Below are 72,089 nucleotides of genomic sequence, written 5' to 3' on the forward strand. Positions count from 1 at the left end.
TTTGGCAAGGTAAACTCCTTCCCCCCACATACTTTGACTTCTCCCCCCCCCCCCCCCCCACATACTTTGACTCCTTCTGTGTTCATTTACGTGTAAACGTCGTTTGCTTCGGAAGTCATTGTCGTGAATTATAGTCGCATTTCCCCTAAAGTCGAGAATTGTGTGAATCAGGCGGGGATGAAAAGATGTGATGAGGAGACTCACAGCAGAGCAGAGATGATTTTTTCTTTTCGCTTTTTACACAATCATCGACGACTGGCCGAGATAGAAGCAATCTCTTTAGCGCTGAGCTCAGCGAAGCGACTTTCAACATCTGTCTGACATGAAATTCCGGCAATAAAAGCAAACATCCGACAGCACAAGAAGAAGCACAAAAGCATGCAGGCGGTTGTTATGTACATGCTGGAACCTCCCCGGCCTTCTCTGTGTTTCAGCGCTGTCTGTCAGAGGGAAAGGTGTTGTGTGCTATGTTGTCCAATTTCCAAGGCATGAATCGAGAAAATGAGACAGAGATCAGGAAAGGGAGAGAGAGAGAGAGAGAGAGAGAGAGAGAGAGAGAGAGAGAGAGAGATTTGGGGCGGAGACCCCAAAAAAGATAAATAGAGAGAGAGAGAGAGAGAAAACACGTGGAAGTTGGGAGTTTCTAGAAAGGACAGTTCTTGAAAACAAACAAAGAAGGCGAATTGACTGAAGTGGAAGGGGGAGGGAGGGGAACGAGGGAGGGAGAGAGAAGGGATGAGGCAACAAGAGTAGTAGGTGAGCCGAGCTCGCCGTCGAACAAAGTGAATGGGCGGGGGGGAGGGGGGGGGAGGGTTTGGCTTGGTTAATTGAAAAACAATCATCTTCCCCGGCAACACTGTGCAGTCCGTCTCTCTTCTCGGTGCTGTCTATCATCCGCTTCTGACCCAGCCCCGGTCAATCGGTGCTTTCACTCAAACTCACCAGTTTCTACCACACAGGCGCTTGACGTTTGTTCCCTTTTGCCATCCTGGCATAAGTTGTTAAATGTGGTCGTGTATTATAATGTATCATAGTCCCGTTATTATATATCTCTCTTACTAAAATCAGCAGGATTTCATGGATCACGTCATAGCAATGTGCGCTATTTTACCACAATCTTCTTCTTTCTTTTTTTTTTAAATACCCGGGAGATTACATTGGTAGAAGCGGGCACATGTGCATTATTAAACAAAAACAAACACAGCAACAAGAAAGGTATATTATTGATCTTCGACCCAGCGTTATATTCAACACTTATAAGATGATATATGCTTGTGTCGCGTGTCATATAGACCGTTTTAACCATGACTCCGAGTATTTGACCAGTTTCTTCTTCAAAAATGCAATACAATCACTGTGTTTTAGATTTGGTTAGACTGGTTGGAGTAGCAGAAATTGTTACAGATTGTCAGTGCGAATATACTAGTCTTACTTCTCAAAAGAGAAATCCCCGGTTTTGATCATTGCTAGCGCGATCAATGGAATGTTGGTCTTATGGTTGAAATATGAAATATTCAATTTCTTGGCTTACGCAGTGAGAACGAGCATACAATTTACAATACACTCAGTGTCGGTGCATTCGGCCAGGTGCCTGTGATTTCAACGGGTCATGCAAGTACCCAGACTCACAGGTAAGGCTGATGGTGGTGATGATATAGCGACAGACAGCCTGATAAGGCGTCAATGGCATTAGCAGCCTCAACAAGCCGAGAGCAGGGAGTCTGTGTACAAGTAATTAGTACAATTAATCAGTGGCTCTAACCTGGAAGCACGGCTCAGGCAATTAGGCACGGGCATGAGGGGTAAACACTGACTAAGACGGTGGATGGTTTGCTTTCTGTTTTGCCATGTGTTGTCTGTTTTGAAGTCCACTACCTCTCTGACTGATGTTCCTTTGTGTGTGCCGGGGTGTGTGTGTGTGTGTGTGTGTGTGTGTGCGTGCGTGCGTGCGTGCGTGCGTGTGTAAGTGTATGTGTGCCGTTGTGTGTGGCCCACGGTGTGTGTGCGTGTTCAGTTATTGTGTGTGTGTGTGTGTGTGCTGTGTGTGTGTGTGCCGGTGTGTGTGTGCGTGTGTGTGTGTGTGTGTGTGTATTGTGTGTGTATGTGCGTGTGTGTGGCCCACGGTGTGTGTGCGTGTTCAGTTAGTGTGCGTGTGTGTGTGTGTGTGTGTGTGTGTGTGTGTGCGTGCGTGCGTGTGTCACAGTGAGTGGGTGGGGGTATGTGTGTGTGTGTGTGTGTGTGTGTGTGTGTGTGTGTGTGTGTGTGTGTGTGTGTGTGTGTGTGAGTACTTGCAATTATCAGCAAGTAATTACCTGTAAGCCCAGGTAACAGTCAGTAAACTACGCAAATGCCTATATATAGGGGGAAAAGTCATTTAAAGAAACCTTCCGTCAAATGCAGATCATAAATATTGTACATCGAGATGGAGAGCATGATCGAGTTGATCATTGGCATGTGGCCGATCTCTCTTACCAGTCGTCTTTAGACCAAATTAGAGAGGACATTTCCAGCAATCTCGGGGTAATGCATGCGCTTATCAGCTTTAATTAGTGACAGAAAGAAGGTGGGTAGTGCAGATGTGTTTCTCAGCTGCAGGTTATGCTTCGCTTGGAGTTAGAGCTTGCAAAGTGATGAACAAAAATCAAAGTCCGTCAAGAACGATAATCAGTATCAACAAGTTCAAGTCAGGTATACAATGATTGCGCCCCTTGCAGTTTGCACCATACAAAGGGGAAAGCCAACGCAATGCAACATGCAACAATCATCAATCACGATCATGTCGGAAGATTAAACACCACTGGCTGGCATCAACTACTGAGGAATTCCCGGTGGAAAAAGTGCCGCATGTGATACATTCAGGGTTTGTTATGACACTCACAATAGCCCGCAAGACGGTGAGCGAGTGAATAAGAGTGTACGTGTGTGTGTGTGTGTGTGTGTGTGTATGTGTGTGTGTGCGTGTTTGGGAGAGAAAGTGAATCATGTATGTGTATGTGTGTAGTGTGTGTGTGTATGTGTGTGTGTGCGTGTTTGGGAGAGAAAGTGAATCATGTATGTGTATATACTATGTGTATGTGTGTTCGCGTACGTGTATGTGTGTGCGTACGCCTGGTTTGTGTGTTAATGTGTGTGTATGTGTGTGTGTGTGTGTGTGTGTGTGTGTGTGTGTGTGCGTGCGTGCGTGCGTGTGTGTGTGTGTGTGTGCGTGTTTGGGAGAGAAAGTGTGTGTATGTGTGTGCGTGTGTGTCTGTATGTGTGTGTGTGTGCCTGCGTGCGTGCGTGTGTAGGGGAGTGTGTGTGTTCGTGTGTGTGTGCATGCCAGTGTGTGTGTGTGCATGCCAGTGTGTGTGTGTGTGCATGTGTGTGTGTGTGTGTTCGTGCCGATGTGTTTATGAGTGGTTTGTTTTCTACTATCCAGCAGCAGATCTAGAAGCCCGTGAAAGAAAGCATTACTTCAGAAACCAAAACTGAAAAATATTCACTACAAACAAACAAACAAACAAACAACGAATGGCATCTTCTTTCGGTCCACACATCAGAACAAGGCGTCTAAAATTTGTGTCTGAAAAAACTATTTTACTTTACATCACATGATTATTGGAATGAAATTTGTACATAACTTTGTTGCATTTTTGTAATAATTGATAAACAGACTATATAACAAATCTAGCCATACAAACATTCACAATTCAGCAGTGACAATTCCACTGTTTGTATAATTTGATGTCGGTTTTTGCAATATCTGCTATGCAATTTATGTATACACAACACAGCGAAAGGTAGATTGGGTTGTGGAGAGAGAGAGAGAGAGAGAGAGAGAGAGAGAGAGAGAGAGAGAGAGAGAGAGAGAGAGAGAGAGAGAGAGAGAGAGAGAGAGAGAGAGAGAGAGAGAGAGAGAGAGAGAGAGAGAGAGAGAGAGAGAGAGAGAGAGAGAGAGAGAGAGAGAGAGAGAGAGAGAGAGAGAGAGAGAGACTTATACAAAGAGAGAGAGAGAGAGAGAGAGAGAGAGAGAGAGACGTATACAAAGAGAGAGAGAGAGAGAGAGAGAGAGACGTATACAAAGAGAGAGACAGAGACAGAGAGAGAGACAGAGACAGAGAGAGACAGAGAGAAAGAGAGAGAGAGAGAGAGGGAGAGAGAGAGACTTACACAAAGAGAGAGAGACTGCGACAGAGAGGGAGAGACAGAGGCACACTGTCAGACAGACAGACAGACAGACTGCACACCTCAGTTGGTTATCATATAATTATTTGGTAAGGAAGGGGGAGTGAGGGGGTCGGGGCAAGGCAAGAAAGAGCGATATAACGAGCTGCACAGTTGTCTAACTATTGTAATTAGCTCTCAGTGAATACATCCATTCCTGGATTCCATCTTTCTTAATTATCGTTTTACTCTGTATAAAATAAACCACTGTCTTCCAGGGGAAAAAAAAAAAAAAAAAAAAAAACTTTCAGAAAATCGAAAAATATTTTAATCTTCGGCATATTTCACAGATAGCCGCAGAGGAAACGTATTTCGTTGCTGTGAGAATAGGAGGCGTCGTCAAGCAACTGTATACAATTATCTTTTAAAGGTACAGTCTTTCTCGTGTCAACACTTAAGCCACCATCTCAGATCCGACCAGGCCTTTTTTTAACGTGGGATGAGGCCACCCCCCATTTGGACACATTCTAAAAATCAACATAATGACTGCTTGCTTTGACGTGTTAAAATTAGGTTCATGATTTATGTTTAATGAATTAATTTCACCAAATCAGCCACTCGTCTCTTTAACGAAATTAATTCATACAAAACGAACATGTTGCACAGAGAGCAAGCAGCCTGGCTGTTCTGTTTTTGGGTGTGACCCAGTGGAGGGATGGTCTTATCCTATGTAAAAGCCTGGCCACATCTCAGATGGTGAACCAAACGTTTTTACACGGGAAGGACTGTGCCTTTAACTTATCAAGATACCTATACCTCCCCACGTAAACCATGGCATTATGTAAATCATTATAACTTATCAAGATACCTATACCTCCCCACGTAAACCATGGCATTATGTAAATCATCACACATAAGTTGCATCGTTGATTGTTGTAGTTGTAAATGGTCAGTTCTGATAGTGTTTTGCAAGCAAAAATCGACGATTGTGTAGCATAGAAACCCAGCTATAAAAATCGCTAGGCTAAAATCGTATTCCACCTTGTTCTGTAAAAGACATTTAGATTGTTAACACTAAACAGACTTTGGATAAAAGTAAAAATTGCTGGCAAGATAGGAGCAGTTCAGAGAAAAAAATAACAGCTAACGATAAACACATCAACAACGTAAAATGAACCCTGTCACGATTGTCAGCATTCGTTGTCGTCAATTCAACAAACATTTACCATTAAAACCTGCATTGTACGTCACAACCTTCATCTACCAAGTAAGGACACCTGTTGTTCTGAGGTCTTTAAAGCCTTACTGTCATACACCTGTCAAAACAGGGCGCCGGCAATTCAAGAACACTTTCGACTGTTCTGTTAACACAGGTAAGGACACATGTTGCATGCCTCGTGATTCCAAGCGTACACCTTCCATGACAGGACACTGGCCATTTAGTGTGAGCACTTTCGCCTCGTTGCCAAGAGTGTTCTCTCTCCACTGTACTACAAGCATATCCGTAGTGTAGTGTAGTGTGTAAGAATCGCATTATCATCTAAAATTAGTATTGCAGAATGTATCCGAACATGTACCTCACAACACAGGATTAAAATCGGAAAGAGGAGGAGGAGGATGAGGAGGGAGAGGAGGAGGCAAGATCGGAAGGGTTGAGCACGAAGATCCCTTGCAAAGGCTTGTTCCTTCCGCCATCAGTTCTTTTCAGAGGCTGCTTCTTCACCTCCAGGCTTGCCTTAGCAGACTGCACAGAGCTTGGGTGCCGGGGTGGAAGAGAACTGTTGCATGTTGAGACATTGACATTGCCAGTCGGAGTGAGTCCAGGGCCAGGGTATAAAAGCTGCACAGAGTTACTTTGGTGTGGACCCGAACCGGTGTGGAACAGAGTACGAGCCTGGGGGTTGGCGTTGACATCTTGACCCGCTGACCCTTCCGAGGCACGATTGTCCAGGCGTGGATGAGCCTGAGGCCCCGAGGTTTTCTTCTTCAAGAACTGCTTCGCTTTAGCGAATAACTGCTTGGGCGTCGTGTGAGGTTGATCCGTAGGGGGTGGGGAGACTGTGTTTCCTGTAGGGTGCTGGCCACTGGAAGCTGACCCCAAAGAGTTCTGAGACGGAAGAGGAGCGGTAGACCCTGTTACTGGCACAGACTGTTGATTAGAAGGAAGAGGAGAAGGAGAAGCAGAAGACCCAGCACATGCAGGAGTAGTGTTTGCATTCAGCGTGCTCACAGCATCTCGCTCTCCTTGCGGGGAGCAGTCTTCTTGTGCTGAGCCATCCCCGTCAACCCTCTCCTGAATCTCCACTGAGGTCACAGTGTCTGTTGAAGTTGTGTCTCTTGCACGTTGGTGATCAGTCTCCCCGCGCTCTTCTGCTGCAGTGTATTCCTTGATGCCATGGGCATCATCATCAGAATCATTTTCACTGCAGTCTCCCTGGGCAATGTCCATCAACCTTGGCGGAAGGCCTGAAGCAGAAGCCGTAGAAGAAGGCCCAGAAGTAACGGAAGTAGAAGCTCTTGATGGAGACATAGTCCCGGAAGCGGACGCGCTACGGGCAGACGAAGGAATGGAAACGGAAGTGCTTTGGGAAGGCGTAGAAACGGAAACGGAAGCGTTAGATGAAGAAGACACAGTAGCAGAAGCGATGGCAGTAGTGGTGGTCTTGACTCCATCTGAACCACCACCACCACCACCAACACCACCACCATCATTAGCTAAGCCGGGCACAACAGAAAAGCCGTTAGAAGCATCAGGCGCGTTGAGGCTTGCAGGGGACTCCGGGAGGCTGCCAGGAGAGCTGGAGAAGACGCTTCCAGGCGCGCTACCGTTGCTGACACTCCTCCGGTGGCGTTTGATTTCTCGCCGCAGACTGGAGGTCTTGGTGACCAGGGAACGATCTCGCGAGTTCTGACGGCTGTATCCTCGGCTGCCTGGTGAGAACACCTCGCTGGAGTCGTCTGACAGCTCCTCCTCGTCCTCGTCGTCGTAGTCGTAGGAGCCGTTGGAAGAAAAGACGTTGCGTTCTGCAAAAGAAATAATATAAAGAAAATGTCTGACCTTGTTGGTAACAATATGACATGATTGTATCGTTTGGCAAAAACTTGTTGAACTGTTGATTCAGTGATTTTATTGCTGTGTACATGTTTATTTAATGCATTTCAATCGTTAGCTTGAGGGATGCGATGTGGTGTCAAGCTAATTTGTTTCATCTTTATGTGAATATGAAAATGGACATTAACATTTCTTATCTTCAATGTCAATTGGTGTATTGCGATTGAAACAGCCTGCGAATTGGGGACATTGATTTAAAAACAATTACCGTCAGGACGTTTTCTACATTTGTTAACATAAAATAAGTTCGCATCTGGTTTATTTTGTGCTGTCGCCGCTTTAACAGAAAGCTGTCACTCCATGCAACCAAATCGCTCCGGACGCATTTATATGTGCTCTTCCTTTCTCTTCTTGCCTACCTCTGTCAGCTCGCCCAAGACATCAATATATAACTCACCAATGTTATCGGAGATACTTGAACACAGACTGTCCGACTCTGCTCCGACGCCGGGCTCTCTCGGATATTGTAGCAACATCTTCTGACGACTTCGGCGAGACTCGTGAATCTCCGTGGACACAGCTTCCAGATTTCGGAGGGCTTCGGCATACCTCGCCTTCCGAGTGCTGATCGCCTGTTGTAGATCCCACACATTCTGCTTTTGTTGCTGCAAAACATTACAGAAAACATTGTTCTTGATTCATTCTGCTGCTGCTGCTGACCATGACGGTGTTGATATTGATAGAAGTTACCGACGATGAAAGAAATCGTGTTTTTCAGTGCGATTCTCACCAAAGTTTAACAATGGTTCATAACGTGTTTGTCTATGTCTTTAATCAGTTTTTCGCTTTTTTGTGTGTTTGCATTACACATCATCATATTCTTCCCCAGTGTTCGAAGGCTAGTTGTAGGAAAATAGGATTCTGTAGCCTGCTTTTGTTTGTTTTTTGCAAGAGGCCAAACGGAAAGAACACAACTTTTGAAAGATAACACCTTTCCGTGCCAACTGCGCTTTACGATTCAACAATAAACATTGCTCTGAACGATCCAACAATAAATACCAAACAAAAACAAACACCAACGCCCCAATTAAGGCGTAAAATGGACCAGTGAATATAATTCAACTCACCTGAAGCTTTAGTTCCAGTTCAGCTTTGGTGTCAAAATACGGCCTGAAATAAAATAAAAGTGGAAATTGTACTTTGAAGTGTAGAAATAATTGTAAACATTTTACGAACACGTTTAAAAAAAAAAACACCAGTGCGTAATTCATCATTCTCTACGCAGGATCATACACGTGTGCGTTAAAGGTATTAAGAAATCAGTTTACGAATCTTAAAATGTCGGCTAATAAGGTGTAACTAGTATTTGAATACTATCTAATAATACAATGTTGGCCATGTGTTCTTTTTCAACACTAAGGGGAAGAAATATTTATTAATGTTGCAATCGCAACTGTCTAGGTGATGTGCTTCCCTTTCTCAACTTCCTTTCTGTAAAATGGACAAACACCATAAATAAGCTTAACTCTGTTGGGTTTGTATGGGTTGTGAAAGAGTGAATACTCTTGCCTTTGGAGAGCCAAGCCTTCTACACGTGCTCTTTGTCAACGTTTTTCAGACACACCCCTTGGTAGAAATGGTCTATGTCACGTGGCCCGAAAAATGTTTAACTCACTCATCGTCTCTTCTCTTAGAAAAAAAAACACCCTTCCCGGTAGCTCAGTTGGGAGAGCACTGGACCTGTGATCGGAAGGTCGCAGGTTCGAATGCGGGCAGACCCAGAGACGGAAGCCATGTCCCACCGCCGTGTCGCCACAATGGCACGTAAAAGACCTTGGTCATTCTGCCATAAGTGCAGGTGGCCGAATACACCTAAATACGCAGACACCTGGTAGCGCGACACCGTTGCTGCTAGCTTTCCACTGGGAGGAAGCGACCCGAATTTCTCAGCGATGGGACAATAAAGTAATGAAAATGAAAAAATGAAATGAACTCAGTGATACGTTTTGTGTTCTCTCCCACACAACGTTTTCCATTCATCAATCACAACAGGCTCGTGAAGTACATTGCCGAGTGCCGTGCCCAAGTTAAGCAGATGCTGCCAAGATATCGGTGCGCAAAATGATCACTGTTCAAGCTGACGCAGTATAAAACGTGCCTGCACATGCATGCCTTTTGTGCATATTGATCACAGTTTAAGCCGTTCGCATTAAAGTCGTTCAGCACAGCTTGTTACAGGTGATGTTGGCTTTCGGACACAAATAAGGGCTTTTATAGGGTTGTAACCGAGTGCCGTAACACTACGATCATCGGGAGGCGAAGTACAATCAAACAGGATTGAAAATGTTAGGGCTAATTTCTTAGCCCTATAAAAACTGTTATGCAAACCCGAAGGTTTCCATGAACATACAGACAATCGGAAACCACCAGACCCCATCACAGAGTTCCACAATCCACCGGTGTTGACTTAAAGGCCAACAACTCGGGTGCAGAGTCTGCTGTGAAAGGAGCGGTAGCCTCCCCTGTCACAGGGTAAACAGTGTTGTTAATGACATTTGTGTGTTAATGATCGCAGGGTTGGCACGTCGTGTGTGTGTGTGTGTGTGTGTGTGTGTGTGTGTGTGTGTGTGTGTGTGTGTGTCCGTGTGTGAGTGTGAGTGTGAGTGTGTGCGAGTGTGTGCGTGTGCGTGCGTGCGTTCATTCTTGCTTAAGAGTGCTTGCGTGTGTGTTTGTGTGTCTATGTGTGTTCATACAAAATGAAGTGTTCTTGGTGTGACATTTTCAGCGAGTGTAATAATCTGCTAAACATGCTATCCACAACAGACGTATAGTTTTCATGTCTGCAAATGAGAAAACAAAGGGATACCTGGCTTTGGAGATGGACCGCTTGTACTTTTTCTCCTCTGACTGTAGCTGACTTTCCAACTGGGCATATACGCCGGCTCTTTTGTTGTGTACGGCCTCGCTGCGTGTCTTTTCTCTTTCCGATTCCATCACCTGTAACGTAGACCAACAGCATCAATTATCATCTTAATAATTCGTCTCCCGCATAACACGTTACACCTTTACCACCATCACCGCACGCAACAACAACAACAACAACAACAACAACAACAACAACAACAACAACAACAACAACAACAACAACAACAACAACAACAACAACAACAACAACAACAACAACAACAACAACAACAACAACAACAACAACAACAACAACAACAACAACAACAACAACAGAGGCGATCCATCGAGCTTATTCTTCACATTCCGTTCTACTCTCTCTCAGTCTCTCTACCGCAATCCCAAACCCGTCCTGGTCCCAACGATTGCACCGACACCAACCTAATTTGCCGTAGACGATGTTCGGAAATAACTCTGTCGGGTTTGTATTGGTTGTGAAAGACTGAATTTTCTTGCTGAGTCAAACTGTCCCACGTGACATTATTGTCAAGTCACTAGTTATTGCCGGAATTCGTCTATTGTTGGAAGTTATACCCACCACAACAAGAGTAATATATATTTTTGTACAAAAGACCATGATGACATTTTAAACTACTTCGAACCTGCCCTTGCGACCACCTCGCGAAAGCGACCACCTGCCCTTGCGACCACCTCGCGAAAGCGACCACCTGCCCATAACGACCACTCCGAAGGAAACCAGACGAGTTTTTTTCCCCATAGCATTCACTTTTCCACAACGACCACCTGTCAATAACGACCAACTTTGGTCGGTCGCCTGGGTGGTCGTTCTTGACAGGTTCGACTGCAGTATGATCTTTACCCGCTCTGTGGCGTGGTTGAGCGTTTCCTGCAAAGCACAGCTGATGCTGCGAGTGGTGTGCTCATCCCTCTCGCTGAGACTGAGTTCAGCCAGCGTGATCATTTCCTTGGCTGCTCGGTAGTTGCCGCTGGCTGTCTGGAACTGGCGGGCCGCTCGGACTGCTTCGTTCTGGGCCTGTCAAAAATAGGAAACGATAACTAAGCTTGATAATTTATGGGCCCAAGTCGACTTCATGAAGTCTACTTCAGGAAGATGACTGCACGAAGCTTCGGCACTGAATTTTGATAAAAAGACGAATTAGTCTTTGCGAAGTCAACTTGGGTCTCAATGAAGGAAGGCATTTACTTGAAAGCCGGAAGCACTTTTGATCAATTTAGTCATCTAGTATATACGCAGAGTTGAACAGATCTGCTGAAATGACAGAAGTTATGTTGACAAGTTATTGTCTTCTTATCTTATCTTATCCTATCTTATCTGTGTCCTTATCCTTATCCTAAACTAAGGTGAAAACCGCTTGGTGACAGCCAATGTTTCACGTTTTTTTCAATGTTTCAATAGACTTGGTGAAAATATTGCAGTGCGTTCATTTACATTCAGATTCTGTAAGGCCAACACACTGACCAAATGCATACAATATTATGTGTAGCGAACATCTGAGATTGATGTTGATAACGATAGAGTCATTTGAATTGTGTATTGTGTACGTGATCGTGTTGCATTTATTTAAAGTTTATTTGTTTTAAATGTGTATTGTTGCTGTTATTAAGATTATTATATTTAAGATTGATTTAAGATTGATTTAAGGCGCTGATGTTGTGTATTGTTGCTGTTATTAAGATGATTATATTTAAGATTGTAAGGTGCTTAGAACTATTTTGGGATTTGCGCCCTCTTGGTTACGCCCCAAAGAGTTTATGTGGATCTTAAATGCACGTCCTTACACATGTTTATTTCATCGAGTTCAAGCACTGAAAGGTGAGGCGATCAACTGAAATGAAACAGTCTACCCCCTTACCCTGCATTTTAGAAGCTTAAATTAGCATTCATTAAGTCTCAGTGAGGGTACATGTATTCAAGGTTGCTTTGACGTGTCCAGTGTACGCTTAACAAAACAAGAGAGAAAGATATGAAAAAACGGTAAAGAAAAAATGAAAGAAAGGCCCCCCTCCCCCCCCCCAAAAAAAAAAATTAAATAACAAAATAAAATTAAAAAAAAAGTAGCCTAGAGAGAAAGAAAGAGATGAAAAAGACTCGTTTGGGATTCTTGAATTTTTTTGGTCTCCTCCGCAAAATGTTCAGTGAAACTGGGACTTATGAAGAAGCTCTCTTCTTCTCTTACACACTTTTGGCGAAAGCTGAGCTGTGTTGAGCATTCTTCTCCTCAGTGTTTTGGCTTGTGCTCTCTGACCTTTCAAACTGCTTTGCACTGCATGTTCGTGCTTTTAAGATCCTCCTCCTTCTTCTTCTCTTCCACTCGCAACGTGAAGTATTTACTTTGAGCTTAGCTAAACTAAGCTGAGGTGAGCTTCAAGTGACACCGTCCGTCCATGTAAGTGTGTCCTCTTTTTTTCCCAAAACAGTGGTACAGCGCTACCTGTCTCAAAAGGACACTTTTGAATTCAGCCAGGCAAAAAGTGTCCCTTAATTTCGGGTATCCTTTTTTTTTTTTAGAGGGTTTGTTTTTGATCTCGGTACTATCTAACAAAAAATGTCCCTAATATTATCATGTGTCTGTTTAAACCAAATAACAGTCAAAGCTTAAAAAAAATTTAAACAAAAGTGTCCCTACACATACTGCAGGTGTCCTTTGGTGACACATTTAGTTTGCTGCTACGAAAGAACACTCTTGGGACAAGACAGGAAAAAAATTGTCCCTTCAATGCAGGTGTCCTTTCACGACACGTACGAATTTGTAAATGGAGTAACAGCAACGATTGTTATGTTTTTGCACCTAGCTGCGTGTCTTATATGTTCGATAGAGTCAATAGACTACTGGAAAATGAGGCTGTGTCCTTTATCTAGAGGTGTCCTTTTTAAAAGGGGCCTCACAGAGCAGGTGCCACTGTACTGTGTAATCTTTGTGGCTGCGTTAAATACCGCCACTGGTCTACCACGGGCAATATAGCCTTAACCCCGCCGAACCTGACTAATAGCTTAGCTGAGCTTATATAACTACCATATTTCTAGTCGTTCGGATGAGACGAAAAACCGAGGTCCCTTCGTGTACACAACATTGGGGTGTGCACGTTAAAGATCCCACGATTGACAAAAGGGTCTTTCCTGGCAAAATTTGTATAGGCATAGATAAAAATGTCCACCAAAATACCCGTGTGACTTGGAATAATAGGCCGTGAAAAGTAGGATATGCGCCGAAATGGCTGCGATCTGCAGGCCGATGTGAATGCGTGATGTATTGAGTAACAAAATTCCATCTCACACGACACAAATATAAATTGCATAAAAATAAAAATAAAAACAATAAATCAATCCCTGCGCTTAGAACTGTATCCACGGAATACGCGCGATATAAGCCTCATATTGATTGATTGATTGATTGATCTTTCTTGAGTAAGCGATCATGTACACCGCATACGATCTGCTTAGGCTTTTACATGCAATACGATCACCGTTCAACTTGGACACGTACCAAAAATCAAAAGCCTGACGGCTTCCAGTGGTGAACAAGATTATGTTTTAAATATTTCTTTTTATTTTAAATTTTTATTTGCTGAATTCATTTTGCACATTGACATAGGTTTAACTTGGAAAATCAAACCAGCAAAAAAAATCTAACTTAGCACAAAATACAGTCACATCTCAGCACACACACAAAAACACCCAGTCGATTTAGTTCTAATTAACTTGAGAAATGAAGCCATCAAAAAATTTAGGTCAGCAGGGCCGGACCAAATGAGTTGTACGGGGGGGGGGGGGGGGGGGGTTCCTCCTTTTTTGGGGGGGGGGCAAATCAGCGAAGTGGCGAAGCCACAAGCGCGCGCCTGCAAAGCATGGGCGGGCGAACTAGGGGGGTCCGGGGGCATGCTCCCCCGGAAAATGTTTGAAAAACGGTTAAAATCTGTGCAATCTGGTGCATTCTGGGCCTTGTTTTGAGGGTTAAGAGCAGCATTGTTTTGGTGCAAAAACTAGTAAAAAAAACCAAAAAACACTCAAAGCAAGGTACATGCTTTTTCCAGGGGTGGGGTTCCGGAACCCCTGGAACCCCCCCCCCCTGGGTCCGGCCCTGGGTCAGCATAGAAAACAATCAGATATTCTCGTTCGTGAAAATTGGGAAAATAAGTCAGCAAAGAATTCGAACTCACAAGTAACAGTAAGACAGCTGATTTTGTTACTTATATGAAGTCTTATATCGCGCGCGTATCTCCAGACTCGGACTCAAGGCGCAGGGATCTATTTATGCCGTGTGAGATGGAATTTTTTACACAATACATCACGCATTCACATCGACCAGCAGATCGCAGCCATTTCGGCGCATATCCTACTTTTCACGGCCTATTATTCCAAGTCACACGGGTATTTTGGTGGACATTTTTTTATCTATGCCTATAAAATTTTGCCAGGAAAGACCATTTTGTCACGTGGGATCTTTAACGTGCACACCCCAATGTAGTGTGTGTGTCCAAGTCGAAGGATGCTTTTTATCCATGGTAAAACCTTGGGTAAATTTACGGTGATTTGCGGTCTTCACAGAAAAGAAGGTACATGTACTTTTAAGCCAGCGTCTTACCTCTTTAGCTTTCTCCGTCATCTCAAAGAAAGGTCGGGCCCTCTGAATACTCTTCTTGATCTTGGACGCCAGCTCTTCCATCCGTTGCGATGACGTTTGGAAGGTTGAGCGGTACTTGTTCCTGGCTTCCTGTTCACCACAGAAACAAGAAACTTGATCGTATCTTTTATGAACATTTTATCACCGATCTGGCCAGATGAAACTAAAAGAAGAACATGGACACATACACACACGCACGCACGCACGCACGCACAGTCATGCAGACAGGCACACACATACACATAGTTCTGTCACTGAATGTTACAGTAACAAGATGCAACTGCAGAGGGCTCCTGGGAATACAGATACTGCTGTGCCCCCCACCCCCCCCCTTTTTTTTTAATTGCGCATCAAAGGACTTCCAACCAACACAATTTCAAAGAAAAGTACTTTCTTGCCAGTTCTGTAACTCAACAATAAATGGACAGGGCAATCACTTTTTCGCAGCCATATAACTGCAAATAGCTAAGGTCGTATACTTGGTTATAATGATTGTCAATGCTGCAATCGCTGAACCTAATCGAGGGACCTAAGAGACATACAATTACAGAGCATCTCAGTGTTACCTAACTCCAGCTAATCAACTTTTCTGTCATTAAGACCCTAATTAATTAAGACGGCTACATTCTACACAGAATTGAACACATTTTGAACACATTTCTGTGACAGGTTTTGACATTGCTAATTGTTACACTGGCAAAACGAGCTCACGCAGTGTCCACTAGAGTTCACAAAATACACATAGTCGTCACGGGTGTTCAATTGAACACTTTGTGTTTACAATGTGTGCTTCTTTTGCAAGTAGAACTATGTACTGTGTCACACACTGTTCAAAACTTGTTGCAGAAACATGTTGAAGATGTGTTTCATTAGGTTTAGAGTGTAGTAATTAGCACATGTTCTTCATTCTGTACTCACATCTAGTTCATTCTCCAGGCGGTTCACGTCAGCACAACTCTGGTTCATTATTTCCAGGTTCTCCTGAAATCAGTTAAACAAAAAAAAAGAGGTCAAGGACTTTTATTTCTTAGGTATTGAAGAAACGCATATGAAACAAACACATATATATATATTGGCTTCATTCGCTTGTGTCTTCATTGCAAGCCGCTGAACATTTTGTCATAAGTACTGTCTAATTATAGTGTTTGTCTGTGCACTTAAAAGACCGCTGGGTCGATATATTTGTGAACCTAACGTTTTGTTTTGTCAATAATGAAACGTTTCAGCAACTTACCTTTCTTGTTTTTTGATTATATATATATAGCTATTCTGATGGACACGTGGGGGAATTCGGGGGCTGTGATTGGATGGTCTCCTCCGATCATCAAAGCATAATGCTACGGAAGTCGGCCATTTTTGCCAATATCCAAAAGCATATTGGCAAAAACAAAGACGCATGGTTCCGGTTTACCCATCTGTACCACACGAGTGTTTCAATCGACAACAGCATACACTGACAGCTTGAAATTCTTCTCGGGAATGTTTTTCAGCTTTACAATTAATGTCGATAGCATACCCTTTTCTGCTAACTTCCCGATGAAACAGGACTAAACCAATTATTTTCTGTACCTAAACACCACAGAATGCCCAAAGTCGAAAGATGTAGTACAAACAGGGGAGTAAAACGGAACAGCCGTTTTTGTGTGCCTGTGTGAGCTCAGTTTCCGACTAACACAAACTTTCGCATTCGGCTTTTCTTATCTCGTAACTCCACACTAAATACCCCACTTCCCCTCTGAAGTATTGATGTACAACCCATGGCACTAACATTCATGTAGTCGTTTATAACTGAGGTTGAAAAATTCGCTTCATGACGAGACAAGTATAAATGCCATTCACCCAAACTGAAAACTTCTCTGCTGTCTGCTCGCGTTGTACGGATTAGCTGTTCTCTTCTCCTCCCCTTGTTGCATCCTAGTTCTTCAGTTGTTTCTAGTTTTCCGTTGATGCTGTGTTTTGGTCTTCTTCATAAGTAGTCTTGTTCAAAATTAAAAAAAATCAAACTTCTTTTTGTTGTATACGAATGAACTAATAAAAAGCTGTTTAACAGCTGTGTTGTCAAATCGAGTTTTTTTTTCCAAAGTCAGTGTGGCGCCTGCACAAAACTAATGCGCATAAGAAACGGCGTCTGCTATCAAAACCTGAGATCAACGCATCGACGCAAAAACTGTCATTTTGTAAGTTTGGTACAACAAATCAAGGTCAGAACAGCTATATAATCGCTATTGTATTTTCAGCGTAACGCAATAAGAATAAGAATAAGAATAAGAATACTTTATTATCTCATAGAGAAATTCAGGCGTGGTACATAACAATAATACAAACAGGACATTGTTTTACATAAGACATATAACACTATATAACAGGGCAGGTTATAAACACACCTCCCACATCGTCGGCATTATACTTGTCTCGTCTAAATATCGGACCCTATTGCTACGCTGACAACACAATAGCTGTTACTAAGAGTTATGTTGTACAGTTAAATACAAGACAGCCCAACGCGTAATGCCTGCTTCAATGTTGTTGTCGTCGTCGTCGTTGTCATTGTTGTTGTTGTTGTTGATGTTGTCGATGACGATGTTCTTGCATACTTTATCTTTGCATGTGTCATCAAATATGTTTCATGATTTATTAGCCGTTGGACTGTTTGTCAACCAGACGAAAACCAATAGACAAACTCTGTCGCGTGTGTATGGGGTGTGATAGAGTGAATACTCTTGTTTTTAGTGAGGCAAGCTTTCCACACGTGCTCCTTGTCCACGTGTTTCAGACACACCCCTCGCTATAGTGACTGGCCTACAACGTCACGTGGGAAAGTTTGACTCAATAAAAGCAAGAGTATTCATTTTTTCACAACCATTACAAACCCGACACAGTTATGTTCGAACATCGTTTTATGCGATGTGGTGCCAAAAGAAAAATGTTCATGTTTGTGTAAAATGAAAATGGATATTAAAGTGTTCTTATTTGATCTTATCTTATGTATGAATCAGGCATCTTCCTAAACATAGAATAAGATCCCTGAAAGAACTAACAGGTTGAAACCATTTGGCTTCAGTCCCCCATCATGTGCGCGAACTCATGTGCGCGAGAGTGTGTGTGTGTGTGTGTGTGTGTACAGTATGGATGTGGCGGACGTGCCTGTCTGGAGTACTTTGGGTGTTCTTACTTCGTATGTTTTATTGTTCTTATTTTTGTTTGTTAAGGTTGTTGTCATGTTGTTTTGGTTGTTTTAAGAGCAGATGAACCACACTTTTCCATCCATTGTAATTAATTGTATGGACAATAAATGATCTTATGTCTTATGTCTTGTCCCACGGCGGCCATGTCATTGTCAACACGAGTCACATTCAGTCAACGCCAAACGTTTCCCTTTCTTCGTCATCAGCTCAAATTCCAGTCCTTCAAACTCTTGTCGTAAATCATGGCTGTTCTTCTTGACGTTGTTGCTGTCGTTCTGTTGTTGTGAGTTTGATGGTTGGTTGGCTGGCTGGTTTTTGTTTATGTGTTTTTGATTTGGCTGTTGTTTACTCTGCACATAGAGACCTATATTAGGTCCCTGCTCTGCAGCAATGTGGTTCCGACTTGTTCTCTCTCTCTCTCTCTCTCTCTCTCTCTCTCTCTCTCTCTCTCTCTCTCTCTCTCTCTCTCTCTCTCTCTCTCTCTCTCTTCACTCTTTCCCCCTCTCTCTCTTCACTCTTTCCCTCTCTCTATCTCTCTTCACTCTCTCTCTCTGTCTGTCTCTCTGTCTGTCTCTCGGTCTGTCTCTCTGTCTCTCCCTTCACTTTCCCTCTCTCTCTCTCTTCACTCTCTCTCTCACACTCGCACACACACACACACACTTACACACACACCATCTCCACCAACAACCCCCCACCCCATCCTTCCCCACTCCACCCCCGCTCCCACACACCCACACACCCTCCCCCGCGGCGGAGTTCCGACGCCCTCACGTCTCTGTCGGGAACAAGAGTTAATTCACTTCCTCTTCCCTTTCCACTTGGTCAAATTAACACACGAGAGTGACGGCAGCGGTGTAACATGCCACTCAACGCAATAGTGCTGGAGGGTCTACTATCAACTGAAAAACAAAGACCGTTTAGTGTTGAAAGTGGACACACATTTGTTTTCAAATTCCTGCGTGCTTTGCACAAGGAATGTTATTTAGAGTATTATATCTGACAAAGCCCTGTGAAAAACTACGTCTGTTTTGTTTATTTTCTTCAGTTGACGGTCCGTGTGCTAAGTTAGTAAAAAATAGTTAGTTAGTTAGTTAATTAGTTAGGTGTGTAGGTAGGTATGAAGGTAGGTAGGTGGTTAGGTTGGTAGGTAGGAAGGTAGTAGTAGTAGAAGTAGTAGACGAACAAGGAAAAGGAGAAGGAGCATGGGAGGGGGGGAGGGGGCAGGAAGAACAAGAGTTGAAGGAGTAGTAGACAACAGATGGGGAATATCATGTCCGTCTTCCTTTCAACTGAATTATGCGGAATATATTGTTGTGATGTTCACTCTCAACTTCAGTGTCGCGGACCACATGGGCGACGTTGTATTGATTGCTTTTTTTGTTTACTGCTTGGTTGATCGTGAGACTGATTGCTTTTGTGCTTTCATGTCAAGATCTTAGAAACAAAGGGAAAAGAGCGATCCGGCTAAATGCAAACGACAGGTAAGTGCAACAAGAGTAAGCGAAAGTTATGCGGAATCCATCCCCTGACACCAGAGCATTTCAATACTTGTTATTCTCGCAGGTGCCAGGAGATTGGTCCCGCATAACCAAGTCTCGCCTACTCCGCTTGTTCCACACTATATTGGGGTGTACACGTTAAAGATCCCACGATTGACAAAAGGGTCTTTCCTGGCAAAATTGTATAGGCATAGATAAAAATGTCCATCAAATACCCGTGTGACTTGGAATAAAGGCCGCGAAAGGTGAATGCTCGCCTAACAGGCTTGAGGTTTGCTGGTCGATGTGAATGCGTTATATATTGTGTGTAAAAAATGTTTGTTTGTCTGTCTATCTGTAAAAAAATTCCATTTCACACGGCAGAAATTAATATGTAAAGCGCAGGGAGCACAATTAATTGTGGTTCGCGCTATATAAGCTCACCAAAATAATAATAATGCATTTGGAGCGCTTACGTCCCTTTGTAGCTCAGATCTTAAAACAATGCTCTTTGTTTGTTTGTTTGCTTAACACCCAGCCGACCACGAAGGGCCATATCAGGGCGGTGCTGCTTTCACATATATATATATAACGTGCGCCACACACAAGACAGAAGTCGCAGCACAGGCTTCATGTCTCACCCAGTCACATTATTCTGACACCGGACTATCCAGTCTAGCACTAACCCCATAATGCCAGACGCCAGGCGGAGCAGCCACTAGATTGCTAATTTTAAAGTCTTAGACCTGTATGACCCGGCCGGGGTTCGAACCCACGACCTCCCGATCACGGGGCGGACGCCTTACCACTAGGCCACCGTACCGGTCAAACAATGCTCTGCCTCAAATGTTGAAGATTGCTTTCATGTCAATGTGTTTGACTGGTGGCTAGCTGTTGAGCTTTCTCAGTTCCTTCGTCCATGTAAAGAGCCCTCGTCAAAATGAACAGTACAACTTTTCGGTGCATGTACAAATGTTAGTAAAGTAAGTCGCGATTTGGTGTCGACTGACACAGAGCTGGCGAAAAAGTTTCCCATAAAATCCGCTCTCGCACTTTTGCTGGTGCAAAACCTGCCTGACATGTCGCAGAAAAGTGCGACAAGTGCCTGGGCAACCTTCCGATACACTGCACTGACCCAAACAAACGCTCTCTCTTTGCTCGTCTTTGGACTTTTCCTACCCAATTTTAGCCACATTCCGTTCTAGTCAGCGTCAGTATTACCAATGAGATAATATTTAGCTTTGTGCTGACATAAGCCATGACCACATGCCTATGTGTGCGTGTGCGTGTGCGTGTGTGTGTGTGTGTGTGTGTGTGTGTGATACAAACGTGCACCAGTAGTGACAAAACCTACATAAGCCTGTCCTTGTACATGAATTATATTGTCTCGGGCACGAGAAGAAGTATGCGATAAGATGCCGTCCGAAAAGACTTATACACAGATAAATACAACATTCTACTGGCCATGGCGTCTGTATGAAGCTACCTGTCGAGATAGTTCTTACACGCCTGGGAACATTCAAGTTGTTCCAAAGGCCGAAATCACCGATAAAAATAGTCGCAGGTGATTAAACAGCTGTGCAAATAGCATCTCACGGTGAGAGGTATTCGTCGAACGACGTTCTCAATCGGGTAGGGGCAAGCAGTCAAGCTTAAATTCCGTGAACAAACAGGAAGCATTACATACACATGTATGTATCAGCTTTCAATACAGAGAGCACATACATGAACACAAACAGGAAGCATTATATATATATGTATCAACTTTCAATACAGAGAGCACATACATGAACACAAACAGGAAGCATTGATATATATGTCGTGCCGAATTCACGTAATTGCTGATTCCGCGTAATGGGCAACATTTTTGCCCATTTCGCGTAATCGGCAAAACGCTGCCCAATACGTGAAATCGGCAGCGTTTTGCCGAAATCGCGTAAACGCCTCTAAAACTTGCCTATTTCGCGAATTCGGCAGCCGATTACGCGGAATGGGCAGCCGATTACGTGTAGTGGGCAAGTTGCCCATTACGCGAAATCGGCAATAGCAAGTTGTGTGTGTGTGTGTGTGTGTGTGCGTGTGTGTGCGTGTGTGTTGTGTGTTGTGTGTGTGGGTGTGAGTGTGAGTGTGTGTGTTCTCTCTCTCTCTCTTTCTCTCTCTCTCTCTCTCTCTCTCTTATTTATTTTAATAAACTTGCTTCTGAGAAGAAAGATACCGCTTCCTTATGGAGAGCAATAAACGAAGTAACTGCAAAATCAAAAACCTGACAACATTCAACTTCGGTTGGTATTTCACCCAGTGCCTTTAATGATTATTTCTTATCTCTTCCTAGTAAGCTTTAGGAGTCTACCTATAGGTAAAATGACAAAAGCGAGTATGAATGCCCACAATTTCTTCAATTATTTTGCCAGGCCAATATGAAAGAAGTTGAACCTTTTAACATCCCATTCATTGCAGTCCACGAAGTCGGGCGACTAATAACTGACTTGAGTAATAAAAAGTCAATGGGACCCGATAACATACCCGCTTCCTTACTCAAGTTAGTGTTACCCTTTCTTGTTGAGCCAATTACGTATGCGTACAACTTATGTATTGACCGAAATGTGTTTCCAGAAATATTTAAAACCGCAAAAGTAATTCCACTTCCCATAACAAAAGACTTAACCGACATAAACAATTTTAGGCCAATTTCGCTATTGTCTGTTCTATCAAAACCATTAGAAAAACATGTACAAAAGTGCTTGCTTCTCCACATGGAAAGCCGTGGTCTTTTCGCTCCATCTCAATCAGGATTTCGCCCTAAACATTCGTGTCACACAGCTCTCGTTAAACTATGCGATACATGGCTCTCTGCCATTAACCATTCGGAAACAGTCGGCGCCGTCTTCCTCGATTTTAAGAAAGCGTTTGATATTGTTGATCACACAATTCTGTTAAAGAAATTATCTTGTTATTTAGGCGACGCATCCTACTTACCTTTTTTCGTTCTTATTTAGCGAACAGAACGCAGTCCAGAAAGGGAAAGAAAGCAGTCATTGAGACACAGTCACTGCCACCCGAAAAACAGCAAATGTAAAAACAAATAAAAATTACTACCAAACTGCATGTCAGCCAAGCTATAACCTGTGTTTGTGGTACTGAAAGATGAAAATAGCAGCTTAACTTGTATTTTTGAGAAGCGTTTTTTTTTCTCACAATTATGCGTAATTCTTCATGTTCATCTATTTGTTCATCTTTTCCTATTATCGTTCTCTTGTTTCGAAAATATATGTTTGCCTCGTTTGCATCACTAGTATACTCTGTGTGTGTGTGTGTGTGTGTGTGTGTGTGTGTGTGTGTGTGTGTGTGTGTGTGTGTGTGTGTGTGTGTGTGTGTGTGGTTGTGTGTGTGTGTGTGTGCGTGCTAAAAAGTATATTATCACAGTCATGGTCAGTATCGACGACACACACACACACACACACACACACACACACACACACACACACACACACACACAAACAAACATACACACTAAACTCACTATTGCCAATTTCGCGTAATGGGCAACTTGCCTATTACGCGTAATCGGCTGCCGATTCCGCGTAATCGGCTGCTGAATTCGCGAAATAGGCAAGTTTTAGAGGCCTTTACGCGATTTCGGCAAAACGCTGCCGATTTCACGTATTGGGCAGCGTTTTGCCGATTACGCGAAATGGGCACAAATATCCGCTTTCAATACAGAGAAAACACCAACACATGAACACAAACAGACACGCATGAAAATGTGAATCCCCAAAATTACGCTTTTAATTCAGCTTGTTCAATTTAATAAGGCTTGTATGAATAGCCACACGTTTTAGTTCAAGACTAACCGGGGAATACATTATTAATGAGTCCTCGCCAGCCATGCGCCAGTGGAAGGTTAATTCAGCCTACAATTGAAAAATCAATGAGACTTGGGTACTCCCAAATATAAGGCTTGAAACTGAACAAAATGAAAAAGGAGGACATATTGGCGTGTGGACAATCAAAATGGCAAGGCAAAGCTGAGGCGCCTCTCCTGGGGTTCCAAGAATGTTCATTTGAACACTAGTGTATATCATGTGCTACCTTTTGCTCGTGGCTATAATTATGTACTATGTCAAACCTTATTCAAAACTGGTAACAGGAAGGGGAACACTTCAGTAGTTTAGAGTGTGCTTTCTGTGTAGAATCAGATTGTTTTGCTGAGTTAATGTCGTATCCATGGTATCCATGTCAATCTTCAAAACACAGTTCAATACAAACATTCCTACTCGATCTGATGGACAGAAATCAACCGGGTTATTTGATTGTTCGTATATGTTCAAGTGGAAGGATGCTCTCAGTCTCCGTATAAAATCCTAGACAGATCTGTGGTCGTGTAAATGATCATTGTTTTCTTTCTTTTTCGTCCATGGGCTGAAACTCACACGTGCACTCGTGCTTTTTAAAAGAGTAGGTTTGTGCGTGTATGACCGTTTTTACCCCGCCATTTCGTCAGTCATACGCCGATTAGGGAAACATGATCGTTCAAATGGGCAGGATCGTAAAAACTCGTGAACCAGAACACTATTGCACCTATTAACCTTACACTATCTACGTCAACGGCCAGCCAACTGGTTCTGATTTTACCGACGTGTAGACTATATAATTATGTTGTTCTCGCGATTTATTTCGCAGGTCAGCCTCTAATTAACTATCAGTATTACTCCGTCATCAAAGATTGCTGCAGTAGATCAAAACAAAATCTCGCAAAGACGAATGTTTAATGTCGTTGAGATGTCTTTGACCTTGGGAAATCTCTCTCTCTCTCTCTCTTTCTCTCTCTCTCTCTCTCTCTCTCTCTCTCTCTCTCTCTCTCTCTCTCTCTCTCTCTCTCCCTCTCTCTCTCTCTGCCTCACTCTGTCTGCTTAGCTGCCTGTTCGTCCGCCCCCTCCCCTCTCTCTGTTTGTCTCTCTGACAGTCTGTCCGTCCTCTCTCTCTCTCTCTCTCCTCTCTCCCTCTTTCTCTGTCTCTCTGTCATATGTGTCAGTGCGTGCGTGGTGTACTAAACGAAAAGATAAGATTACATCGTGAACAGGCGAATTCACATGTAGAACAACTGAAGACATTAATTTGATTAAAAGCAACACAAAACAAAATTACAACAACAACCCAACTAACCAACCAACCTGACACCCCCCCCCCCCCCCCCCCCCAACAAAAACCCAGACAAACAAACACGCAAAGTTCGTTCTTACCGCTATTCGTGGGTCCACTTCTTCTTCATCCCCAGTGCTGTCCGAACACTCACAGTACTCGTCACCCCTCTTCGTCCAAGGACTTTTATCCGCTTCTCTCCCCTGATTACCACCATTCAACTGCTGCTGCTGCTGCTGAGGATGATTCCCATCTAGTGTGTCGTCCTGTTGCTCTTCAGTATCTGCTCCATCTTTGCTACACTGTCGATCCTTTGGGGAGACGCTTTGTGAAGAGATGGCAGTATCAACGGCACATTGGTTATCCTTTGAGACTGTTTCTGAAGAGATGATATTAACAGTACTTTGGTTATCCTTTGATGAGACTTTTTCTAAAGAGATGGTATCAAGTGCACATTGTTTATCCGTTGATGAGACTTTTTCTGAAGAGAAAATATCATCGGTACTTTGTTGATCCGATGATGAGACTTTTTCTGAAGAGAGGGTATCGTGGGTATTTAGATTATCCGTTGATGAGACTTTTTCTGAAGAGATAGTATCATCTGTACTTTGGTGATCCGATGATGAGACTTTTTCTGAGAAGATGGCCGCATCACAAGGTTGGGAGTGGAAGGGAGGAACTTCCCCTGTCGACTGCGAGGAATTGGGTTCTTCTGTCAGAACTGGGCGATCTGCTGAAGGAAGGCTACTATCATGATCACATGTCTCGTTTGCGGAGGGTCGTCTTCTGGGCTGATTATCTTTGGAATTGGAGCTTGTTCCTCCCGTGGTAGTGTTTTGATGGCTTGCTGTTGAATCTTTCGCTGGAGGTACCATGTTGTCACCCGCATTGTCTGTACAGTTTGCTGGCTTCTGATAATCCCTCTGACGTTCGGGGGACGTATGGCTGTCGTCGATTTGTTCGGGATTAGCGTTTGAGCCTTTTCCCGTTTCACTTTCAGTACTCTCTGCTTGTCTTTGATCAGCGTTTGTTTCCTCAGCGTTGCAGTCATGAAAAGATCCACTGTTTTCTCTGGCCATACTATTGACTTGGTCTTCCAAAAGTGTTTTCTCGACTGTGACACTGTCAGTGTGGTTCGTATCGTACTTTCCATTAGAATTAATGTTCAGGCGGCTTCCGCCATGTTTTTCTTTTTCGTCGTCCTCGATAGTGTTATCACAGTTATCATTGCAGTACGCGGCACTGGCTTCGCTATCAGCGGGATCGTTTTCTGTGGAGTGTTTTGCGTCTTGGCTGCAATCACGTTGCTCCACACTTGCACATTGTTCTTTTTGATCGCATTCCACCAGGCGGGCATGTTGTTTACCATTCGGATCAACCAGGTCATTGTTGGGTCTTCCCTCCCCGTCAAAACACACCTGATTAGTACCATGAAGTCTTTCGTCTTCTTCTTCTGCACTGGATTTTCGTTCATCGTTGAGTTTATTTCCTTCTGCGCCGTGGTTTCGGCTGATTGTAGCGTGTTGTTCACTTCCTGAACTGTCAGTTTCATTGTCAGTTTCTATTTTCGCAGAATGATTCATTACATTGATAACTTCTTGGTCTTGTCTTGCTGTATCCTCTATTTGAAACCTGAGTTTGTCCTTTTCTGAAGGATCGTTAAGTTCTTTCAGTAACTGTTCTTCTTGTGCAGTGTAGTCATGTTCGTTTAAAACGAGTCTGTCTTCTTCGGTGTTATCCATAAGAGTAAGCTTTATAGCGGCAAGCTCTATGTGGGCGTTATGATCATCGCTGTCAATGTTGTTGGGCGTACCATACGCTTTTTCAGTGTTACTTTCTCCATCGTGGGCTGTACAGTTTTCCTCCTCCGGACAGTCAGGTCTTGGGAGCAGTAGGTCACAGTGTTGTTTCTGCTCATCCATCGCAGTCTCCCTTCCTATCTCCCTGTCTCTCAGTCTCTCTATCGCTTCCTCTGTCAGCGGCGGTCTTTGGGCGGAGTGATCCCTGCAAACAGAGGGAATGAAAAGTCAACATGAAGAGGAAAGTCAGTAACTTGAAGCGTTAAAAACTCATTATTTGTAAAGAGCGGTCTCATTTTAGTTGTCACCTGCAACAACTTGATGCATCTAACAGTTACGTCGGTTGTTTTTTCATTGTTTAAAAAAAATGTTAATACAATTTTTTTTAAGGCGTAATTAAAATCAGCCGCTTTATTCTGTAAACAAAATGTAGGGAGAGAGTGTGTAAGTGTGTGTGTGTGTGTGTGTGTGTGTTGGGGGGGGGGGTTAAAGAGGTGAGGGGGAGACAATTGACAGTTGTCGGTATTTGGCACACACAGGCCTCACTTTTCACTGAGACCCTGATGAAACCAAAGCATCACTGTCCATGTGCCTTTATCTCTTAGATCTATGTTAAAACGGGGCTCTTACTAGAAAAGAACAGGAAAAAAACATTTTACAATACCAAGCCGATATCAAATCAGCAAACAGAGGAGCGCAAGGCCACTTCATTCTTGTGAAACAATGCACGCAGCTACTGAATCTTATCGGCCCTGTGCTTATTCGCACCTACCTCTGAAACAATGCACGCAGCTACTGAATCTTATTGACCCTGTGCTTATTCGCACCTTTCTCTGAGTGCTTGTTCACACACCTACCACACCTGTAAAGACTCAGCGATAAACTTGCTAGGCGTGTCACGAACTGTCAGAGAAGCTCCAAAAACACGGCTCCGGCTCAGAATGTGATGAAAAGGACTTGGTTGGAGTGAAAACCTTGAACACAGTTTCGGAATGTCAAGAAGGTCAACGCTCCCTGACAACTAATAGAGGGCAAAGACACTTTTGAATAAAGATGATCCTTTCTTGATAATGCAGTTATCAAGCATGCCTTTATCAGAACGGCCCTGGTTTTCATTCCTCGTGTGTTAGTGTTAGTGTGTGTGCCTGTGTGTGTGTGTGTGTGTGTCACTGCGTGTGTGTGTGTGTGTGTGTGTCGGTCACTGTGTGTGTCGGTCACTGTGTGTGTGTGTGTGTCACTGCGTGTGTGTGTGTGTGTCGGTCACTGTGTGTGTGTGTGTGTGTGTGCCTGTGTGTGTGTGTGTGTGTGTCGGTCACTGTGTGTGTGTGTGTGTGTGTCACTGCGTGTGTGTGTGTGTGTGTGCGTGTGCGCGCGCGCGTGTGTGTGTGTGTGTGTGTGTGTGTGTGTGTGTGTGCAGATTTGTGACACGCGCGCAGCCCTTGAATGTGACAAACTTGTCAAAAAGTTATGACTGAAGTGTAAGCATTATATGACTGTCACGGAAGTCAACACTGGTGAAGGACGGAACAATTACTTCAAGCGGCTGTCATGTTTGACGTATGGTATGCAGTTTTGACATTACAGCATAGCTCTTCTGTTTTGTTACTTTTGAAGCGTAGGACTTTGGGGTTATTATATTACCCTAGCGTATATGGAAGAAAAGTTGAAGCGCTGTTCTTCTAGCTTAACTAGGCCGTGTATCAGAAATATATCCCAAAGATGTTTTTTTTTAAAGGATTAGCAGAGAAAAGGGGAATAAATGCAAGATCAAGAATATGAAGAATATAAAACAAGGAGCGAAAAAGCAGGATCAACTTGAAAAGACAGACCAACAACTTTATCTGTATAAAACAAACAACTGCTGGAGAGAAAAATCTAAACCGAAAAAAAAGAAACACATTACAAATATTGATAAAACTGTGACATGTTCTCGCTTTAAATATATACTATATGATATCTTCTTCGTCGTTCGCTCAGACAGCAACTCCGGAGGCCCTGATGAAGGCTGCTGTACGCCGGAGGCTATATATTATATTGTATATGTGCGCTGTCCTGTCTCTCCTACCACACACCTATCCCCTCAGCTACCCCACCCCCCTTAACCTTGACCGCCATACACACACACACCACAACGACTGTTACAAGCAAAGGAATTATGATTTTGTTCTGCATAAACAGCATTCGATCCGTCAGTCCAAACTTGGCAGACGTGCTTCGCAACACAAAACGTTGACTTAGAAAAGGTCTAAAAACGTCTGTGCATGCACTACAAACACTGACTCGACTAAGCCGGATTGGAATTCGAGAAGGTATATATATTTCTAAGAAGTCGGGGAACAGTTCATAGTATCATACCGTTCTGCATGGTCTCAGTTTAGTCATATTATTACAATCACTGAATCGAGAGAAACAAACATAAATAGAAAAGAAGGAGCAAACCCAACAGTCAAATTTCCAGAAGAGTCTTCCAAGCCGTTCCATCAGTACCGCATTTGATGATTTCTATCATGTCTCTGTTGTAACTTGTACCCGCGTATCTTGTTCGTCCACTTCAAAGATCGATCGCGGATCAAGGTTCACATACCACGTACATGTTTCAGTAACACATAAATGTCACTGAAGAAGTAGGCCTACAAGTTCCATAAACTATTTTCCATAATTATAACCTTTTTTGATATTTTCATGTTATTCTCACCACTAAATCAGATAGACTCCTGAGACCGTCACAAAAGTGCACGGGTTCATACGCTTTGCAAGTGTATCTCATTCCGACACACGGTAAGATATATATATATATTGACCCGAAAGGCTTGTCGTATCAGTTTGTATCACCTGTGAATTTTACCTGCTTAACCTTGTTCCGGGTGTGGTACTGGTACACTCATGATACCACACAATACAGAAGTAAAATTGCGTAAACATTGGGCCTACCAACACACACCATCGCAATGTTATACCTACCAGCATTAAATGGTCGATAAGTCAATATTATCACACAGGCTCCACCGAGTAGGTGACACAGACTATAGCCGCCCAATCTCACACTACATAATCAACGCCCCGTGACTAACTGGACTGAGTGACAAACTTTTTAGTTTCTGAAATAAAGATAAGTTTCGAAAGTGAAAAAGGTCCCACATACCTGACTGACACTTTACGGATCCTCAACTGGGCGCGTTGACGCCCCCCGGAATAACCGTCAACATGATGAGGCGGGATCCTCCCCCCGAACCGTGGCTCGGTGTTGGTGGTACGAGCGTGTTGTTTTGAGCGGCAGCGCACCAGCGCGAACCCGACACGGCCTTTGTCCCTACACACGACTCTAGACTCTCCCCGTGACACACTTGTATCGGGCTGCCTGCGAGACTGTGAGAGCCTTGCACGACAACCCACAGACTGCTTTACACTCCGCTGCACTACACTCCGCTACACTACACTACACAACACCGACAGAACCGCGCCACTGCTGCCATGCGTTGCTCAGAATCACAATAGCCCGCTCAGAGAAAAGTCGCTCTGGATTGGTCTATTCAACGGGCTCACAACGAGGCAAATCGCTTCACGGTAGCAACGAAGAAAGCACGATTGCTGCGAGATATAAAAAAAGTTGTACTTCTTAAACTAGTAGACGATTCGGTCAGGGAAATCGTCAGAGAGAACGTAGTCATTTTATGATGGAAAATTTAGCTGGGGTAGTCCCTGAACCTTGAAAAGCGGTGAATTCCTCGGGTTACGTAGAAAACTATGCCGAGAAGATCGCAACACGCTACACGGCATCGCAGCCATCTTGGATTACGCGGCGCGCGGTGGGCGAGCATTATACCAAAGTCGCTCGCCGAGTGCTTCGCGAGCGCTTTCCTGCACTGCCCTAAGAAACGGCTTTCTGTCATTCGCACTGCGGGCGACCCGTGGCGAACCGCTCTGGGCAACTCGTCTCAGGCGACAAACATTTCACTGGAGTAAGGCTATACCATGGGCCTACTAATACTGCACAGGGTCACAGCATAGCCGCTCGAGCATTGACACTAGATTGTGGTGTTGTACTGTCAACTATAATGACTTTGTTTGGTAGAGCACAGGTACTTGACTTGAAGCCATGATTGGTTTTTATGAACTAGATTGTAAATGAACTGTGATTAAGTCTGCGCTGATTATTATTGGTGTCAAACTTGACATACCGTGTTTCTTTCCCATCATTTACATTGCTTACAGTATAGGCCCAGGAAATGATGATTATCATCGAGGATGACATAGTTCAGCCAGAGACATACATTGAGGCTATCTATGTCTCTGGTTCAGCTAACGCGTGTGCGTGTGTGTGTGTGTCAGCCGGTGTGCCAGTGCATGATTGTGCGGCGGGTGCCTGTGTGTGTGTGTGTGTGTGTGTGTGTGTGTGTGTGTGTGTGTGTGTGTGTGTGTGTTACGTATAGTAGTTTTTACCCCCCGCGGGTTAGGGGGAAGAATTTACCCGATGCTCCCCAGCATGTCGTAAGAGGCGACTAACGGATTCTGTTTCTCTTTTTACCCTTGTTAAGTGTTTCTTGTATAGAATATAGTCAATTTTTGTAAAGATTTTAGTCAAGCAGTTTGTGAGAAATGTTAGTCCTTTGTACTGGAAACTTGCATTCTCCCAGTAAGGTAATACATAGAGAATACTACATAATTATGGCTTGCTGTGTCGTACCAGATTTGAGATATTGAACTGCGAGCGAAAGCGAGCTGTTCACTATTTGAAAAAGCAACGGGTGTAAATCTGGTACGACACAGCAAGCCATGTAGTATTCTGTTTATCCTACATACTGTACTTACGTGTATTTGACTGAAAATGTCTTGCCGACGAGGCAGCTAAATTGAAGACGCTTGTTTTGGAACCTCGATCTCTTCTAAAGCCTCGTGCAATCTATTACGTCAAAGCAAAGAAACGTCACTCTGAAAGTGTGGCGTGACGTGTTAGTTCTAAAGATTCATCGAGGGTAATTAGCGAGCGCAAGTTTTGTTTCTATAATGACGTTTGTCTCGGTGACTTTGGCATCATAAGCAGTGGAATAACAGGTCCCTGCCAGACTTGCTTGACATGACCTCATTTACATGATATACACACGTGTGATTTGAACGATTATTATCTCACGGGTGTCTCTCTCACGTATGTAGGATAAATTGTACTACGTTGCAAGCCCCTGGAGCTTTTCCCCGTCGCGATATAACCTTCGTGGTTGTTGAAACGACGTTAAACACCAAATAAAGAAAAGAAAGAAAGTATAGTAGTTTTTACATTTAGTCAAGTTTTGACTACATGTTTTAACGTAGAGGGGGAATCGAGACGAGGGTCGTGGTGTATGTGTGTGTGTGTGTGTCTGTGCGTGTGTGTGTGTAGAGCGATTCAGACCAAACTACTGGACCGATCTTTATGAAATTTGACATGAGAGTTCCTGGGAATGATATCCCCGGACGTTTTTTTCTTTTTTCCGATAAATGTCTTTGATGGCGTCATATCCGGCTTTTTGTAAAAGTTGAGGCGGCATTGTCACAATGCACCCTCATTTTCCAATCAAATTGATTGAAATGTTGGCCAAGCAATCTTCGACGAAGGCCGGACTTCGGTATTGCATTTCAGCTTGGTGGCTTAAAAATTAATTAATGACTTTGGTCATTAAAAATCTGAAAATTGTAAAAAAAAAAAACAAAAAAAACCGACCTCCCGATCACGGAGCGGACGCCTTACCACTAGGCCAACCGTGCTGCGCCCGTGTTGCTATGGTCATCGAATATTCATCATCAGCTACAGAGTAGGCGTGTACGTTCTGTGCCTTGTGGTTAATTGAAAGTGGGACAGCATTAAATGCTAAAGCAGGTGTGCCATGCCTCATTCACTCATAGTTCATCTAATGTCAGGCTAAGGTTTCAAGCAGATACACAGTACTGTGCATACACAGAACAGTCCGAACTCTATGATAATTATGTAAACTAGTTCAGTCATGACCTCAATGAAGTTAATTTAACCACAATTATAATTTCACACAACGTATACTTTGATCCATTATTTTGTGAAAAGGTAAAACAGGAATCTCCAATATATAAAAATGTCCATTGTTAGAGTAGTAAAATTGCACATGGAAGCCTGTATGTATAAAAATGGTTTTCTGCAGAAACTGTTTGATAGTTTATATTCTGTAGCTAAACAGATCTTTCAACCCTAACACAATGAGAGAGATGTCAGTCATGTGTCATGTATGTGAAAATTAAGTTTAAGATATTTCCCTCCTTTTTATATTTAGTCAAGTTTTGACTAAATATTTTAACATCGAGGGGGAATCGAAACGAGGGTCGTGGTGTATGTGCGTGTGTGCGTGTGTGCGTGTGTGAGTGTGTCTGTGTGTGTGTGTAGAGCGATTCAGACTAAACTACTGGACCGATCTTTATGAAAATTGACATGAGAGTTCCTGGGTATGAAATCCCCGAACGTTTTTTTCATTTTTTTGATAAATGTCTTTGATGACGTCATATCCGGCTTTTCGTGAAAGTTGAGGCGGCACTGTCACGCCCTTCTTGTTCAACCAAATTGATTGAAATGTTGGCCAAGCAATCTTCGACGAAGGCCGGACTTCGGTATTGCATTTCAGCTTGGTGGCTTAAAAATTAATTAATGACTTTGGTCATTAAAAATCTGAAAATTGTAAAAAAAAAAATTTTTTTTTATAAAACGATCCAAATTTACGTTCATCTTATTCTTCATCATTTCCTGATTCCAGAAACGTATTAATATGTTATATTTGGATTAAAAACAAGCTCTGAAAATTAAAAATATAAAAATTATGATCAAAATTAAATTTTCCAAATCAATTTAAAAACCCTTTCATCTTATTCCTTGTCGGTTCCTGATTCCAAAAAACATATAGATATGATATGTTTGGATTAAAAACACGCTCAGAAAGTTAAAACGAAGTAAAGCGTGCCATGAAGCACAGCGCAACCGCAAAACCGCGCCAAACAGGCTCGTCACTTTCACTGCCTTTTGCACTTGCGGCGGACTACGTTCAGTTTCATTCTGTGAGTTCCACAGCTTGACTAAATGTAGTAATTTCGCCTTACGCGACTTGTTAATTATTGTAATACTGGTTTACCTTCTAGTGACTGATTCAGCCCGTTTTGACAAACGTTGACATGGTTAATGTGACTAAGTGACCGCTTCTTCCGTTCATCTACAATTATTGGAGATATTATATACTGAAGTAATTAATCTTACCATCCAAAGCTTCCGAAAGTTAAAAATATAAGCAAAGAGAAACTCAATACAAATTATGCTAGATTGTATCGAATGGCTGTCGCTGCCAATTGACTCAAACCGGCACTTAAGACGCCGGTATGTAAATGACTGAAGACTTACTGACTGAACTTTGGCGGCAGTGGCATTTGCCTTCACACTGCTCGTGTGAAGAAAAACGCTTGACTCATCGTTTGCAACATATTCATTTCTGGATTCAAAGAATTCTGATGTTTTGACAGACATTCAATTTATGAACAGACTGCCAAACAGCGAGAGTTTGTCACCAGCCTTCTTAGTCAGTTCAGCTATCAACAGTTTTTAATTCCAATGCTAATTTCATATGCCTGTTCCAACCAATCGACTCAACCAAACACAGGAGACGCCTTGTGGTTGAAGAGTCAAAATTCAATCTCAGTATATAGCCTACTTCCTTTTTGAGAAAGATCCCAATGATCAACATTGATTTTTGTTCTATTCTACATTATTCGGGGTAATGCTTTTATGTTATCTTTGAATGTTGTTTACAAATGTGTTGTCATTTGTTTGTTTCTTTGTTTTTATTATTGGTCCAACTTGCACCATCTTGTGGTCCACATCCACATTGCACCATCATGTGGTCCAAATTGTGCCATCATGTGGTCCAAATTGCGCCATCATGTGGTCCAACTTGCACCATCATGTGGTCCAAATTGCCCGATGTGGCGGCTAAATTAAACTTTAATAATGACATTTTCATTTAATTTTCCTGCTTCTGAATTTGTTTGTTTTTAATTCTTGCTCTGTATGCGAGTTGGTCTACCCATAGGTTCAAGAACAGTAACATACAAAGCCTTATGTTCTTGCCAATATTGCAAAACATATTTGGCAACTTGCCTAGGTGGTTCAACTTTGCCCCCTTTACTGGCCCTACTCGTGGACTTCACCTTTGGATCAACCCGTGGTTGCAAAAAAGAAAACAGCCGGAAAACAAAGAAGAGCGTGTGTGTGTGTGTGTGTCAGTGTGTGTGTGTGTGTCAGTGTGTGTGTGGGGGGGTGGTGGTGGTATTGACGCATAGTTTGCAGAATATATCTATTCCTGGATTAAGACAAGTTTCTTGTCTGCGTGGAAAGTTTCTTGTCTGCGTGGAAAGATCATTATCACAAGAATGCCAAATAGCGAAATTCTGTCATCATCTGTCGGTTACAACTTGTGACCGTCATCTCTTGATGATTGGTTTGCTACACATAGTGGAAAATAAGGCCTCGACGGGGGATGCACTTCAACTTCAGTGTTAGCTTGTCAGTCTCTCTGAGAGAAACCTTAGTGTATTCAGGAAACGTCTTCTGATGATGAATTTGACTTTAGTTTCTTTGTTTTTCAATGTGGATGTCTGTTCCTTGGCCTTCCTAACGTTTAGGGAGGCAAAGGGACAGACATCCAAAAACAAATAGACTGCCAACGTTCCAAAATTCAGAATCCAAAATCAAGAAAGTTTGTGTCTTCCTTGCAAGCAGCTGAACGTCATTTTGTGAGCTAATTAGCTTTCTGTAAAATTAGTGTTTGTTTGTCTGTGCACTTAAAAGACCGCTGGGTCAAAATATCTGTGAACGTAACGTTTTGTTTTGTCGATAATTAAACGTTCCAACAACATATACCTTTCTTGGTTTTTTTTAAGGGACAGACAGACAGACAGACAGGCGCATGCACGCACCGCGAAGGCGGCATCAGTGCTAGTGCATGCACGTGGCACCGTCGCAGCACGCCGGCACACACACACCGTGCACACACACACACACACACACACACACACGGCACACACACTCACAAACACACACGTCAGTGACACTCAACTGTGACACGTCACACTGACACAGCACACACACACACACACACACACACACACACACACGTCAGTGACACTCAACTGTGACACGTCACACTGACACAGCACACACACACACACACGTCACAGACTGACTGACTGACTATTAGGGTTTAACGTCCTCTTAGACCAACTGGTCTATATTGGGACAGGTATTGGTAATACGTTGAAGATATGGTGTGATACTTTGATTCGAATAAGCCCGCAGTGGCTCAGTGTCTTCTTCGACACACCAGCATTGGGTTTGTCTCGTCAAAGTATCGAAATACGATCATGATAATCGCGGGAGACGTGACGAGAGACTCATGATGCATGCGTGTCTTCGTGTTTTCCAAGCCCTGAGACTTTCGCTGTGAACGTGGCCGGGATCTTTTTCGCGCGCATCACGCACCATAATTATACTGCTTCAAGGTCTCGGTTGTGCGCGTACACGCATGTACACACTGACGCACGCACCCACTGCACACACTAACGCGCACACATACACACTGGGCACACTGACTCGGACCGGCACACGTACGGCATACACACACACACAAACACGCACGCATGCACGCACGCGCCACACTGATACACACACACACACACATACACGCGCGCGTACACGCACACACACACACTCACAACTTGAACACACACACAAACTTGAACACACACACACAAACACGCACACACATACACACACACACACACACACACACACACACAGTCGGTGTCAGTCAGTGTCAACTTAAAAATAAAAATGTGTTAGAAAAAGTGTAAATAGGCTGCAGCGGCAAGATAGTTAGTCAAAACTGCCAAAACCTGAGTTTGTCACGGTTGTACTGACCAACATCATGCTTCTCGCAAAGGCAAGACTGACTTGAAATTGCAAATGACTGCACACATGTTATTGCTAAGCACTGCGAACTCTTGCCGCTTTCGGGATGACGACAGTGAGTTTCGTGTCCCAAAGTTCAGGACAGCTAGAGTAAACAAGAAAAGCGTCAGATGTTGTCCCCTTTTGAATGGGAAAGATACTCCAAAGAAATCAAACTGCATCAAAAACAAAACTTGACTAAATGTAAAAAGTAGTAAAATAGGCAGAAAGAAACTGTACCAAAAAGAAAGAAAAAAAGTTACGTGCATCGACCGGGAATCGAACCCGGGTCACCCGCGTGGCAGGCGAGTATTCTACCACTAGACCACCGATGCTGCCGTGATCGTACGGGCGAATTTTAACAATATATTGTACATCTATTGTGACTTGCCGTCACCGTAGAACACATGCTCATTGTATCGACACTACTATTTGCTAAACAAGACCACCTGATGTTTCTTATAGAAAATGAAGGTCTATAGTACCACTCCAGTTTCAGCGTTCACCATTGTCATTTTCTTTTCCGTTCCACTTTTTTCATTGGTCAAAAATACACACCCTCGTGGAAATTGAAGATGACACGGTCGAGGTCAAGGACGATGCTTGAACTCTTACAAGGTCAACAGTGTACCAGATACGCACACAGTGCTGGCTACACAGTCTGGAACCATTTTGTTGCATTCGTACACGTACACGACAGACAACCATCGTGCGTCAAGTGAAAAGACGATGAAGATAGATTTGCACACTCACATTCTTCCCGAGAGCTGGCCTGATTTGAAAGAGGTGCAGTAAACATGTCTGCTGGGGGTTATGTTTGTTGACAACCTAGCATGTGCTTGTTCGTGCACACGAAATGTTGTGACTGACATAAATCTCGCAAACGAGTGCATTATAATTGTGTTGCTTATTTCATCATCTGGTAACTTGACTAGGGACTAGGGGCTATGGGATGGTTGGTATTTATTGGTCTATTCAGCTGATATTGCAATTTCAGACCGAGTTGAAATAGTATAAGCGTTGCTTATAGACCTTTGTAACATTTGCATATATATTTACACAGATCATTTTATAAATTAAAAGTGGAACTGTAATCACTCGTTGAAGACAGGAGTGTACCCCTTTCATCATCTTTGGTACAGAGGTGTATTAAACATCCACGAGACCTATTGACTTTTGATTTCACTTTTACGTTGACATGCATGGTACGTGTAAACAGCATGGATCAAGCTGTCTTCTTCTTCTTCTAGTTCACATCCGCCTTCAGCATATTGAAGATTCTGGTTTATTACGTGTATGACCGTTTTTACCCCGCCATTTAGGCAGCATACGCCGATTTCGGGGGAGGCATGCTGGGTGTTTTCGTGTTTCTATAACCCACCGAACTCTGACATGGATTACAGGATCTTTTCCGTGCGCACTTGGTCTTGTGTTTCCATGTACACACGAAGGGGGTTAAGTCACTAGCAGGTCTGCACATAAGTTGACCTGGGAGATCGGAAAAATCTCCACTCTTAACCCACCAGGCAGCAGCGACCGGGATTCGAACTCACGACCTCCAGATTAGGAGGCTGATGTTTTACCACCACGCCACTGCGCCCGTGTTGCTATGGTCATCGAATATTCATCATCAGCTACAGAGTAGGCGTGTACGTTCTGTGCCTTGTGGTTAATTGAAAGTGGGACAGCATTAAATGCTAAAGCAGGTGTGCCATGCCTCATTCACTCATAGTTCATCTAATGTCAGGCTAAGGTTTCAAGCAGATACACAGTACTGTGCATACACAGAACAGTCCGAACTCTATGATAATTATGTAAACTAGTTCAGTCATGACCTCAATGAAGTTAATTTAACCACAATTATAATTTCACACAACGTATACTTTGATCCATTATTTTGTGAAAAGGTAAAACAGGAATCTCCAATATATAAAAATGTCCATTGTTAGAGTAGTAAAATTGCACATGGAAGCCTGTATGTATAAAAATGGTTTTCTGCAGAAACTGTTTGATAGTTTATATTCTGTAGCTAAACAGATCTTTCAACCCTAACACAATGAGAGAGATGTCAGTCATGTGTCATGTATGTGAAAATTAAGTTTAAGATATTTCCCTCCTTTTTATATTTAGTCAAGTTTTGACTAAATATTTTAACATCGAGGGGGAATCGAAACGAGGGTCGTGGTGTATGTGCGTGTGTGTGTGTGTGTGTGTGTCTGTGTGTGTGTGTAGAGCGATTCAGACTAAACTACTGGACCGATCTTTATGAAATTTGACATGAGAGTTCCTGGGTATGAAATCCCCGAACGTTTTTTTCATTTTTTTGATAAATGTCTTTGATGACGTCATATCCGGCTTTTCGTGAAAGTTGAGGCGGCACTGTCACGCCCTCATTTTTCAACCAAATTGGTTGAAATTTTGGTCAAGTAATCTTCGACGAAGCCCGGACTTCGGTATTGCATTTCAGCTTGGTGGCTTAAAAATTAATTAATGACTTTGGTCATTAAAAATCTGAAAATTGTAAAAAAAAATAAAAATTTATAAAACGATCCAAATTTACCTTTATCTTATTCTCCATCATTTGCTGATTCCAAAAACATATAAATATGTTATATTCGGATTAAAAACAAGCTCTGAAAATTAAATATATAAAAATTATTATCAAAATTAAATTGTCCAAATCAATTTAAAAACACTTTCATCTTATTCCTTGTCGGTTCCTGATTCCAAAAACATATAGATATGATATGTTTGGAATTAAAACACGCTCAGAAAGTTAAAACAAAGAGAGGTACAGAAAAGCGTGCTATCCTTCTTAGCGCAACTACTACCCCGCTCTTCTTGTCAATTTCACTGCCTTTGCCATGAGCGGTGGACTGACGATGCTACGAGTATACGGTCTTGCTGAAAAATGGCATTGCGTTCAGTTTCATTCTGTGAGTTCGACAGCTACTTGACTAAATATTGTATTTTCGCCTTACGCGACTTGTTAAGACCTGACTTTGTCAGATTTTTGGAGGTCTCAAAAGGGGGTTTCCACTGTACTTGCGAATGTTTCTTTTTGTCTATAATTTATTTTTTGTCTTATGATTGATTTCCAGAGATATGGGTACGGAGGGTTCATCCAGCTGTCTCACCCGGCACAAGGCCGAGCCCGGATGATGAAAGACGGAAAACTTTTCCGTGAAGTTGACCCCAACTGCTTTTTGCCTGAAGCACGCATACAGGAGATGGATGCTACAGGTATGTGTGTGCGTGGGTAAGAGAGAGAGAGAGAGAGAGAGAGAGAGAGAGAGAGAGAGAGAGAGAGAGAGAGAGAGAGAGAGAGAGAGAGATAGAGATACAGAGAGAGAGAGACAGAGAGAGAGAGACAGAGAGAGAGAGAGAGAGAGAGTACATATGTATGTGTATATATATATATATGTGTGTGTAGTGAAGGAAGTAATTGTGGACCTGTGTTCAAAAAAGAAGTTCCAAATTTCTGCTCGATGCAGACACACGCACACATACAAACTCTCTCTCACACACACACACACACACATATGATTCATGTGAAAACACAGTCACACACTCAGAATGATATGCATATCTTGTGCCTTTCTATTTTTGTTTTATGAGCAACAGTTCTTTTTAATCTCCAGGTGTCTCTGTTCAGGTGTTGTCCACAGTTCCAGTGATGTTCAACTACTGGGTAAATTTTCTTTGTTGTTCTCCATATTTGTTACAGCATTGCTGTGTGTTTTATTGTTTATAATGAATTGTAAAAAAAACACCTATGTCTCCTTTTTACATTTAGTCAAGTTTTGACTAAATGTTTTAACATAGACGGGGAATCGAGACGAGGGTCGTGGTGTATGTGTGTGTGTGTGTGTGTCAATCGATTCAGAGAAAACTACTGGACCGATTTTTATGAAATTTCACATGAGAATTCCTGGGTATGATATCCCCAGACGTTTTTTTCTTTTGTTTGATAAATGTCTTTGATGACGTCATATCCGGCTTTTTGTGAAAGTTGAGGCAGCGCTGTCACGCCCTCATTTTTCAATCAAATTAACTGAAATTTTGGTCAAGCAACCTCCGATGAAGTCCGGACTATGGGATTGCATTTCAGCTTGGACGCTTAAAAACTAGTTAATTAGTTTGCTCATTGAAGTTGTCATTAAATCAAATTTTCACTAACAGATTTAAAAATGATTGCATCATATTCCTCATTTTCTCCTGAATTCAAAAGTATGTACATATGTCATGTGTACTCTAAAAATGTGCTCAGAATTGCAGAAAATAGGTTAAGTAAGCCTAAATACTTAGTAATAGTATGTTTGCACGCTACACGGAGACGAGCGTGACCCGTCTCGGTTTTTAGGTGTGGTTAGTCGAGACTATCTTAAATATATGCGACTTGTTTTGATTATCTTGGTGCTTTCTGTGCGGCTTTCTGTTTCACCCTTATTCAATGCCTGCATGGTATAACTAGATGAATACCCGCTTCGCCGGGTAGCAAGTAGAGCCGAATACCCGGCTTGAGTGGCGCACCGTACGCCGGCTTCGCCTGGTCCGAACCATGGACCCGCCAAGCTTAGGTCCCTCCCAGATTCGTGGAATGGGAACAGCACGAAAATGATTCAGTGGCCATAATGCCATTCCTGATCATATCATGTCGAGTCCCATACTTGTCGACGGCGCCCAATGTAACTGAGTGCCGAGACACCTTTGGAGGCGAAGTCCACTCAACCAGGATTGAGAAATGTAGAGCTTATCTCTAAGCCCTTTTCCATCTGTGATGGCTTTTCAGAGGAAGGCCAGGACATACAGACTCAGAAAAGCAGCCATACCAGATCACAAACAGAACTCTACAATCCACAGGTGTTTTTTACAGACACACACAAACACACACACACACACACACACACAGAAGCCGTATATATATATATCTATATGTATAAATATATAGAGATAGATGACAGTGTATTTTTCGCGTGGCTATAAATTGATTCGACCTTTGCACTTTTACAGTGAGGATAATTTACGGGTCCAATTTACGTTCTGGACACTGCGGTGACCTTCTAAAAATAGTAACAGAACGCCGGGAATATCCGAAGATGCCCCCTCCTACTGTAGTGCACCATACGAAGGAAGGGAGGTAAACGCTGAAAACATGGAGAAGATAAGGAAGAGTTATGGTACGAAAAAAACACCAAAATCGAAATATCTCATCGACCAGATTTTGTCCGGGGTGTATCTGAATATGGACACCAAATTTGAAGCAGATCCATCGAGAACTTTGGCCGTGCATGGCGAATACACACATACACAGACAGACAGACAGACACACAGACACACAGACACAAGTCGTATATATACTGTTCAAAAAAAGAAACGCATAGTTGCTACTTGCCAAATTTGTTTTATTTTTCGAAAAAATTAACAGAAAATCCAATATTTAGATTATTTGTTTGAAATTTGGTATGGACACAGTTGAATGCACACACAGTTCATTTGCATCTTCAAATCAATCAGTCAATCAATACGATTAGGTGCCGAGGCTGTCAAGTCAGTAGGGGGTGTGACTGCCTTGAGCAGCAACAACTGCCCGGCACCTTCTGGGCATGGACTGGATCAGATGCCGGATATCTTGCTGTGGGATGGTGTCCCACTCCTCCTGAAGTGCCTGCAATAGATTGCGGTGATTTGCCGGCCCTTCTTCTCGCCTGCGCACACGTCTGTCCAATTCATCCCAGAGGTGTTCTATCGGGTTCATGTCTGGCGACATGGATGGCCAGGGAAGCACCTGGACATGGTGGTCGGTGAGGAACTGGGTGGTGAGTCGTGCTGTGTGCGGGCGAGCGTTGTCCTGCTGGAATATGGCATCCTGGTCAGCCAGAAGAGGAAAGGCGTGTGGGCGCAGAATTTCCTCCACGTATCGCTGGGCAGTTATGCGCCCTTGGACGTGCACCAGGGTGCTCCTTCCAGCGGTATTGATCGCCCCCCACACCATGACGCCTCCACCACCATGAACGGGTGCCTCATCCACACAGTTGGGCGCGTAACGTTCGTTTACTCTCCGGTAGACCCTCCTCCGACCATCATGTCGCTGGAGCAGGAAGTAGGACTCGTCGCTGAACCACACGTGTCTCCAGTGATTCCGGACGGTCCAGCGAAGGTGCTGGTTGCCCCCCTGCACTCGGTTCTGGCGATGGCGGCGGGTGAGGACAGCTCCTCTGTGAGGTCTGCGAGCTCTCAAACCAGCTTCATGCAGGCGGTTCCGCACGGTCTGGTCCGATAATCGGTGTGGCCCGGGGAGAGCCTGGACAGAAGATGAGGCCGACAGGAAACGATTCCGGAGGTGGCGGAGCCGTATGAAGCGGTCGTGAGCAGCAGTTGTCGCCCTTGGTCTTCCCGCTCGTGGCAAGTCAGCAACGGAGCCAGTGGCTTGAAACCTGACCCACAGTCTACTGATGGTGCTCTGGGACACGTGGAAGTGCCTGGCGATTGCACTTTGACTTTGGCCTGCTTGTAAACGACACAATGCAATTTGGCGGTCTTCTCTGCTCAATCGGGCCATCTTTCGTCGCTGAATTGTCGTCTGATTTCTTTGTGGCGAACAATCCGCTTTTATGGGTTTTGGAAGACATGGTGAGAGCTCAATATTCCCCGAGTTTCACGAGATTACACTGAAGCATGACGAGTGGTCATGCCAAATGAGCAATTTTGACATTGTAGCCACTGATAACGCATGCGTCACGTGCAGAGCTCACTTGTGGCAATGGACGAAAGGTCGACGACCAGATAAACATTTTCTGCAGTTTGGTGGATATCCTTGTAGCCATATAACTAAATTATCCAAATATTACAAGCTATGCGTTTCTTTTTTTGAACAGTATATATATACTAGATGAATACCCGCTTTGCCGGATAGCCGGCTTCGCCGGGAAGAAGTACTTAGAGCCGTACGCCGGCTTCGCCGGGTCCGAACAATGGACCCGCCAAGCTTAGGTCCCTCCCAGATTCGTGGAATGGGAACAGCACGAAAATGATTCAGTGGCCATAATGCCATTCCTGACCATATCGAGTCCCATCCTTGTCGACGAATGTAACCGTGTTAATCACCTTTGGAGGCGAAATCCACTCAAACAGGATTGAGCAATTTAGAGCTTATCTGTAAGCCCTTTTGAACTGTTATGGCTTTTCAAAGGAAGGCCAGTACATACAAATACACAAAAGCCGCCAGACCACATCACAAACAGAACTGAACAATCCCCAGGTGTTGCTCACATAGAGAGACACACACACACACACACACACACACAAACACAGAGAAGCCGTATCTATAGAGAGATAGATGACAGTGTAGTTTTCGCGTGGCTATAAATTGATTCGACCTTTGCACTTTTACAGTGAGGATAATTTACGGGTCCAATTTACGTTCTGGACACTGCGGTGACCTTCTAAAAATAGTAACAGAACGCCGGGAATATCCGAAGATGCCCCCTCATACTATAGTGCACCATACGAAGGAAGGGAGGTAAACGCTGAAAACATGGAGAAGATAAGGAAGAGTTACTGGGAATGGTGAAATGAACACAAAAACCAAAATCGGTTCAGCGCTGCGCGCTGAGAGCACGTGTTGAAATATCTCATCGATGATATTGTGTCCGGGGTGTAGCTGAATACGGTGTCCAAATTTGAAAAAGATCCACCGAGAACTTTGGCTTTGGTGTGTCGGTATGGGGGCCCGGGTAGCTGAGGTGGAACCAAAATAGCTGAGGTGGAACCAAAATCGGTTCAGCGCTGCGCGCTGAGAGCACGTGTTGAAATATCTCATCGATGAGGTTGTGTCCGGGGTCTCTCTGAATAAGCCCACCAAATTTGAAGCAGATCCATCGAGAACTTTGGCCGTGCATCGCGAAGACACAGACACACAGACACAAGTCGTATATATATATATAGATATATATATACTCTTTTGTAATCCCGGTAACGTTAACATACTAGAACTCAACTAAGCTCATTGCAGTGCAATTCATTATTCATAGAATGTTCTATCAGTACATTGCATGGATAAGGGGCAGTAGCTATAAGCACAAATGTAATAGATATAAACAACAGCAAAGAATAACAAACACAGACATGCAAACAAGAGAGAGAGAGAGAACTTGAACTCGAAAACTTTATAAAATAAGGATTATAGCGTTAGGTCCATATGGTCCTTTCTTTCAGCTAATCATAAACATAAAACGAAGAGCTAGAATGAAAACAATTAAACAACCTGCATGAACATTTAAACAAGTAAACAAACAGGAAAAAATCAAAACTTATCAACAAGCAAACACTCTGAAGCAAAAAAGATCAATTCAACTAATACAAAAAACAAAACAAAAATAACAAAACAAAATAACAAAAAATAAACACATTGATAAAGATTTAAAGTAATCCTCAAGAGCAATGACTAACAAACCATCAATATCATAAAGTAAGACAGGAAATAGATGAATACAATAGCAAAACATTTTGGAAACATGATATACATGTACAACATGTATTGCTATGTGCAAATGTCCTTGGAACATGTAAGGAAAAGTAGACACATTTGTTTTAAAAGTTAATGTGTATGAACGCATACCATAAACTCAATCTCATTCCCTCATCCTCACACACACTTGTACAGAATGTACACTGATTTAGGCGTTAGAGAGATCCTTTTGTGGTTGTTTCTTAAAAGAAGAGAATGAAAGACATGACTTAATGTTTACAGGTAGTGAATTCCAAAGGTGTGCACCAGAATAGAAAGAACTAGTTTTAAACAAATCAATTGAGAGAGAGAGAGAGAGAGAGAGAGAGAGAGAGAGAGAGAGAGAGAGAGAGAGAGAGAGAGAGAGAGAGAGAGAGAGAGAGAGAGAGAGAGAGAGAGAGAGAGAAAGAGAGAGAGAGAGAGAGAGAGAGAGAGAGAGAGAGAGAGAGAGAGAGAGAAAGAGAGAGAGAGACTTTTTTGACTTTTGGATGGTTTATTGTATGTATGGCCATTGGCCCATATGCAAACCAGGGAAGAGGGGATGTGGGTTAGGGGAAACTTACACATATACACGTCTTACACATTTACCCTCACATGGTATATAATGATCATTTACAATTACAACGGTACTATTTCTAACATTTAAGCGTTTCAACAAGCAGTTGTCAACGTTTTATAGCGTGGAAAATGAACTTAGCAATGAGGCGACACCTCTTAACATCTGAAAATGACAAAATGATAGACACAGAACATACACACATGCTTCCTATAAATCTTTTTCTTAAATCAGAATATATAATTCTTTCTTTCTTTGGTGTTTAACGTCGTTTTCAACCACGAAGGTTATATCGCGACGGAGAGTATATAATGGACAGCATAAGAGGAAGTGGTGTGCATCTTCGGCTACATTTTCGCAAAATATACAATATCTTGATTCCGAAAGAGCACTGAATCGTTTAAGGTTGTTATTAATTGGCAATACACACCAGAGAGACAGAGAGACTGAGATTAAACAGTATTTGTATAAATTTGGTGTATTTCTGACAGAAACGTTTACATTAAACTCTGTCTCAGGCCGAGCCAAAGGACACACAGGATCTGAGTCAGATCTTGAACAATGACATTGCTGATGTTGTGAAGAAGTACCCCACTCGCTTTGTGGGGCTGGGGACCCTTCCTATGCAGGCGCCAGAGCTGGCTGTGCAAGAACTCATCAGGTGCAAAAAGGAGTTAGGTGAGACTGTGAAGTTTTGTGTCGACACTAATTTCTACATGTAGTTCATGGATGAACTGTTTGTGTTACTCTGATGTTGTAGACTGAATGAGATAAACTGAATAAAGCTGTTTGTTTTACTACTTTGTAACCACTTTACTTGGGTCTGTTCTGTGTGTGTGTGGTGTTTTCTTTTTACATTTAGTCAAGTTTTGACTAAATGTTTTAACATAGATGGGGGAATTAAGACGAGGGTGTGGTGTATACCATGTGTGTGTGTATGTGTAGAGCGATTCAGAGAAAACTACTGGACTAATCTTCAAGAAACTTTACAGGAGAGTTCCTGAGTATGATATCCCCACACTTTTTTCTCATTATTTTGATAAATGTCTTTGATGACGTCATATCCGACTTTTTGTGAAAGTTGAGGCGGCACTGTCACAGCTTCATTTTTCAACCAAATTGATTGAAATTTTGGTCAATTAATCTTCAACGAAGTCCAGACTATGGGATTGCATTTCAGCTTGGAAGCTTAAAAATTAATTAATTAGTTTGCTCATTAAAGTTGTCATTAAAATCGAATTTTTAGAAGCAGATTTAAAAATGATTGCATTGTATTCCTCATCTTCTCCTGAATTAAAAAATATATAGATAAGTCATGTTAACTCTAAAAATGTGCTCAGAATGAAAGAAAATAGGTTCAGTAGGTACTATGAACACGTGCTTCGCGGAGGCGAGCGTGTCCCGTCTCTGTCTTCGGCATGGTTAGCCGAGACTATCTAAATGTAGTCTCGGCGATGACTGGCTTGTGGTGTTGATCTTGACTAAATGTTTTTATATCGCTTCACGCGACTTGTTTACATTTAAATTTGAAATTGATTTCAGACTTTGTTAGAAGGAGAGGGTAGTATAAGGGTGCAGGTTTAATGTGCGCAGAAAAAAAAATTCAAGTAATGTTAGAACAAATGATGACCAGTAAGTAATTGCGTGTGTGTGTGTGTGTGTGTGTGTTGCAGGATTCCCTGGGGTGCAGATAGGATCTCACATAAACGAATGGAATCTTGATGCACCAGAGTTATTGCCTATATTTGCTGTAAGTGGTTCATCTTTGTCACTTTTACTGCTTCTTCTAGATAGTGTGTATCTGTTCTCTTGTAATGGTTGCAAGTGGTTGTTTAAATAGATAAGTAATGTCCCTTGTATCATGGTGAGGCAAGTCGTTTATGTTTAAAACAAATTTGTGTTCCTCCTTAAGGTCTTGGACTCTATGTGAGTTTAGATAACATATTTTGTTCCTACTGTACCTACAATTTTTACGGTTTTCCGCCGGCTAATGATGTGACTAATTAAAAGCATCTAGAGTAGGAAAACTGCTAGCAAGCGGCCGCACATTTCATCCAGCTAAGTTTTGTCTACTTATTGTTTGTCTGTGCACTGTAAAGACCGTTGGGTCGAAATATTTGTGAACGTTTTGTTTTGTTTTGTCAAATTATAATCATTCCAACAACTTACCTTTCTTGTTTTTTGATTCTTGGACTCTATGGACCTACAAATTTTAAGCGTACAACTAAACATCTTGACAAGTCTTTCCCCTCTTTTTTGTTTTCTTTTTCTTCTTTCTTTCACTTTTAAAAACAAAAACATTCTGTTAATTTGCTGAAAGATGAATGTGCATGGGTCTAACAGAAAAGTATATTCAAATGATTTTGAAACTGTTTTTTAACTGTGTCAGGCTGCAGAAGAACACAAATGTGCCATCTTTGTGCATCCTTGGGATATGGAACAGGGAGGGCGTATGAAGAAGTACTGGCTGCCTTGGTTGGTTGGTGAGTCACTAAACTCTTTTGGTCAACCACAAGCACACATTTTTCAAGCAGCTACTTTTTCTTTGAATCTTGACAAAAAATGCAAGTTCTCTTGTTTGTTGTCATCGTTGTCTACATCACAAAGTGCTAGCTGGCCACTCCGATGGCTTGTTTTTAAAGTCTAGATACTATCTTTGTCACCCATAACGTAATTTCCCCAGTCTTGTTGTTGATACTTGTGTGTTGTAATACATATAGTTCTGATATCTCTTCGTGAGAGCTTCATATTTGGGCAAGGCTGACGGAGCATAAGGGTTTAGATCAGGTTTAATAGATGATGTTCGGAAATAACTCTGTTGGGTATTTACAGGTTGTGAAAGAGTTACTCACCCTTGGAAATACTGGGGCAAACAAACCCACGTGACAGGGACATCATGCTAACGATTGATTTCCTGGTGAAAATGAGCTCCAACCTGTGGTTACTGCACAGTCCACTAAATATCACACTCTTTTGATTCAAAAGTATTCACATCAGGGGTGACTATATTCATTGCCGATGTGATCGCGTCCCTCAGTGTACAGATCACCGACCATGTGTGAGGACACTCCGCTCTCTAGTGATTAGCTTACAGTGTCATTTGGGTTTGTCTGCCTCTGGACTTCTGAGGGAAGGCAAGTCTTCCACAGCCCATACAAATCCGACCGAGTTATTTCTGGAATGCGTCTATCAAGAACCATAATGTGGCGGATATCATTTGATTTACACTAGTCATACGAGGATTAGCACAGCCCCATTGAAATAGGTCTGTTGTTCTTATTGTTCCATAGGGTATTGGTGACCTGAGACCTTTTCTCTGGTTTCTACAGGCATGCCAGCAGAGACCACCGCCGCCATAGTGTCCATGCTGTTTGGAGGGGTGCTGGAGAGGTTTCCAAAGCTCAAGGTGTGCTTCGCACATGGAGGTAACTACAGTTAAACCCCCCTTTTAAGACCCCCCATTTTAAGACTCACTCTTTGTTAAGACCTTGTTTTCTCAGGCTTTCTGTCCATAACTTCTGTAAAATGACCCCAAGTTTAAAACGCCCTCCTTTTTAAGACCCGATTGTCTCAGATTGTTGGAGGTCTTAAAAGGGAGGTTCCACTGTAGTAGTAGTAATAATAATAATAATAATAATAATAATAATAATAATAAGGGTATTTATATGGCTTAAATCCTAACATAGTTCTTAGCGCATTGCAAAAATAATCATACAAAAATCCACACATAAACAAATACAAAGTAAAAACAGGTGATTTATCCCATAACAAATTTGTCTGGTGACACATATTATATGCAGAGTAAATCTTAAATCCTAACATAGTTCTTAGCGCATTGCAAAAATAATCATACAAAAATCCACACATAAACAAATACAAAGTAAAAACAGGTGATTTATCCCATAACAAATTTGTCTGGTGACACATATTATATGCAGAGTAAATCTCTCTTGGATCAATTGTGATTGCAAACACCCCCTTCACACTCACATCTAAAGATGATTTCTTAACTCTCAGAACAAAGTTTTTGGACGATAAAAGTATCAAAGCTTTAGGTTGTAAAAGTTCAAATCATAAGCCACACTGAGAGGAAATGACCACTAAAGAGCTTTGTGCTACCCTGAAGAATGAACCAAAACATACGTTTATTGCAGCAGATCGGTTATGTCAGAAAAAACCCAGTGAGGCAATTAAAACCTTGAAACATGTCTTCTTCTGTTGGAGATCAGAATAAAACACACACACACACTCACAAAATCACTATTGTTGCAGAAGGTAACCATTCTGTTGACTTCTGCCTAGTGTTCATAACACAGGGTGGCCCTGTAGCTCAGTTGGTGAAGCTTCTTCTTCTTCTTCTTCGTTCATGGGCTAAGACTCCCACGTTCACTCCTGTGTTTAGCACGAGTGGATTTTTACGTGTATGACCGTTTTTACCCCGCCATTCAGGCAGCATGGGCCGATTTCGGGGGAGGCATGCTGGGTATTTTCGTGTTTCTATAACCCACCGAACTCTGAGATGGATCACAGGATCTTTTCCGTGCGCACTTTGTCTTGTGCTTGCGTGTACACACAAAGGGGGATAAGGCACTAGCAGGTCTGCACATAAGGTGACCTGGGAGATCGGAAACATCTCCACTCTTAACCCACCAGGCGGCAGCGACGGGGATTCGAACTCACGACCTCCCGATTAGGAGGCCGACGTCTTGCTACCACGCCACTGCACCCGTCAGTTGGTGAAGCACTGGACTTGTGATCGGAGGGTCACTGGTTCGAACCTGGGCCGTGACAGAAACGGGTCAACTTTATGTGCAGACTCGGAGATGGTATCCATGTTCCACCCCCGTGTATCCACTATGGCACGTAAAAGACCTCGGTCATTCTGCTGGTTACACAAAAACAGGCACACACCTGGGTAGCGCCACTCTGTTGCTGCTAGCTTTTTCAACTGGGAGGAAGCGACCTGAATTTCCCAGTGATGGGACAATAAAGTAATTAAAATGAAAAATGAAAAAAAAGCAGAGATTGATGTACAATGATGTGGGCAAGGGTTCAATTCATTTTTCATTTCATTTCATTTATTTTATTATCCTATTGCTGCGAAATTCAGGTCCATTCCTCCCAAAGCCAAAGGAAAGCTAGCAACAACAAGAGTTGCGCTACCCAGTTGTGTGCGTGTTTAGGAATAATCAGCTACATACACTTATGTCAGAATGACCAAGGTCTTTTTTGTGCCCCTGTTGTGATACAGGCTTGGGACATAAATACCGTCTCTGAGACTGCACATAAAGTTGACCCGTGTCCGTCATGACTTGATTTGAACCCATGACCTGCGGATCACTAATCCAGTACTCTTCCAGAATAAAATAAGAATGAGGATGAAAGTAGCTTTTGCACATATCAATTCTTGTTATTCTGTCAGGTGCCAGGAGAATGGTTCTGAATAACTCTCACTTACTCTATTACACATGTCGTATGCATTTAGAGCGCTTAACTCCCCTCTGTTTATGGGACCAGTACTCTTACCAACTGAGCTACCCGGCCCCCAAACGGGATTAAGAATTGTGCATTTATGTTGCCCTTGTTATATGCAGGTGGTGCTTTCCCCTTCACGGTTGGCCGCATAGAGCATGGTTTCAACGTCCGACCTGACCTGTGTGCGGTGGAGAACGAAGTAGGGCCGCGAGAGTACCTGGGCAAGTTCTACACAGACTCGCTGGTGCACGACAAGAGAGCCTTGAGTCTGCTTGTAGACGTCATCGGCAAGGTATATTGGCAGTCCTTGGTATTGTGGAACCCCCCTTTTAACCCTTAGGCTGGTTGTCGCCACATATGTCGCGCTACTTTACGTATACAGTGGAGTCCGGGTACAACGAATCTCAAGGGAGATACATTTTAGTTTGTTATATCAGCAATTCGCTGTTGAGTTTTCAACCCTAAATGGCCTTAAGACAAGTTTTCCCACTCACCTTCAAATGATCGTCCCATCGATCTTTCCTTGGAGAGTACAATCTCTGCATGTTTTCAACAGCTTCATAATATAATCCATAGAGAGAGGCATAGTTCAAATGTTCACTTTACTGTCACAATTTTAGAAGTAAAATTTAAAAAGTTGTGTAAAAGCATGTACATGTACATTCTGATCAATCTCAGTGTCCGTCAAAAAAGACACTGCCGCGACACACGTACTAAGCTGTTTTGAAAAAGTCCAGAATGTTTGTCTGACGCTCCTCAGAACTGGCACACTTCTCCACTGTACACTCCAATTTGGAGATCATATCCAAGTCACAGACATCGGTGCACTTTGCCTGCAAGTAGCGACGTAAGGTATTGGCAGCAACACGTGCTTCTGGGGCAGTGGGCGCCATCTTTAGACGGTCCCTTCAAAAACAGTGGAGCGAGATATTTCCCATAAACATTAACAGCTATTGTGTTTTCAGCGTAGCAATAGGGTCCGATATTTAGACGAGACAAGTATAATGCCGACGAGTCGAAGACGAGTCGCATTATACTTGCTCGAGTCTAAATATCGGACCCTATTGCTACGCTGAAAATACAATAGCGATTATATAGCTGTTCTGACCTTTATTTGTTGTTCCAAACTTACAAAATGACAGTTTTTGCGTCGATGCGTTGATCTCAGGTTTTGATAGCAGACGCCGTTTCTTATGCGCATTAGTTTTGCGCAGGCGCCACACTGACTTTGGGAAAAAAAACTCGATTTGACAACACAGCTGTTAAACAGCTTTTTATTAGTTCATTCGTATACAACAAAAAGAAGTTTGAGTTTTTTTAATTTTGAACAAGACTACTTATGAAGAAGACCAAAACACAACATCAACGGAAAACTAGAAACAACTGAAGAACTAGGATGCAACAAGGGGAGGAAAAGAGAACAGCTAATCCGTACAAAGCGAGCAGACGGCAGCGACGTTTCCAGTTTGGGTGAATGGCATTTATACTTGTCTCGTCATGAAGCGAATTTTTCAACCTCAGTTATAAACGACTACATGAATGTTAGTGCCATGGGTTGTACATCAATACTTCAGAGGGGAAGTGGGGTATTAAGTGTGGAGTTACAAGATAAGAAAAGCCGAATGCGAAAATGTGTGTCAGTCGGCAACTGTGAACTCAGCTCACAGGCACACAAAAACGGCTGTTCCGTTGTACTCCCCTGTTTGTACTACATCTTTCGACTTTGGGCATTTTGTGGTGTTTAGGGACAGAAAATAATAGGTTTAGTCCTGTTTCATCGGGAAGTTAGCAGAAAAGGGTATGCTATCGACATTTGTAAAGCTGAAAAACATTCCCGAGAAGAATTTCAAGTTGTCAGTGTATGCTGTTGTCGATCAGTGAAACATCGTGTGGTACAGGTGGGTAAACCGGAACCATGCGTCTTTGTTATTGACAATATGCTTTTGGATATTGAGAAAAATGGCCGACTTCCGTAGCATTATGCTTTGATGATCGGAAGAGACCATCCAATCACAGCCCCCGAATTCCCCCACGTGTTCATCAGAATAGCTATATTCTTTGATGAAGAATTGAGTACACAACAACCGAAAAGGCAAATCGTCAAAAAGAGAAGCATGCCCAATCTTTTGTACGCAGTCATGTGTCCTAGAAATTGGATCTGAAGTCTTACCGACGGATTGGAATAGTGAAAACACAGCGGCGGTGGCTGTTCCGTGCACCTCCCGCTGTTTGTTCAGAGTTCGCTCATCACGCGACGTGCACTTGTGTTTGTGTATTTTTGTCTTTGGAGACAATTATTGACATCAGTTCGTTGTAGCCTTGTGACTTTTAGAGACAAAACGGCTCTGGGGTGATGAAAACGTGTTTGTTTAAAGAGGGGTTCGTTATGCAAATGAGTTCAAAAGGTTCAATGTAGCCGGAGAGTAACAAGTGAGAAATAGAAGGCTGTCTGCCGGGAAATCAATGGCAGTTTGTTAAAAGAGGGATTTTTTTATACCCAGGTTCGTTATAGATGGATTCCACTGTACTGTCACCTGGTTGCCGGGATGTTGCTACAAATTCATACCTATAGGACAAATGTCCTGAGTTCTTCAGCATCAATAGGACATTTGACCGCTTTCAGAAAGTGTAATAGGACATTATGAATTTGCGCCAAACAGCTTATAACACATTCCATGGAATTGTTCCAAAGTCATGCGCCCACACACCCACGCACACACACCCACGCACACACACCCACGCACACACACCCACGCACACACACCCACGCGCGCGCGCTGTAGAACACACACATAATATATAGTAAACACAGTGTGCGTATAATGTTGTATTTGCTTAGTTTCAAAGAAACCACAAACAAGAAGCCAACATGAACAACTTCAGAGCTCTTAGTTTGATTACAAACTGCATGATTTGGATAAAATTTGAAAAACAAAATGATCGGTTTGATCTAATGCTGATCTTTTGCAGGCTTTAGTTTTTTTTCAGCGGCATAATTCAGTGCTTCGTCTCGTATCGAAAACAAAAGCAGACGACAAATTTAGTCAGTTGGAGTTGTCTCCCGTACTCCTGTAGCATGCACTGATCTAAAAATAATCCACTATTTTTAGATCAGTGCGCTGCACCGAGACTGTTATACCCAAACGGCGCATACCGCAAACGGTTCGGGAATTCCCGACAACAAAAAAGATTCGCACGCGGCACTGGCAACTTCGGTGTCAGCTGAACACGAGAGCGTTCGGTCTTTTAGAAGATTTGTATCTTGAAATGAAAATTAACGAATATCGCGCTGTCCGAAGGAATGGAGTACATATCGGACAATGACCACGCTCAGGCTAAAACGATAGGACATATGACTGACATGCGGCAATGTGAATCGGACATTTGGGGATTTTCCTCGTTATATGTCCGATGTCCGACGCCTAACGACATCCCTGTGGTTGTCACGACATATGTCGCGCTTCTGGCTCAGTCTGTTTGGTCGGTTCCGATTACCTCCCATGGATGCGAAAACCTATATGACCGTTTTTCTTTATTTTTCTCTCTCATAATTCACCAGTGGCTATGTAACATGTGTTACAGAATTGCACCAGTGTAAGTGTTAATTCACCAGTGGCTATGTAACATGTGTTACAGAATTGCACCAGTGTAAGGGTTCATTCACCAGTGGCTATGTAACATGTGTTACAGAATTGCACAAGTGTAAGGGTTCATTCACCAGTGGCTATGTAACATGTGTTACATAATTGCACCAGTGTAAGGGTTAATTCACCAGTGTAAGGGTTAATTCACCAGTGGCTATGTAACGTGTTACATAATTGCACCAGTGTAAGGGTTAATTCACCAGTGGCTATGTAACGTGTTACAGAATTGCACCAGTGTAAGGGTTAATTCACCAGTGGCTATGTAACATGTGTTACAGAATTGCACCAGTGTAAGGGTTAATTCACCAGTGTAAGGGTTGATCCCTCCACAAATCTGAGATAATCAGGTCTTGAAAGGGAGGGTCGAGTCTTAAAAGGGGGGTCAATTTACAGGGCTTATGAGCAAAACATGTGAAAAGACTTTGTCTTAAAAGGAGGGTCAATTTGCAGGGCTTATGAGCTTATGAGCAAAAAAATTGAAAAGACTATCTTAAAAGGGGGGGAATCTGTAATATGTGGGGTCTTTAACGGGGGGGGGGGGGGGGGGGGGGGGGGGGAGGTCCAATGTACCCTGTCTTCCAACAATTAACTTAGAACAGTGGAATCCCGGAATATAAGACATCCCCCCCCCCCCCCCCCCCCCCTTCCATTCTTTGTTCAGACCCTGCTTTCTCAGATTTATTGTTCATAGCGTGTAAATTTACCTCCATTTTAAGATTCCCTCTCATTTAAGACCTGATTTTCTCAGTCTTAGGGTCGTCTTATGCAGGCATTTTTCAGATTTGTAACACAATACGTGGGGGCACTTCATGCAAACAAGTGCACAAATCTACACACCTTGACTTATGTGTCAAGATCCGAAAACTTATCTAGAAACCATTTTCCTAATCAGGATATCCAGAATTATGGATGGGAACTTTCATCCTTCTTGAAGAACTTAAAACATTTCATTTTTAACAAGTACACATGCTTGAAATAATTGCATAAGCAAATTTGATAAAGATACCTGTTAAATGCCTGTTAGTATTTTCTTCCTATCACATCCTGAAAGTATTTCAAGTGAAGGTTTTACTTTAAGGCCTTCCTTTAATCGGAAGGTCAAGAATTCGAATCCCGTCCGCGGCCGCCTGGTGGGAGATTTTTCCGATCTCCCAGGTCAACTTATGTGCAGACCTGCTAGTGCCTTATCCCCCTTCTTGTGTACACGCAAGCACAAGAACAAGTGCGCACGGAAAAGACCCAGTGTAATCCATGTCAGAGTTCGGTGGGTTATAGAAACACAAAAATACCCAGCATGCTTCCTCAAAATCGGCGTATGCTGCCTGAATGGTGGGGTAAAAACGGTCACACAATTAAAAACCCACTCATGCAAAAACATGAGTGAACGTGGCGAACGAAGAAGAAAAAGAAGAAGAAAGAGCCTGACTTCGCAAAGACTTTTTACCAAAAGACACATGACCCCCCCCCCCCCCCCCACCCCTCCCCCCCTTTCAAAACTGTGGTTTGCAATATCTTTATGTTTGTGTTCATTGGCAGGAACATGTAGTGCTGGGCAGTGACTACCCCTTTCCTCTTGGTGAGCATCATCCTGGCAAACTGATAGAGTCTATGGAGGAGTTCAGCCAGGTGGAAAAGGTATACACACACACACACACAGACACACACACACACACACACGTACACATGTACAGACACACACACACACACACACACACACATGCATGCATGCACATATGCATACATGTAGGCAGGTACGCTTGCGGGCACACCAACACACACACACACACACACACACACACTCACTCTCTAGCTCTCTCTCCCCCTAATCAAATTTGCAAGATAAGTTCTATCTTTTCTTTGTCTACTCTTACAATAATTTCACTATTTTTTTTATTTGGATGTGATATTTTCCCGAGCTGTGTTGATTTTTGATTTTTTTTTTCTGTCCAGGATAACCTTCTTGCACAGAACGCACTCAACTTTCTGGGCTTGGACAGATCGCTGTTTGAAGACAAAGACCACAAAAAGTCTCCCAAAAAAGCCAGGATATCTTGAAGCTCCAAACCAGACTGTCCTCGCGGGAACACTAGGCATGCATGTTGACCTTAAAATGAAAGGGTCAAGAAAAAACTGTGATCATCAATACTGGAGTTAATTTACCTCGAGTATTGGGGAAAAGTGGTTACATTTATTACCACAAGAATTCCAGATAAATAGATGCAGGAAGCATCAGGGAAAATGGGAAAATGGGATCATGGTTATGGAAAATAAATGGACACGTTAAAACTCAAAAAGGATGTATTGGGTGAAAACTGTGATCATCTCTCTTGGAATTTGATTGACCAGTAGACACTTGAAGGTTGTGGCAATGAAAAACTTTGATCACCTTGATTAGAATTGATTTTTGTGTGTTAAACTGGGGAACGGTGAATGTTGTTATCTGGTGCATGCACGAAGTGATAGTGTTGTGCGCATCATGATTGAAATGTTGTATTTGTTAAACGTAAGAAATCTTCTGTGAGTATTCAATCAATCAATCAATATGAGGCTTATATCGCGCGTATTCCGTGGGTACAGTTCTAAGCGCAGGGATTAATTTTTTTATTTTTTAAATTTTTATTATGCAATTTATATCGCGCACATATTCAAGGCGCAGGGATTTATTTATGTTGTGTGAGATGGAATTTTTTTTACACAATACATCACGCATTCACATCGGCCAGCAGATCGCAGCCATTTCGGCGCATATCCTACTTTTCACGGCCTATTATTCCAAGTCACACGGGTATTTTGGTGGACATTTTTATCTATGCCTATACAATTTTGCCAGGAAAGACCCTTTTGTCAATCGTGGGATCTTTCACGTGCACACCCCAATGTTGTGTACACAAATTGTTGCATATGATTCACTAATTTGGTTGAGCCTGTGCTTTTGCGTATTGTTTGTGTCGAGGTGTATTGTTGAAATTAGAATTGTTTTATTTTTACTGTGAAGAGAAAGTGACACGGACATATACCGTACTTTTCGGACTATAAGGCGCTGCCGTGTATAGGGCGCACCCCCTACTTTTAAAAATAAAACTGAAAAAATCCTAGAATAAGGTGATGTCATGGATAAGGCGATGGTGTCATGCATAAGGCGACGGCATGAAAGAAAAAAACAAAAGAAAAAAAATGAGGAAAAACATCGTACGTAGGAAAAAACCCAAAAAACAACATCAATGATCAAACATGGCGACCGCTCAAAATCGGCACGAAACACTTTCAAACAGAAAGTCAGGGAAGAAGATCAGCGGCATACCTCAATCGTCACTCGTTGTCGTCGTCGTCGTCACTCTCACTCCCAGACTGAAAATCCAGAAAAATCTGAACCCTCAGAGTCTGAACAAAAGAAGTTCATGAAAGCCGCTGCTAACATGGCACCCGAGCGGTCCCCACACGTCGAAGTCGAGGCACCAGCTCTTCCGTTTCGGGTTCGGTATCGTCGTCTGCTACAGCGTTGTCGGCTTGACCGTCTGCTTCAATGATGCCAGCTTTCCTGAAGCCGTTGACGATCGTTCGTGTCGACACCTTCTCCCATGCCTTCACAACCCAGGTGCACACCTCTGCGATGGTAGCACGTCGAAGTGTTCACTTAAATGGTTGTTAGTTGCTCATTGATTTCAAGTTCACAGTGCTCGTGAAACCTATTTTATCCGAGAATAAGGCGACGTCGTGTATAAGGCGACTCCACGATTTTCAAGTGAAAAAGAAAGTACGGTAAATGAAAGTTATATTATTGTTTTGCTGGAGAGTGAAGTGTAAAGAAAAGATATAAGCTGTGCCTCAAGAGAAAAATCATGGCAACTTCCAGAGTTTTTAATGTCATCATGCCTCTTAACATAAGTGACTGTTTAAGAGAATGATTCATGTACTGCATGTAAAATGCAAAATCAGAAATCTGTTTGTTCCAGTGAACAGAAATGTGTATCGTTATGCTTTTTTTGTGGGATGCTTACCTTTTAAGAAAGTTGGGAAAATGGCATTCATGTGCATACTCAGTCAGGACTTACTTTTTGTTTTGCTTTTTTAACTTTTGAATTGTACTTGTATCTGATAGCAAATGTAAAGGGGAACACAGACATGCACACACATTATACTCACCCCAAACACACAAAAACGTAAGTACACAGAGACACAGATAGACATATATTATATATATGCAAGTATACTCAAACACAAACGTACAAATACACAGAGAAAATGTCAAGCTCTTATGAGTGTTTGGCTGTACATTTATTTGAAAGCTTGTTAAAGGTTAGTGACCCAGAAGGAACTAATACTTTTAGTTTTACTGTCCTATGTCAGTGTTTAGTTTGGGTGCTCACGAGGTCAACTGTCCAATGTATTTTGGGTGCATGTATCATACTGGTACTTGTTATGCAATGGTAACTGTTACTTCATACATGTGTGTTATTTATTCAGAGAATGTGGAAATTGACAGGAATGCAAGGACAGAGTGGTGTTGGAACTAATGTATTATCTTAAGTGTGTTGCTTTGTTTGAGAAATATTTTCAGAGCAGATTTGTTCTAATGGCTTTTTTTTATTGAATATCCGAAAGTTCCTCTCAATCTGTCTTTCTCTCTCCTGAGCATTCCTTCAAGTATTTTTATGTATCGCATTGTGCTTTTGTGTTTGATCATCGTCATCACACACGCAGGCACGCACGCACACTCAACAGCAAATTCACTTTTTAACAAATAAACATTAAAATGACGCAGATTAGTGATAAAGGACATAATAGTGATGGAAGAAAACCGGTCTTCATAATCATGCACAGTTCTTATGGTGGACATTTAAAACCAACCATATTCCTCACAAAATATGCCAACAGTTTCCAACAAAATCTTCACGCTCAGCCCTATTGAAACGCTGCAACAACAGCTGTTCAGAACTATAAAAACCGATCTCATAAATGATGTTCATTGTTTGCATGTCTATTTGTCTGGTTTTTGTCCCCTCGCATAGCATCATATATATACCCGCTACCTCCACCTGTCCCAATATAGGCCAATCGGTCTGAAGAGGATGTAAAAATCAACTAGTCAGTCAGTCAGTCACATTTACATTATGTCCTTGTTACCAGCATACAGTTTGCTCTAGTCTAATCATAGTAATTAATGGCCGAAGTGTCTCATTGTTCAAACCCCTTCTCTGGGCTTTGTTTGAGGAGAACTTGAATTTGTATCGGCGGTGTTCTTTTTGAAATGCACAGGATGTCCTTTTTAAAGTGCTCAATCGGTAACTAATTAATCTGCTTCAGATTCAGAGCTCATGATCCCAGTTTTCTCTTCTTGTAAGAGTGTCGTTGACTTAGCCATCAGTGCTGACAGAAAAGCACAATCATCACACACATGCTCATCTGAAGTCCAACGCATTACGGTCGCCAAAACCTCGAAGAAGCTTCCCAGAAAGTCTACTGTTTGTCTTGCCATATCGTGTAGCTATCATCTTGCATCCATACGCTATGACCCCGTGGTCGGAAGGTGATGAGAAGCAAGTGGCAGGCTGTGAGATGGCGGAGGCAAGCTGGACAATGTGACGAAGGCAAGCAACATGGTCGCAGTTGCGGTCACCTTGATGACAGATCTGCTGGTAGAAAAACAAACAGGTCGCGTTAGGCGAAATTACTACATTTAGTCAAGCTGTGGTACTCACAGAATGAAACTGAACGCACTGTATTTGTTCACAATGACCGTAGTCCGCAGCTTGTGCATAACGGAGGGAAACTGACGAGCCTGTTCAGCGCGGTAGTGGTTTCGCTGTGCTGCATAGCACGCTTTTCTGTACCTCTCTTCGTTTTAACTTTCTGAGCGTGTTTTTAATCCAAACATATCATATCTATGTTTTTGGAATCAGGAACCGACAAGGAATAAGATGAAATTGTTTTTAAATCTATTTCGGAAATTTAATTTTGATCATAATTTTTATATTTTTAATTTTCAGAGCTTGTTTTTTAATCCAAATATAACATATGTATATGTTTGTGGAATCAGGAAATGATGTAGAATAAGATGAACGTAAATTTGGATCGTTTTATATTTAATTTTTTTTTTACAATTTTCAGATTTTTAATGACCAGTCATTAATTAAATGTTAAGCCGCCAAGCTGATATGCAATACCGAAGGCCGGCCTTCGTCGAAGATTGCTTTACAAAAATGTCAATCAATTTGATTGAAAAATGAGGGTGTGACAGTGCCGCCTCAACTTTTACAAAAAGCCAGATATGACGTCATCAAAAGTATTTATCGAAAAAAAGAAAACAAAGTCCGGGGATATCATTCCCAGGAACTCTCGTCAAATTTCATAAAGATCGGTCCAGTAGTTTGGTCTGAATCGCTCTACACACACAGACACACACAGACACACACACACACACACACACACACACACACACACACACACACACACACACATACACCACGACCCTCGTCTCGATTCCCCCTCTATGTTAAAACATTTAGTCAAAACTTGACTAAATGTAATGAGATAGGACAGAAGGTTCGAGCTATATCAGTATAGATTGAAATGAACTGTTTTGGCCGTCACTTCAAGTCAGATCACTTGATCGGTTGGCAAATCTATACCGTAACTTGACTATACGGCGTACAAAAATGCTCCATGTTCATGAATTCCTGAAGTGTACATACAGTGGAACCACCATGATCTTCACGGTCCTGATTCAGTTTTTGGCGCTGCCTTACGGGCCAGGCGATCTTCTTCGAGCTCTCAGTTTGGTCGGGCAGTAAAACTCCGTCAGTCAAGCAGACGAAATTCGTTGATTTTTAGGAAAACAAATTCGGAATCTGGCAAATACCAAGGACTTAGTTATACTGTCACGTTGTCAGCGGCAACGAAGCAGCAAGAATCAAAATAACAAAAATTAAAAGATAAAAAAAATTAACAAATATAAATCCACACACACACACATACCCACAAATCACACGAGTGTTTTAATGAAAACATCTTCGTCTGTGGAAACTACCGTTATTTTGCGCTTAGTCAGTTTAAGTAAGCATTATGATTTTGTCACAGTCAACTGAAGTTTAATTGAATATCCACACTGAAAATAAAATGCATTGTGAAATTCACTTACCGCGACATTTCAAAACAGAATGGAACGAACGCGATTGTTTTTTGGAGTTATACTTCACAGTACACTCTTATCGAATGACATTGGCAAGATTCACAAAACAGTACAAGGATTTATCTTCAACGGCAGCAGTAGCACTGGGGATAAAAAACGCTCGCGCTGGACCCGAGTAGTCTACTCTTCAGACTGGCTCGCTCAATAAATATAAATGTTTGGAATGTCTGTGGTGTGACTGTGAATGTTGGTTTCTGACCAGAAATGCAGATCTATCTCTGGCCGATTCATAGATTCAACCTACAAACTGCGACCTCATCTGTGATCAGATATGTTTCGACAAGCATTAAACGGATGAAATTAACCACATGCAGTTTATTCTTCAGAAAAATGCAGCGATACGCACCCCAAAAAATGGGTTGGGTTCGGTGATTTGTACATAAACGTCTTCCTCGCGATAGATTCGCTTATTTTGTCTTATGAAGCTGTCATCAACACGAACACAATGATTGCAGAAGCAAACTCTGTACCTACACGACCGAGACACAAGACTGATTATTTCACAGCTGCAATGGGAATAGAGAACAAAGACGTTTTGGGTAAGCTTACTCACGTCAGGTCTTCACTGACAAGCTAGGAACAGACGGAAAATTCCGAACAAAAGTAAATGACGTCAAAGTCTCTTTCGCTTTGCGTGTAACTTTGTCATGACGTATTTTTGTGTGACGCGTTCGGCTGTTCTATCAGGTCAATGGCTGCGTGTTGCCCCGCCGGTGTGAACTCCTCCTACGGCCAAGTCGTTTTTGTGGTTTATTTCGCATTTAGGTCCCAGGTAACATTATGAAGTTTTAATACGATCAATCGGACCTATTATCAAGTTAGTGTATCAACTTTTGAACGAACTGCGCCCAGTAGTTTCCCAGCAATAAGCTGTTAAGTGGAGAAAGACAGACACACAGACAGACACACAATTAAAGTCTGCTGAGCCCTAGTACTAGCGTACTCGGGGATAATGGTGGAAATAACAACAGAAATACTATGTCGAAAGGGTTTCAGTGACCGCCGCCGCGCTTCTAGTTATGGGTCAACTGACCTGACATTGATTATCTATAGAGGTGTTCGGGTGTATTTGCAGGAAAATGTGACAGTGCATAACACACACCCCTCTCTGTAGTCTGTCTGTCTGCGTGTCAGTCAGTCAGTCTGTCTGTCTGTCTGTCTGTCTGTCTGTCTCTTTTCGTAAACAAAACATGTCTATATATTTTTGGATTAAGGAAATGATATCAGAATGCAATGCAATTACACATTAACAAAACATGCTTCCATTTGAAACTTCTCGGTCTTCATCGTGGATTGACGCCCGACCAAAGCTAATTGAAGCCCGACGGAGACCGAGAAGTTTCAAATGGAAGCATTGAAATCGGCCTTGGTCGATAAAGATGAAACAAAAGACGATATGATCCCCTTGGACCAACAAAAAAGCTGGTCTGTCAACAAGCCACCAAACATCTTATAATGTCAGGGCCACATGTCGATGATCATTCAGGTTGCTGGAAAATGGTGGATTCACTTCCGTTTTCTCTTTAAACGGAGATTACATCACTGAGCTCCTATTACAAGTCGTTCTTCTCAAAGCGGCAGTAAAAGTGCTTTAACTGATTGGAAAAGTCTATCTGTTCCTCTTTTGACATACTATTGTTCGCACAGTTTGTATCTTCTGCTGCCCTGTCAGAGTTTTCTAACCTTTCCAAGCCACTCTCGTATTGCAAGACTGAAAATGTTACTCCACTTTTAAACCAGAACATTGTTTGGTGTGCTTTAAAACAGGAGGCACGCCACAGAATTTAAATGGCATTCATTAACGATCTTACAAAATCAGTACAAGGTTGCAAAACGGGTAACCAAGCAAAGGGGAGTAAGTAAGCCTAGCAGTAAGAATTTGTAAAACGGGTTAATCACTGACTTGCTTCCCTTAGCCCACATTTTACTTCAGTATTCTCAGTTACGGATTGTGAACGCGGGAAAATAAAGGAGAGTGAGCATAGTATTAACAAAACAAAAAAAGAGAGTCAAACCAGTTATACAAAAACAAAACAACATCTGTTGCTTCCTTTTAACCTACATATTGATGACTGTTGACTGAAGTGCTTCGCTCAGTCCCAGAGTATTTAGGCTAACATTTTGCAATCATTCCAGGATAAACAATTATACTCACCATCTCAGACCTGCTCAGGCTTTGACATGGGATCGGAGCATCCTTTCATTTGGACACATACCAATGATCAACAACCTGGCTTCATGGCAACATGCTCTCTCCGAACAGTGAGACATTTCTGCTGAATGGAAACGTAGCTTTAGTATCGTAATTGAAACCTAAGTCAATCTGCAAAAGTAACTTAGATTCACCACACAAAGTCTACTCTGCTCAAGGAGCCAGAATGTTGATTTTAGGTAAGTGTCTAAATTGCTCTCAGGACACTGATGTCACGTAAAAGCCCGAATGGACCCAAGGTGCTCAGGTATACGTGATGCGTGAGGGAGGGAGGCAGGCAGATAGACAGACAGACAGACAGACAGGCAGGTAGGTAGCCGGGCAGACAGACAGACAGACAAACAGACAGGTAGGTAGGCAGGCAGGCAGGAAGACAGGAAGCGGTAGAGAGACAGAAGAATGAGAGAGAGAGAGAGAGAGAGAGAGAGAGAGAGAGAGAGAGAGGGCGACAGAGAGACCGCAGAGAGATGACAAATATGAATTTTTAATAAAACTGTCTGGTAAAGATCCTGTGACCAAACAAGGTCAAACAGAACGTTTTGTTAAACCGTTACAGCACAATAACTATCATTGCACTGTAATCAGAGCAACCTGCATACTTTCCGCAACGCAGAAAAGTGGAGAACAAAGAAAAAAAATATTTAGTCAAAACTTGACTAAATATAAAAACACCCAGTGAATCTGGTTGTTTCCTAAACACAACAGTACGTTGTACGTGTTTTTTTTTATTTTTTATATCTTCTTCTTTTCTTTTTTGTTCTTCTTTTGGTTTTTTTGCTTCTAGTGAGTGTTATTTGTGTGTTTGTTTTATTTATTTATTTTTATTCATTTTTATCTGATTACAATTTCAACAAAGACTCGAAGGCGGTATCAGTACAAAAAGGAGAATTGTTTTATGGCTCTCCTCCATCTCATTCTCTCTCACCTTCTCGGCTTCGTCTTTTCTGCGTGATTTGACAACGAAAAAGAAAGAAGAAGAAAAAAGAATCGCAAATATATTGTTTGAACGTTTCATTTATGACAAAACAGAACATAACATTCACAGGTACATCGACCACATGGTCTAACAAGTGGACAGATGGGACAGATGATGATGGTGACGTTTGGTCGCCATACCTGTGAATGTAACGGTTTTTTGGGTCATAAATGAAACTTTCAAATAACGTACTATAGCATTCTTGTAAGTGGGGTTTTTTTCTCTCATTTTTTTCCCGCAGAAAAGACAAGGAGAAGTGAGAGATAACTTACTATTCTTTTTTTAATTGTGAATATGGAAACGGCTGGCAGTCGATTTGATTTTGGATTTTCGTGTGATTTGCAGTTCACGTCAGGTATCGGAGGAGTGCATTATATTGTGACCAACAGGGATATACGTATTACGCAGGTTCAGTCCACCGAAACATCAGAACGAAGAAAGGAAGGAACGTAAACAAAGAACGAACAAAACAAAAAGAAAGAAAGAAAGAAAGAAAAAGAATGAAATAAAGAAGAAACCATCTTTCAAGGGGAAACTAAGAACTAACAAAAAAAGAAACGGAGGAACGAACAGTGGGCGTGGTAGGACGAAGTCAGCCAACACACCCACTACATATTTGCAAACCCACTATATAAAAAATAAGAAAATAAAAATAAAAATGCAATCAAATGGAATAGAACGAAATGAAATTAAAATTAAAAAAAATTAAGTGAACTTTAATTGAATAAGTCCTGTTCATGTGCCACCACTGTACAGTGTCTTTAAACGTTGAACATGCACACATTCAGCAGTATACCCCCCCCCCCCCCCCTCTCCTCCCAAAAAAAGGTCACCGTTGGAAACTGGCCTGATTATTGGGTGGTCATCTTTCTAGGGTACGCTTTCCAGCGTCTGTAATAGAGAATCCCTGTTACAAAAACACTGTTTTTCTTTTCCTCCACCCTGACCAATTGTAGTTATTAAGGCCCCCCCCCCCCCCCCCCCCCAAAAAAAAGTTGTATGTTTCTGGTCACCCGACCCTACCTAGTTTTTTTCCCGCCGACCCTAGACTTTTTTTTATTGCATTTGTAAAAAAAAAAAAGAAAAAAAAAGAAAAAAAAGCGCGTCAAAACGAAAGTAACAGACGGCAGACGACACAAGGGGGATAACCCCGCATCCCTTTTGTCTTATGTGTTTTGTAATGTGTTGTCTTTCTCTTTGTATAGTAAGTCCAGTCTCTTTGGGTCACTGTATAGTTATTTTCTACCCCCCCCCCCCCCCCCCCCCCAAAAAAAAAAAAAAATTAAAAAAAGTTCCCTACCTACCTACCCTATTTTTTGTAGCCATGTTACCAGAAACAAAAAACTTTTTTTTGTTGCCTAATCAAACCTCACACTATCGCCATCCCATAATAATAACACAGCTTTTCATTTCGCGTCTCCCATGTTAAGCATATTTCATTGTTCACTTTCCGCTTTTACATGACTTTATCTTCCCATCACTGGCAAATTCGGGTCGCTTCCTCCCAGTGGACAGCTAAGGCACAAAAAAAAAAGTCTGTTTACGGTATCCCTACCGACCCTATTTTTTCGCTCCACCCTAGACTTTTTTTGGCATTTGAGAAAAACAAAAATTAAAATTTTTAAAAAAGTCTGGTTTTTTTTGGCAAAATAACTTAAAAAAGAAAAAAAATCCTGACCTACCGGCCCTATTTTTACATTTAGTCAAGTTTTGACTAAATGTTTTAAAGGCACAGTAAGCCTCCCGTAAACCATCACAGAGCTCCCCGAGCGTCTACATACAGTACAAGCATACTTCCATTTGAACGCTCACCGAACGGGAACATCCTGGCTGCTTTCTGTCGAGCGTGAGAAATTTTCAAAGAATTTATTTTCGTGGACTTGGTCCTCTACAACAATGGCGCCTCGTTTTGGTGCTGGACGGCTGTTATGAATATTCAATACCGGAAATCACGCCCGGACAGTAAGCCTCCCGTAAACCATCACAGATACTGTCAGGCTTTTACACAGTACAAACACACTTCCATTTGAACGCTCACCAAACGGGAACATCCTAGGTGCCCTACGTAAAGAGCGAGCAATTTTTAAAAAATTAATTTTGCAGATTGTCTCGAACACTCTTTGGACCAATCCTGAACTCAGGTCAAACATGAGTTACTTCCCTTCGGGTCTCATTCTATCGATGTAAACTGGCGATAGCCGTGAATCGATGATTATCAAAATGTTTTTGGACCGTGGTGCGTTTTTGCGCTAGACCTAACTTTTAAAATCTAAATAATAAATTGACAGCTTGTTACACAAACATTCTTTAATCATAAAAGAATTCTTTTTTCATCAAGACAAGATCAGTACAATTCGAAGTTGTGAAAGTTTGAAAAAAGAAAAGCCCGGAAGCAGGGTCACGCAAGGGTCGTAGCAGACGACGGTTTATGCATATCGCCGTTCCTCTCAACAGTCAAAAGCCATCGCTAGAGTTCTTGTGAACCACAGCCGTTTGTTTCGTGCATAAAAACGTGCTATTGTAAATAAGCTCACATCGAGTCGCATTCAAATGACTAACTGACGACTACATTGTGAAAAAGGGAAACTGGATCACACGGGTTCACGATGGCTCAGGGGTAAGATAAACCACGCAAAAATAAATTCTTTGAAAAATGTTCTTCGCTCTTTACGGAGGGCACCTAGGATGTTCTCAATCGGTGAGTGTTTAAATGAAAGGGTGTTTGTACTGTGTGTAAAAGCCTGACCGTATCTGTGATGGTTTACGGGAGGCTTACTGTGCCTTTAACGTAGAGGGGGGAATCGAGACGAGGGTCGTGGTGGTGTATGTGTGTGTGTGTGTGTAGAGCGATTCAGAGTAAACTACTGGACCGATCTTTATGAAATTTTACATGAGAGTTCCTGGGTATGATATCCCCAGCTACTTTTTTCATTTTTTTTGTATATATGTCATTGATGACGTCATATCCGTCCCTATTGTTTTCAAACAAGCCATAGTTAAGCCGCTTTTGAAGAAGCAAGACCTGGATCCAAACAAGCCCAGCAATTATAGGCCAGTCTCTAACCTTTCATTTCTTTCAAAATTGTTAGAGAAGTTAGCTTTGCAGCAGATGCTGGAGCACGTGTCTAAGTATGATCTTTTCGCCCGTTTTCAGTCAGCGTACCGTGCTCACCATTCCACCGAGACAGCTCTGCTCCGCGTTCTGAACGACCTTCTGGTTGCTTCAGATGATTCCAAAGTTTCCATTCTCACACTGTTAGATTTGAGTGCCGCGTTTGACACAATAGACCATGGAATTCTTCTCACCCGTCTTATACCCCCATTCCACACAACCGTTCTTTGTCCCGTTCCCGTACTTACCAAGGACTGCTGCCACAACAATGGAACGCTGCGCAAACGGCCGTTTTTTGGCATCTTCAGCAGCGTCTGACCATAGTGGCAGCCGTCCTTGGTCGGTAAGGGAACGGGACCTAGAACGGATGTTTGGAATGCGGGTATGACAATTCAGTGTGTGAGAGCGCTACCGTTGCGTTACCGTTGTTTTTAATTCCGTTAACGATCCAAGCGTTCCGTTACCGATGGGTTGAGGTTCCATTACCGTTTATTCTGATCGGGAGGGGAACGGCTAAACATGTGAACATGCAGCCCAAACTCAGCCGTCCCTACCGACCCTACCGTTCAAAGCAGTTCCGTTAACGATCATTTACGTTCATTGAGGTTCTCTCCCGATCCCTCCCGTGCCCGCACCGTTCCTTGGTCGGTACGGGAACGGGACCTAGAACGGTTGTGTGGAAAGGGGGTATTAGACATGTTTTTGGCATTGACAACGTAGCGCTTTCCTTCCTGCAGTCATACCTTTCAGATCGTAGGCAGACTGTTTTGATCCAAGGTTTTGTTTCCGAATCTACACCTCTCAAGTACGGAGTTCCACAGGGCTCGGTTCTGGGTCCTCTGCTGTTTCTACTGTACACGCAACCACTTCCCCACGTAATTGATAACCATTCTGTCTCTCACAGTGAATTTGCTGACGATACCCAGCTCTACAACTCTTCCCATCCCAGTCAAATCCAAACTCTTCTTTCCACCAGTGAACACTGTATCTCTGATGTGAAACAGTGGATGACCCAGAACAAGCTCCAGCTTAATGATTCGAAGACCGAAGCTCTCCTGGTTGGCGGCAAGGGCGCATCGGACCAGGCCCTCAAACTCACTATTGGTCATAGCGAAATAACGTTCTCCAAATCAGTTAGGAACCTAGGAGTCATGTTTGACGATGAACTGTCCATGAGAGTCCATGTGAACAAAGTTTGTCAGTTAGCTTACTATGAATTAAGGAAAATTAGCACCATCCGTCACTATCTTTCACAACAGGCCACTCAGACTCTTGTTACTTCACTTGTTCTGTCTCGTCTAGACTATGGAAATTCTCTTCTTGCCGGCATCCCTGACACTCTACTCAACAAGCTCCAAAAGGTTCAAAATAGCGCTGCTAGGTTAGTTTTTAGATGTCCCAAGAGAACTCACACCACTCCACTCCTTCGTGCCCTGCACTGGCTCCCCATCGCTCAGAGGATAGATTATAAACTTAGTAGTATGTGTTACAACTTCTTCAACCAAACTGCACCACACGCACTCACAGAAATTCTCACAGTCTACACTCCTTCTAGATCCCTCCGTTCATCTGCTGACACAAAAATGCTCAAAGTTCCCCGACGCGATAAGAAAACTCAAGGACAACGTGCCTTCTCCTACATCGGCCCTGTAACCTGGAATAGCCTGCCTCTCTCTGTCCGTGATTCTGATACCCCGACCCAGTTCAAAAGCTCCCTCAAGACCCACCTTTTCCGATCCGCCTTTTCTGCTGATCAGTGAGAAGCAGTTACTTCACCTTGTACAAAATGTTTGGCACCGATGTATAATATCCTTTTTGGAGTTTTTGATAATGTACAGTTAGATATTTGCTTTATTATCCTTTATTTTGTACTTGTTTTATTATTATTATTATTTTTTTGTACGGTTGATTGTGTGGAATGTAAGGTTGTGAGATTGTTATGTACGAGTGTATGCATGAAGCGCCTTTGTAAACGCCACGAGCTTCCCTTTGGGAAGGTGTGCGCGTATAAATAATCATTATTATTATTATTATCCGGCTTTTCGTGAAAGTTGAGGCGGCACTGTCACGCTCTCATTTTTCAATTTTGGTCAAGTAATCTTCGACGACGCCCGGACTTTGGTATTGCATTTCAGCTTGGAGGCTTAAAATTTAATTAATGAGTTTGCTCATTAAAGTTGTCATTAAAATCGATTTTTTGCAAACAGATTTAAAATTGATTGCATCGTATTCTTCATCACATTCTGAATCTAAAAATATATACATATGTCATGTTTACTCTTAAAATGTGATCACAATTAACGAAAATAGAATAATTAGTCTTACGATTAAAATGTAAGAAATCGATCCAAAAATGATGTCATCTTATTCGTGATCATTTCCTGATTCCAAAAACATATAGATATGATAGGTTGTATTCAAAACAAGCTCAGAAAGTTAACAAGAATACAGAAAAGCGCGCTTTCCTGCTTAGCACAATACGCTACCGCGCTAATCTGGCGTGTCAATATCACTACGTTTTGCACGTGGAAGGTGAGCGATTTCCTTCACGCGGGGATTGACGAAGCTGTCCTGTCTTAGTGAAGAAATACAGTGCGTTCAGTTTTATTCCGTGAGTTCGACAGCTTGACTAATCATAGACCATTTATCCTGGACCGCCAACTAGCTCTCTCTCCGCTCTTTCTCTCTATTACGAGGTAGCGGCCTCTCGCATTTAGGAACCTACGCTTACATGGCCTTTAAGAAATCAGGGGGATGTCATATCCGGTCATAGGCGGAAGGTATCGTCCACTGGACTACTACTATCACAGAAAGACTACAAGGTATGTCACTCACCTTCGAGTCTTCTGTGTTCTTGGAGTCGCTTCCTGGGGAAAATATTGTTCAAGACGGTTTGCCTCTTCCTACAGTCTGTGTAAGGTCAAATAAATACAGTTGAATGATTGTTTGAACTATATGCACCTTTAGTTTTCAGCTTCCGTTCGCTGCAGGTTGTTTTTAATCATCATTTGGACGAATCTTCGTTTGCGAGCCGCTAATATCCACTTGGCGTCTAATTATGCATCCGCACCGAATATGCATACCAGCGCTCATTGGTTAATAACCGGATATTCGATGATTATTTTCATTGGTCGACTGAAACGTTTTCCTCATTTTGAATGAAGTGGCAAACGGTTCTTCACTAATACCGAAAGTGAAAACTCCCGTGGGTAGCTTCCCTTTGCCGCACAATATTTACATATGTTTTAGACCAATAAGCGCTGGTATGCATATTCGGTGCGGATGCATAATTAGACGCCGTGTGAATATTAGCGGCTCGCAAACGAAGATTCGTCCAAATGATGGTTAAAAACAACCTGCAGCGAACGGAAGCTGAAAACTAAAGGTGCATATAGTTCAAACAATCATTCAACTGTATTTCTTTGACCTTACACAGACTGTAGGAAGAGGCAAACCGTCTTGAACAATATTTTTCCACAGGAAGCGACTCCAAGAACACAGAAGACTCGAAGGTGAGTGACGTACCTTGTAGTCTTTCTGTGATAGTAGTCGTCCAGTGGACGATACCTTCCGCCTGTGATCCGGTGTCGATTGTAAACATGGACGAAGTTGCCGAGGTAAGTTCTGAAAATGCTAAAATCAACTCAGCTAAAGTGCATCTGGAACATGTTTTTCGATGAGTTTTGTTAAGTTTAGTTTGGAGTTTTGGAAAATCCAGTTCATTGTCACCTCCCATTGTCACAAATAACTGGAGCGTGCTTTCTTTTCACTGTCTTCACATCGCTGGCCTTTCAAACCGGACGCTAAGCCCCCCTGAAAGTCGAGCGTCGTAACCTCGAAGGGTCACGTGACGAGTTGGCGGTCCAGGCCATTTGGTCAATGACTAAATGTACTAATTTTGCCTTACGCGACTTGTTTTTGCCTATGTTACCGTAAACAGACTATTTTGTTTTGTTTTGCCTAACAACAACAGAGTCGCGCTAGCCAGGTGCTTGCCTGTTCTGTGTGATCCAGCCACCTGCACTTCTGGCAGAATGGCCGAGGTCTTTTATGTGCCACAAGACCGG

The 72,089-nt window shown here is 42.5% G+C and overlaps 2 protein-coding genes and 1 non-coding gene across 4 annotated transcripts; 1 reads left to right on the top strand and 2 right to left on the bottom strand.

The window, feature by feature from the left end:
- Positions 1-4,448: 4,448 nt before the first annotated feature.
- On the bottom strand, positions 4,449-29,804 carry LOC138981527 (serine-rich adhesin for platelets-like). 2 transcript variants are annotated; one of them, XR_011460654.1, is made up of 10 exons: positions 29,507-29,804; positions 24,667-26,569; positions 15,682-15,744; positions 14,725-14,853; positions 10,980-11,153; positions 10,062-10,192; positions 8,323-8,365; positions 7,653-7,860; positions 5,012-7,167; positions 4,449-4,953 (listed from the first exon to the last, which is right to left on the bottom strand). XR_011460654.1 is itself a non-coding variant. In XM_070354474.1 (9 exons), exons 2-9 carry the CDS (start codon positions 26,485-26,487, stop codon positions 5,735-5,737), a joined length of 4,002 nt encoding a protein of 1,333 aa, XP_070210575.1. In that variant the 5' UTR covers positions 26,488-26,569; positions 29,507-29,804; the 3' UTR covers positions 4,449-5,734. The 2 variants fall into 2 exon arrangements, 1 of the variants encoding a protein (XP_070210575.1); XM_070354474.1 differs by having other exon boundaries at positions 4,449-7,167.
- Positions 29,805-36,613: 6,809 nt separating this feature from the next.
- On the bottom strand, positions 36,614-36,684 carry Trnag-gcc (transfer RNA glycine (anticodon GCC)). The gene has a single exon. It is a non-coding gene; the product is annotated as a tRNA-Gly (tRNA).
- A 268-nt stretch (positions 36,685-36,952) lies between these two features.
- Positions 36,953-59,101, top strand: LOC138981528 (2-amino-3-carboxymuconate-6-semialdehyde decarboxylase-like). The gene is made up of 10 exons (XM_070354475.1): positions 36,953-37,135; positions 39,451-39,592; positions 39,991-40,040; positions 45,933-46,092; positions 47,088-47,164; positions 47,804-47,897; positions 48,744-48,839; positions 51,009-51,181; positions 56,070-56,168; positions 56,484-59,101. The coding sequence occupies exons 1-10, from the start codon at positions 37,079-37,081 to the stop codon at positions 56,586-56,588; spliced, it is 1,053 nt and encodes a 350-aa protein (XP_070210576.1). The 5' UTR covers positions 36,953-37,078; the 3' UTR covers positions 56,589-59,101.
- The last annotated feature ends 12,988 nt before the right edge of the window (positions 59,102-72,089 follow it).

This window comes from Littorina saxatilis, linkage group LG12 (assembly GCF_037325665.1).
Source record: "Littorina saxatilis isolate snail1 linkage group LG12, US_GU_Lsax_2.0, whole genome shotgun sequence".
Taxonomy (NCBI): Eukaryota; Metazoa; Mollusca; class Gastropoda; order Littorinimorpha; family Littorinidae; genus Littorina; species Littorina saxatilis.

Excerpts from the sequence above, each read along its gene's own strand:
- LOC138981527 (XM_070354474.1), bottom strand. The coding sequence starts at position 26,487 with ATGGATGAGCAGAAACAACACTGTGACCTACTGCTCCCAAGACCTGAC. Across the intron at positions 7,861-8,322 it reads AACTGGAACTAAAGCTTCAG|CAACAAAAGCAGAATGTGTG; the intron begins GTGAGTTGAATT and ends AATGTTTTGCAG. Across the intron at positions 7,168-7,652 it reads AAGTATCTCCGATAACATTG|AACGCAACGTCTTTTCTTCC; the intron begins GTGAGTTATATA and ends TTTCTTTTGCAG.
- LOC138981528 (XM_070354475.1), top strand. The coding sequence starts at position 37,079 with ATGAAGATAGATTTGCACACTCACATTCTTCCCGAGAGCTGGCCTGAT. Across the intron at positions 40,041-45,932 it reads CAGTGATGTTCAACTACTGG|GCCGAGCCAAAGGACACACA; the intron begins GTAAATTTTCTT and ends ACTCTGTCTCAG. Across the intron at positions 46,093-47,087 it reads CAGGTGCAAAAAGGAGTTAG|GATTCCCTGGGGTGCAGATA; the intron begins GTGAGACTGTGA and ends TGTGTGTTGCAG.